The following is a 70504-nucleotide window of genomic DNA, read 5'->3' on the forward strand; positions in this document are numbered from 1 at the left end:
GGAAATGCTTTATGGCTCCTTTTTGATTAGAAGAGCGATTTATGCTCTTCTAAGACATGCAGATGATACATAAAGGTATAGAGAAACGCGTGAGCTTCCTGCCTAAGGAACTATGCGTGTGAATGTGTAGTGAGCCCTCCTGTGGGTCAGCCCTGGAGCGGGTAGTGTAGACAGGGGTGCCCAGCAGAGACTCATCCCTGCTCCCAGGAACTCCCTGCCAGCGCGTGGACCTGTGTCCAGCTCATTTTCCAGGCAAAATCACATGACACGTTTTTTCAAAAAGAATGGGGCCATCCTGTGGAACTGTCACAGTTTTTCTCTTACTATCATCTGATGATGTCCTTCCAGTCCCTAAAAGGAAAATAGACTCTACGGAGTGTGGCTTCACCAGGGCTGCCTGCAAGCAAATGGCTTCGGCTTCGGGTTCCCAGGTGAGAAATGCATTCCTCCGGTGAATACCCGCCCCGCCACAGCCTGTTCCCCTCTCTCTTCCACCGTCCCCACCTGTAAAACAAACAACACTGCCCTCCCATATTCTGTCAAGGAGCAAATGAGATAACACACCCGTAGCACAGTGCCTGACACACAGTAGGTGTTTCAAAAATGCTGGGCTCCTTCTGCTAGGACTTTGTTTTGCATATGAGCCTAGTAGGGTGATTTTGTCTTGAGTTTTATTGTTTCCAACCTGGGGTGCTGAGGCTGAGGTGCTCATGTTTCCTGGCTTAGGACACATTCACATTACTGTCTGCAAGCGTCTTCCGTGTGTCATTCATTCATTCATTTCCATTTATCCTCACGCCCCACTCTTGTCCACCCCTCCCGTACATGCCCCACAGGCAGCCAGTCTGATCCGTTTGATGTCCTTTTATTTATATTTGTCCCCGGAAAACATGTTTTGTGTGCATGTGTTTTTTTATTTACCGGAACGGTACGGTGCCGTGGGTTGCATCCTGCTTATTGTTTCCTTCGTGGTGCTGTGATATTAACATCCACCCGTGCTGTCGTGTCCGCATCTCGGACTGCCCGGACGGTGCTCCCAGGTGTGGGTCCACCATAGTTTGCCCCTCCGTTTGTGTTAGGGGCAGACCCTTACAGGGACTCAGCTTGTTGCCAGCGTAGATGGCGTGGTGGTGACCAGTCTCTCGTGTAGCCCCCCACCCCTGTCCTGCGGCCTCGGGTGAAATTTCTCTGCGGTGGATTGCCCTCGGCTGCCCTCCCAATCAGTACTTGCATACGATGCCAACATTAGCAAGTTTCTTCTGATTGACCCCACCGGGGGTCACTGCATCGGGACCCCTCCCATCCTCTGCTTGGGATCATTTTGGGAAAGCCAAACGTAAGTGTAACTTTGTAAAGGTCTCCGTAGCTATTTGGGATCCCCGCCAACTTCAGAGCTCCGGGGGCTGCTCAGAGCCTCATTGTCCTCACTTGTACGATGAGGAGAGGGGGTTAGATCATCCGGAAAATCAGCAGAGCAGAAAGGGTCAGAAGACCTTGGGTTTGAGTCCTAGCTCCGCCATTTACCAGCTATGTGCTCTTGAGCGAGTGGCTTCACCTGTCTCAGCCTCTGCTTCCCCATCTGTAACAGGGGTCCCTAAAAGTATCCATTTCCGAGGGTATTGTAAGAGATAATGAGATAATGCATGGAAAGCTCTTAGCCCCTTGCCTAGCTGTTCCCCACAGCCACTCTTATTGCTGTTGACGTGAAGACTGATGATGGTTGAAATAAGGAGAGAGCATAACTCCAGGTTCTGATCATCCTGAGCCTATGATAAACGCAGTAGTGCAACTAATGGCTTGACCGACTGCAGTTCATTTCTGCCCCTGCATTTCCCCATACCACCTGGAGGGGGCAGTAATAAGTCACCAGCCTGTGACCTAAGCAATGAACGTTCGGAAGATTCAGAAAAAGTCCTCTGCTGAACCTCTTTCTACGGGTTTCAAATCACGAATCCTGTCATTGGATTTCTTTCCTGCGCCCATCCCCAACCTGGCCCCTGCCAACGTTTTTTAAAGGCTGGTAAGTTGAACACATTCTCCTCAGCAAGTGCCGGTCTTCTATCTAGCCTGCTGGGGTTAGCTGGCCTCCCGTGTAAATTTTAATGCAGGTGTTCAGTTTTCATTGTTTGCTGTGCACGTGGACCCTACTCTAATGGGACAGTATATCTCACTTTTATGGAGTAGATGTATGCCAGGCTGCAGATTGGCTTTTCTCTAAATCATTCTCTCGCGCTGGATCCCACTTTCTAGTATATACCTGTATTTCTTTTTCAGGTTTTATTTTTAAGCAATCTCTACACCCGACGTGGGGCTCAACCTCACAACCCCGAGGTCAAGAGTCGCACGCTCTACCGACTAAACCAGCCAGGCACCCCTGTATATACCTGTATTGATACGGGCAACAAATGTTTATTGAGCACCTAGTATGGTCCTGCCGCTGTGTTCTCCACAAGGGAAGGCAGGTATTGAACTTTCAGTGCCTAGGAGAAGGCAGATATGGAACAACGAATTACACAGATAATAAGTTAAATTAAAATGTCACAAAGTTATTATACTGCATTACACTATGCTATGATCTAGTATGCAAACATACACAAACACAGGCACACAGAGAAGTATGGGAAGAGATAGAGCAAAATGTGACTGTTGATTTTCTTTGGATGATGGGTATATTGAACAGGATTCTTTCAGTTGCAAGACTCAAACGCAATTTAAACTCAGTTAAGTAGGGAAAGGGATTTGTTGTCTCGTGTATTAAGCTGAATGATATGAAATTGTCTTTGGAGGGAGGGGGTCAAAAGTTGCCAAATGTTGGAATTCATATGGCTCAATTTAATAACTGAAAACTCTATTAAAATACTGGCTTCAGGTGTAGTTGGATCCAGGTGCTCAGACAATGTCAGAAATCTCTCTCTCCCTATGTCTCAGCTCTCCTTTCTTCTGTGGAGTTGGCTTCATTCTCAGGCAAACTCTCCACACACTGAGGCAAGACTGGCCACTTCCTGCTCCCAACCTCTTTGCAACTTAGGACAAGTAAAAAGAAAAAAAAAAAGAAGAAGAAAAGCCTCTTTCTCTCCGATTCCAGGGAAAGTTCTGGGCAGAGCTCTAATTGGCCGGGATTAGTTGTGCTCCCTTCCGTGAACCAATCACTGTGGCCAGGGCTGGGATGCTCTAATTGGCCATTTCTGGGTCACGTGCTCCTCCCCTCACCCCACCCCCACCCCCACCCCCACCCCCAGCCTGGGGGTTGGCGTCAGCCGCTAATTAGCTGGGTGGAGAGTGGGACATGTATGGTTTTAAATTTGAGCACGGCTACTAGATGAAATGGAAAGACATGGCTGCCTCAGAAAGATTTCAAGCAATTTTTTTTCTTTATTCGTTTTTTTTTTTTTTTTGCCTCTCTACGTTTCCTAAATTTCTACAATGAACATGAATTACTTGCAGAAAAACATTCTCAAGTTATTAGAAAGAAACCCAAAGGTATTGAAAATGGAATTTGGACGCGAATGTGGCCTGGCGTTATTCCAGGCCAATAATGGCTTTCTGTGTTATCCTCCAGGTACGATTTGCATTTTAACCAGAGTCAAAACACCGTGACTCCAAGGAGAGTGTAATGAAGGAATTTAGGGCACAGAGCGAGCCCAGGAGGCCCTGGAGCCCATTGTCTGCCTTCTCTAGGGCCATATTGCCACGAGATCCGGTTGACCTTGAAAAGCTTTCACGCGGATTAAATCAACAACCTCAGAAGTGGTGTTTAGCTCTGAAACTCGGTTTCCTCACCTGCCAGGTGAGGGTAATAACAGTTCCTTCCTTACAGGATTGCTGTGAGATTAGCGAGCCAGCACAGGTAAGCACAGCCCTAAAACAATGGTCACCCCGTTCCTGCTCCTCCAGAAGGCCCTCTTCCCAGGCAGGCCGTGGGGGACTGAGCAAAGCTGAATTCAAAGCCAGCCCTGCCATGTACCAGCTGTGTGGCCTCCCACAGGACATGAACCCTCATGGCATCTGAGTTCCCTCACCTGAAAACTGGGCATGAAATTATTCTCGGTGCAGAACTGAGAGAATCTGACAGGGTAGCATTAAAAAAATTTTTTTTAAGTTTATTCTGAGAGAGATTGAGAGCAGGAGTGGGGGAGGGAGAGAGAGAGAGAGAGAGAGAGAGAGAGAATCCCAAGCAGACTCTGCACTGACAGTGTGTAGCCTGATGTGGGGCTCAAACTCATGAACCTGTGAGATCATGACCTGAGCCGAGATCAAAAGTCAGACAGTTAACCCCACCGACTGAGCCACCCAGGCACCCCGCCAGGGTAGCATTTTAATAAAACAACTTGATGCTTAGTGGACACTCTGTAGACGTTTGCTATTGTTCCCTTTCTGGTGACTTTTAACCTCTTTCCCAGAATCATCAACACAGATCACATCCGTGTAATTAGAGACCGTGTTTTAGAAATATATTTACATGCATAACTATGATCATTACATAACACAGCGAGAAGGCAAATTCATGCAGAATCAGCAAGTTCCTAGGCTATGATTTTAAAGATGTTGATTTCCTTCTTAAAATTTTTTTTAAAGCTTATTTATTTTGAGAGAAAGAATGTGCGCAGTGGGGTCGGGGAGGGGCAGAGTGAGAGGGAGAGAGAATCCCACGTAGGGTCCCACGTAGGCTCAAACCCCTGAATCGTGAGATCATGACCTGAGCTGAAATCAAGAGTCAGACGCTTAACTCACCGAGCCAGCCAGGCTCCCCCGATTTACTTTTTCTATTTAAAAAAGATAGGGGTGCCTGGGTGGCTCAGTCGGTTAAGCGTCCGACTTCAGCTCAGGTCACGATCTCACGGTCCATGAGTTTGAGCCCCGCGTCGGGCTCTGTGCTGACAGCTCAGAGCCTGGAGCCTGTTTCAGATTCTGTGTCTCCCTCTCTCTCTGCCCCTCCCCCGTTCATGCTCTGTCTCTCTCTGTTTCAAAAATAAATAAAAAACGTTAAAAAAATTTAAAAAAATAAAAAAGATATACGTCCAGCTGTTCCAAAATGCTAAATTACCAAAGGTGTTTACTTATAAAATTTTCTGAAGCATGACTTGGGGGCTGATATTTCACACCTTGAGTTGTCTGTCCATCCATCCATTCATCTTTCCTTTTCTTCCTTCCTTTCCTCCTTCCTTCTTTCTTTCCTGCCATCCTTCCACCCATCCATCCATTCATGAATCCATATGGCCATCCAGTCATTCATCCATATATCCATTAATCCATTCATCTGTTCATTCACCCATCCATCCACACACACACCCACCCCCATTCATCCCTTCAACATATAATGGATGCTGTGTGCCAAGTCCTTGTTCTGGATGCTGGGCACACAGTGACAAATAGGACAAACACGGTTCCTGACCTCACCGAACTTACTCCAGGTTCCTGGGAAGCAGAACGTGACTGAAAAGGCTGAGGCTGAGCACTGATCCGGGGACTCAGCTTGGTCCCCAGGGGGGTGAGGTGGTCCTCTGGGACACCAGGTGAGTCATTCTCTGCTGTGGAAGCCCCTCCCTGCAGGTGGATCCATGAACCACCCAGGAATGGTTAGCGTGGGTGGGATTTTTAACAGGAAGAGGTGGATGTCCTTGTGTGCAGGGGCCTTGAGCCATCAACTGGCATGTTCACGTGATGTCACTTTTTTACACCCGAAATTTAAGATTGGGCTTATACCCATTTAAAAAAATTTTTTTTAACGTTTATTCCCTTTTTGAGAGACTGAGACAGAGTGCGAGCAGGGCAGGGGCAGAGAGAGAGGGAGACACAGAATCGGAAGCAGGCTTCAGGCTCTGAGCTGTCAGCACAGAGCCCGACATGGGGCTTGAACCCACGAACTGTGAGATCGTGACCTGAGCCCAAGTCAGACACTTAACCGGCTGAGCCACCCAGGCACTCTGGGCTTATACCCATTTTGAGTAGACCCTCACCCTCCTGAGTTTAGCTTCAACTAATCTGAATGGGGTTTTGTTACAGCCAGCATGCCCTTACTGCAGCCCGTGAGGATTATTTTGCTTAATCTTTGTACCAGCACTGCGAAGCTGGATCCGTTACTGACACCAACTTAGAGAAGAGGAAAGACAATCTCAGACAGGTAAAGTGGCTTGGCCTGGGTCAGACACTCAGAGGCGGGGCTTGTGCCCAAGTCCTAAGCTGGATTTGAAGGCGAATGTAGGGGAGGGCACTCCAGGCGGCATCAATTGCGTGCAGGGGAGCTGGGAGAGGGCCCACGGGCATTGCCTTGCAGTTCTGCGCAGGGAGGAGATCGAGGACGTGAACTAGGCACACAGATCTGATTGCCGCTCTCCCCAAGCACATTGGGCCCCTGTGTGCTGGAGAATGCCGACCTAGAGGAGGGTTACTCCACACTGCCCCATTATGAGCACACACCACACTCCCCCCCCCCCACCCCCCCCCCCACCCCCCGCTACCCTGGCGGAGGCTCGTGCAGTGACAGCTCTTATGACAGCCTGGACCAGGGGCCTTTTTCTGCAAACAGATTACATCATTACCTTGAGAGACGCTGCGTTGTGAGCATGACAGTTTTATGGCCTGTAGATCCCTACAACTGGAACCATCTGGACTTTTAAAAGCTTGGTAATGCAACAGCATAAACAGGCCTCTGCGTGAGTCTCACTGCGTGCTGAGATTCAGAACGAGGAGTTTGCCGTCGGGGAGGCAGCCAGGTCTGATGAGGACTCAGGCTCTTAAGGGTTTAGGCAGGGTGATTTGCTGTGCAGCCCCAGGCAGATGTCTCCCCTTTTCTGGGCTTCACTTTTCCTCCTTACTGAGCCTGTTTTCTCAACGCGTAGGGAGGCTTGGAATGAGAAATGATACGCGTGTTCTTTGTTCAAACCACCCCTAAGCCCCTTCTCTCAAGATCCCAGGGCTTCCCACCATCCTGCCACCCCCAGTTATGGAAACATCGGTTCCAAGTGGCTAGGACGTGATGTGTGTGCCCAGGGTGACGGGGATGCTCACAGCAGAGCTCCGTCTGAGGCCCTAAGTGATCTGCACGAAGGGAACACACAGACGTAGCTGCAGAAATGCCGGCACGCACCGGGGGCGTGAATGAAATATTCTTCTTAAAGGCCAGGCCTTCCCTCCATCACAGCACAGGTCTCCTTGCCTCCAGCCCAGGTTTTCGGTACCTGACCTGAAGGAGACCATGAACAGACTGCTTTCAGGCCGAGCTGATGAGCCGTCTGTTTTCACGTTGTCACCCGGAAGGACAGAGTCCAGAGACATTTCCAGGTGTGGTATGTGGGGGATTGGGGAAGCTTTCGAGCCCCCAGAGCTCAGTCGGGGGAGGAAGGCAGAAGGTGAATGGTGACAGACAAGTCGATACCATGTGGCTCATGAGGTTCTGCGGCAGCGACCCACGTAGCAAGCAGATTAAGAAGAATGATAACAGGAAGTTATTGTCAACAACACAATTGTGGACACATGGCCACTCTCATGCCTCAGTGTATAAATTGGTCCCTGTAGGGAAATTTTGCCGTAGATACTGAGAATTTAGAATGTCCAGACTCTTTGATCCAACTATTCACTACTAGGGATTTATCCTAAGGCAAAAATTGGACAAGTGCAAATATTTGTATTATAGGGTCACTTGAAAGCTTGTGAGTGAAAGCTTGTAAGTCACACAAATGTCTGACCAATGAGACAGATTTTGTAAAATATACTTCTGCCCCGCAGTGGAATATATACAGCTATGTTGTTGTTTTTTTTATGAGCCTGACATCCTGACATCCTTTCCTAGGCATAGAAATGATAAGGCTATTTCTGTTTTGAAACGTGGAATTAAATGATGTCAGAAGGGGGCCTGGGTGGCTCAGTCGGTTAAGCTTCCGACTTCAGCTCAGGTCAAGAGCTCACGGTTCGTGAGTTTGAGCCCCGCCTTGGGCTCTCTGCTGTCCACACAGAGCCTGCTTCGGATCCTCTGTCCCCCTCTCTCTCTGCCCCTCCTCTGCCCATTCTGTCACTCTCTCAAAAATAAGTAAACTTAAAAAAACAAAGATCTTTAAAACATGATGTCAGAAAACTAGACTCCATTCACAAGACTCTTACTTTTCTCCATCCCCATGGTTTGCTCACAGAGAAGGTTCTTCTCGTTCAGCTTCCTGGACGTCATCTTGCCCAAAGTTCCCAGATCTTCCCAGGGGCTCCAAGCCCTGCTGGAAGTGAAGGCTTTGTTTTCTGAACTTCACTCTCCTGTTGTGTTTCATTGTCTGCCTGGTATTAAGGTGAGCTATGCCTATGCCTTCCATGCCTTCCTGAACTTGGCTAGATCCATGTCTGAAACACCTTTGATCCCCAGGGCATGGATAATTGTGGGGAAGGAGTAAATGATGCCTAGCACATTCTCTAACATGAGAGAGTTTATGTGAGGCCCTGCAGCTAATTTCTATACCAAATGCCTTAGTGTCGCTTGATATTCTGGCTGGTGTTGCCTTGAACTTGCCCCACGTCCTCATGAAGGTCAGCACCAGCTCCTGCTTGCTGTGATGCCTGTGATAAAGAATCCACAAATGTGTGAAACTGCCAAACTAAAGGGGGAAGGAAGAAAAGGTGCTGACCTAAGTAACTTTGGAAACGTGCAGAGTCTGAGAGACTAAAGGATACCGGAATTGAAGAATTACGTGAATGGATGGTGCATGGTGGGAACCAGGCTTCTCATTGTTGAAGTATAAAATGAACAAGGGTAGGAGGCTAGATGATTCATGTGGTAATAGATTAGAGCTGGGGACATCAGTATGAACTCATGTATAGCTTAATATATGTACATGCTGGGGTTTTTGTGTGTGTTTCTTTTTTATTTTAGAGAGAGCGAGGGGCGCCTGGGTGGCGCAGTCGGTTGAGCGTCCGACTTCAGCCAGGTCACGATCTCGCGGTCCGTGAGTTCGAGCCCCGCGTCAGGCTCTGGGCTGATGGCTCGGAGCCTGCAGCCTGTTTCCGATTCTGTGTCTCCCTCTCTCTCTGCCCCTCCCCCGTTCATGCTCTGTCTCTCTCTGTCCCAAAAATAAATTAAAAACGTTGAAAAAAAAAATTAAAAAAAAAAAAAAAGAGCGAGTGTGAACAGGGGAGAGGGACAGAGGGGGAGAGAGAGAGAGAGAGAGAGAGAGAGAGAGAGAGAGAGAGAATTTTAAGCAGGCTCCATGCTCAGGGCGGAGGCTGACTCAGGGCTTGATCCCATGGGAGCATGACCTGAGCCAAAATCGAAAGTTGGACACTCAACCGACTGAACCACCCATGTACCCCATACATATTGTTACACACAGAAATATTTATATACACTTGTGTATATGTAGGTCAGCGTGCTGACAGACAGTTCCTGCTCTTCACTGAGAGGGCCTAGAAGCAATGACACCCCAGTAGCAACACAAACATCTAACGCCTGGGTCTTGGTTTAAAACCCCATTCTCCCATAAAAGGAACCAGGGATTGTAGGAGAAATGGCTGATTCAATGACCAGGACGGTAAATATGCAAGGTGAGCCGGGAGCACCTTATCCTGCCATACTGTAAGAATGCGCTCCAAACTAAAAACGAAAAAGAAATTGGGGTATGTCAAAGGAACAAAGGAACCAACTGAGAAGCTCCCAGGGGCCCAAGCTGGGACAATGTGAACCAGATAAATAAAGAATTATTGGATTATAACTCAACGTGTAAAACAAATAGCCATGAGTCCATACTGATATAAATAAATGATTGAATAACTTAAATGGGAAAGAGACACAAGTATCCCATGCGGAAGAATTCCAAATAATTTATGTAGATACTCTGCCCTCAAGGAGGGGGAGCATAACTCTTCACTTCTCAAGTGTGGGCCAAGTGTGGGCTGTGCAGGTTAACTTCCCTCCAAAGTGTACGGGATGGAAAGGGGGCAAATGAGCACCTTGACAGTGGAGAAATCTGACAGACACTACCTCAGCCAGATGGGATCAAGGCCCACATCAGGGGTCACGTGTCATGTTAATGCTATGTATCCTTGATATGATGTGATGAAAATTTTACGTCTCCAGTCTTCCTCCCCAAAACCCATAACCCCAGTCAATTCGTTAAGGGAAAAAAATCAGACAAGGGTGCCTGGCTGGCCCAGTTGGAAGAACGTGCGACTCTTGATCTCATGAGTTCGAGCCCCACGTTGGGTGTAGACATTACTTAAATAAACGAATGAAAACTTTAAAAAAAAATTTTTTTTTTTTGGTACTAATAGAGACATTCTACAAAATACCTAACCAGTACTCCCGAAAAGTGTCACGGTCATCCAAAATGAGGAAAGTCTGTGAAACCTAAGGAGACATGGCAACTATATGAAAGGTGCCATCGTGGATGGGATTCTGGATGCCAGAAGGGAAGTTAAGTGAAAAGTAAGGAAAATGTGAATAAAATATGAAGTCTGGTTAATAATTAGGCATCAGTATCAGCTCATCAGCTGTAACAAATGTACCGTATTGAGGTAAGATGATACTAATAGGCAAAACTGAGCGGGGATATGTGGGAAGTCTCCGTACTCTCTTCTCAAATTTTCTGTCAGTGTAAAACTTTTCTAAAAAAGTTCAGTCTATCTTTTAAAAAATTACCAATTAGGTGCAGGTGAAGAATGATATCTTGGGTTTTCCTTAGTTAACTTTCTTTGTTTACTGTTGCTGTGAAGCGTTTTCATGTATGTGGTGGCTACTTCTATTTCTTCTGTGGATTGCCGATTGTCACGTTGTAGGGTTATTTGTTATGTGGCATTATTGCAGCCATAGCTAACTGATACAATCTTACTGAATTCCTGCAGCCCTATGAAGTATTATTTGTCCCCTTTCCATTATTCAAATATCCATTAAACAGACGAAGCAATGGAGACCCAGAGAGACTAAGTCATTTCCCCAAATTCGGACTCAGTGTCTCACCTAAGCTTTGAACCCACGGCTGTCTGACTCCAGAATTTTCTGACCACCACGCTATACTGTGAAGTACCATGAGTGATGATGGCAGGGGGAGGGGAGGGAATCCTGACAGCTAATTGGGCGTCCAGTGACGAGCTTTGAATTCTGCGCTTTCGTGTAGGGATGCCAGTATGCCAAAGAGGGGCACCATGCAGCTAAACTAGAAATGATAGAGGATATCCTCGGGGCGCCTGGCTGGCTCAGTCGGTGGAGCGTGCGACTCTTAATCTCAGGGTTGCGGGTTCGAGCCCCACGTTGGGTGTAGAGATTACTTAAAAATAAAATCTTAAAACAAGGAGATCCTCGAGTGGCTGCCATGAGAAATGGCTCGTGAGGGCACCAAACTTCCTGTCCCAAGCAGGGGGGCTGGGGTAGGACACTCCAGACTCTGCTGAGAACAGCAAAATGGGCTCTCTGGAGTTGTGCCTGGAAGAAATGTGATTGTCAGGTGCTAGCAGGCAGCACAATCCCATGTCATACATTATCATAATTTAACGTCAAGGCTCTGAATACTGGAGCCAGGAAGCACTATCTCCTCTCAAGAATGCTTAACCAACGCCCAAGATGTGGGGGCCCCCACTCACTGGCCCCTGCCTTCCCAGGGCTCGACCTCAAGGAGCTGGACTGAAATCTGAAGGTTCTGGGCTCAAGAACCAGGTTTGACTTCTGGCCCGGCTGACTGTGCTGTGCGGCCTGGGGCAAGTCAGCTCAGTGCTCTGGTCCTTGGTTTGTTCATTAGAAAATGAGAACCATAGCCCTTGCCCTACTGACCTCACGGAATTTTCCAGTGGATAAATCATAGTACTGATGGTTACCGCACACTCTCCACATACCAGAATTTTGCATGCATCGACTCTTTGAATACTCACAGCAATCTCAATGGGCGGGTGCTTATACTATCCTTGTTGTACAGATGGAAAAACAGGTCTGGAGGCAAAAACAGACTGGTCACTTGCCTGAGGTCACCCAGCCTGCAAAGATTAAGTCAGAATTTAGAGCCCATCTTGTTCACCAAAGAGGATGTCACTCACCATATTCCCATATGATGCTAGACGGAAAAAAAAGCTTGAGGGACTTGGGACCCTTGGGGAAGAAATTGGCGGGGGGGGGGGGGGGGGGGGGGCAGGCTGGAGAAGCAGGATAGGTTGGGCGTGGTTACCAGCCAGGGCTTGGTCCTTATCGCCGGTTGGGGGTTTGGAGAAGCAAGGTGCAGAGAGAAACCAGCCTGAGTGGACAAAGCTGGCAGAGGGGACAAAAGAGAGTTGTGGCAGCTGCCCAAAAATAATGCAAATCTGGTGAAGACAGAAACACCGGAAGGGAAGTTTTAGGAAGCTTTGCTCACAGATGGGCTCTGTAATCTCCATCCTCTGGCCTCCGCTACACCTGCAGTAAAATCCCCGGGTTTTGCCAATGCCTTAAGAGGTGAATCCAGGTGCGCTTTGGATTTTGACAGCCTGAGACTGGCCACAGAGTGGCCAGGGGGCCGACCCCATTCCTCCGCCCTGGGCTCCTTGGCATGAGCCTGCCTCAGGCCCAGGACAGCCCCAGGGAGTCCGCAGGCTGCGGTTTCCAGAAGCTCTGGCTCTGAGGCCATCAAGGACAACAGATTTGGTTTTTTTAAGTTTATTTATTTAGAGAGAGAGAGCGCCGCAGGGGAGGGGCAGAGAGAAAGGGAGAGAGAGAATCCCAAGCAGGCTCTGTGCCGTCTGCGCAGAGCCTGATGTAGGGATCCATCCCACAAACCGTGAGACCATGACCTGAGTGGAAATCGAGAATCAGACGCTCAACCAACAGAGCCACTCCTGCACCCCAAGGACAACAGCTTTTTAAATTTTTTTTTTTAACATTTATTTATTTTTGAGACAGAGAGAGACAGAGCATGAACGGGGGAGGGGCAGAGAGAGAGGGAGACACAGAATCCGAAACAGGCTCCAGGCTCTGAGCTGTCAGCACAGAGCCCGACGCGGGGCTCGAACTCACAAACCACGAGATCGTGACCTGAGCCGAAGTCGGACGCTCAACCGACCGAGCCACCCAGGCGCCCCAGGACAACAGCTTTTTAAAGGAGTTAACTGTTGGGGCGCCTGGGTGGCTCAGTCGGTTGGGCGGCCAACTTCGGCTCAGGTCACGATCTCTCGGTCCGTGAGTTCAAGCCCCGCGTCGGGCTCTGTGCTGACAGCTCAGAGCCTGGAGCCTGTTTCGGATTCTGTGTCTCCCTCTCTCTGACCCTCCCCCGTTCATGCTCTGTCTCTCTCTGTCTCAAAAATAAAAACGTTAAAAAAAATTTTTTTTTAAAGGAGTTAACTGTGCAGGCGTAGCATCCTAGCTGGGTCCTGGCCGAGGTGTCTTCTCGAACAGATGTGAGTTAGAGGCCCAGTCAGCCTTCTCTTTCCCTTCCTTTTACCTTTTTCTTGGCCATTCCTTCTTTCTCTTTCTCTCATTTTCTTCCTTCCTTCTCTCTCGCTTCCCATCTCCCCCTTTCCCTCCAGGTCCCGCTCTCTTGGACAGCAGGATCCTGGTGAGTTGTTTTGTTTTTGTTTTTTTTTTTTCATCATCTCATCTGGTAAAATATGGATCATTCACCTTCCATTCTCGGGGCTATTTTCTAAGCGTTTCTTCCACGTAGCTACACAACCTTCTTCCTTGTTAATGGCTACGTGATGTGCCACCAAGTACTCTCATTTGCATAACGGGCTCCCTGTTGTGGAACACTAGGTAGTTTCGAGGTTTTGTATCCTTACAGGTGAAAGTATTCATTTTTTCTGGTCTGCCGTGTGTGGGGCTCGTGGGTCCAAGTTAAGTGGGGGCCTGGGATGCACGAGGTAGATGATTGGCATGGGGTGGTAGTTCGTCCAGGAGCTGCTTCCTGCCTGCTCTCATCCCCAGGGCAGCTCTGAGTATACAGCAGGTGCCTCATGAATGCTGCCTGAGGATGCCTCTCGGCCTCTATTCCTGCACCTGGCATACTGCCTCAGTGTGCTCTCCATTGAAGCGTCCTCTTTCCCACCTGGCCGTGACCTTCCATAGCCTTTTTATCTCTATGTCCCCCGTGCCTGGCACCAGGAAGCCCCTCAGGAATGGAAGGGAAGGAAACAAGGTAAAGGAAGAGGAAGCCAGAGAATGCTCGCTTACTCTGGCCACCCCTCATTAATAGGGCCTGGGATTGCCGTGGGACATTAGTGACAGAACATGTTGACATTGTGTAATTTATTAGCCTGAACTATACAAATTATACCTTCCCCCAGGATGCCCGCGACGAGAAGCTGCTTTTCATGAGTTTATCCTGGGGACTCGAATAAATAAGCAGAGAAACAAAAAAACCTCATGAATTTTTTAAAGAGCTTATTGGAATCAGGAGAAAACCTGGTGTTCCGGGTGCAGAAGTAAGTATCCAATAGATCAGCATTCATTTCTCTTTACCCTCTGAAGTCTTTTTTAATCCTCTTGCTTGCCAGTGTTAATCCGTGTTTTTCTGTGAATTTCCCTCCAGATCGGCAAGCGAACAATACCCACCCAGGGGGCCTCTCCCCATGCATTTCCCACCACACTGGGGGAGGGGGGGGAGGCCAGTGCCTGGTGAAGGGTGGGCCTTGGAGCCCCAGAGGTGCTGTGACCCCATCCTCTGCCTGTACCTGTAGGGAGTGAGATTAGAGGTGTGGAATTGCCGCGCTGAGAGCCTTGGTGTCCTCTTAAAAAAAGCTTCTTGGCTATGAGAAACACCTGAGTTGATCATCCCCCAAATGTCAGCCTCGCCGAAAGTTAAGCGGTTTACAAGGTCTTGCTGAGAAATTCCATGTATTAGAAGCTAATAGAAGGTCAGCATTTTCCATTTCGATATTTTTTTTCTTCCTGCTGCCCAGGGTCTAGGTAATACTCCCTTTGGCATTTTGAAGACGCTTCTACGAATTGTGGCATGGTAGCTAAGCGCTTGATGGGATTTACCCTCCCAAAGCCTGTGAAACAGAAGTTGTTATTATGTCCATTTTATAAATGAGGAAATTGAGGCTTGAGTGGAGAGGGGTCCCTTGCCCAAAGTCACACACAGCAGGTGATGGAGCTGGGTTCTGTCTGATGTCTGTCGGAATCCAAAGCCCATGCTTCGATGCATTATGACTTCTTCCTCTACTCAGCACGTCGGGAATGTCTCCTCCCCTCCCTTCCCCTCTGCAGACGTCTTCCTCGGTGGTGACTCTGTAATCGATGCTAGCAGCCCGAGATCCAAGTTAGAGAACTGCAACCTTGAATAGGCACAGTGGACATTCCATCTCTGGTTTCCTGTAATTTCCTGCAGCCAAGGTCAGTGAACTATAGCCCTTGGTCCAAATCCGGCCCGCTGCCAGTTTATGTAAATAAAGTTTTATTGGCACTCAGCCACGCACATTCATTTACACATGGTCTGTGGCTGCTTTCAATGCTACAAAAGCACAGATGAGTAGTGGGACAGACACCATATGGTCCACAAAGCCTAAAATATTGACTTTCAGGCAGTTAGAGAAAAAGTTTTCTGACTCCTACAACGCAGAGTTGTCAACGTTTATTACCCCAGAATCTAACGTGATAAATGATAACATCACTCCTATGAGTAGATGGCATTTTTGGAGGGCCAACTATGAGCCAGGCATTCTGCTAGTTGCTTTCGGGGGATGATCTCCTGGAATCCTCGAACAATAGCATCGAGCAGGTGCTCCAAGAGGTGAGTAACTGCCCATAGTCACAGTCACGGGGTCTGAGACACGACCCTTGAGCTGTCTGGCAGTTCATACACTGCAAAGTGTTCTACAGCAATAAAGCACCGTTTCCAGATTGTCTACCCAGTGCCTGGCATCATGCTGCATGCTGGGATGCAGCGTGATACATGACAAGCAAGGGACGGTCTCCATCCTTGGGAAACCCGTGGACTTATGGGAAAGACAGGCCTCCATCTAGATCAGCTGGCGAGATGAGCAGTCAAGAGCTCACAGGAGGAAGAAGCATCTGAGAAGGTGAACTTCGAATTAGGTCTTTCATGACGACAGAAATGTGATCATTGAAATAGAAGAGAGAGAAGAACACCCCAGGGACAAGTTAAGCAAAGGCTTGGATTGAAATAATTGCCAGGCACCTGAGTCCAGGGTGAGTGAGGGGCAGAAGGGAGCAGAGGGTGGTCACAAACGACAATAGGACTTGTTCGAGACTGGAAGAGGAGAGGTTGGGATGTGATGCTGGGGACTTTGCAAATGTGTTTTCCTTCTCTTATCTAGAAAGAGCCTCAGGTTTTGCCATCCCTTTTCCATCTGGTAGGTAGTAGGTGCTCAAGAAATGCTTCCAAGAGTCAAAATGTCAGCCCTCGCAACAGGGAGCAAGCTTGCATTTGTCTGTCCTTGCGGGACACTCACATGGCAGCAGGCAGCAACAACCACCCAGGTGACAATGACTCATGCACCTGGGACCACCAGGCTTCCAAAGAGTTTCGAGTTTGAGGTTGACTCCATTGGGTCTCTGGAGAGGGGCTTCCCAGAAAAGTCTCCTACTTTCCTACCTGTGCTCAGATGGCAGGACAGGGGTCTTGTGCCCTGAAAGAACTACCCGTGCATCATTGATCATTTGCTTGGGTTGGGTGAAGAGATGGGGAGAGCCCGGCCTTTGGGGCCATCACCGTCCCCCATCCACCGTCCGTAAGTTTCTGGTGTGTGACCTTGGGCAAGTTCCCTACTTTCTCAGAGCCTCAGTTTTCTCTTATATAAAATGGAGGCCATTCCTGTGTCATGGGGTTGTTGTGACAAGTACAGCCTGCCATATAGTAAAGGCCCAATATTTATGATCAGTTATTATTTTTACTATGATTAGCGATCAGATTTCTGTATCAGTCGGCATTTGCTGCCATTATGCCAACAGTCTGTGTGATTTATAAAAGCATTTATTTTTTGTTTCCTCTCACAGTTTCCTGGATCCGTTGGGGACGGCTCTGCGGGTTGGGTTTAACCATCTCCCTTGTCTTTTATCCTGGGACCGGTGCTCACCTAAGACATGCTCTTCTGAAGGCAGGGAACAGAAATTTCAAGAGAGGCGAGTGAAAACTCAGGCCCCGCCTAAGGCTTGCGCTCAGAACTGGCCCACAGTTATCTCAAAATATCCCATCGGCCAAAGCAAGTCACACGGCCCAGCCCAATAGCACGGGTGGAGAAAGGCGGAAGAATTGTGTCACTCCCACAGCTGCCAGGATTCCTGGCGCGGCTGCTGGCCATATGATTCCACCACCTACCCAACATTGTCTTCCGTATTTCGCACAGAAGGCTGTCTCCAATCACAGAGCATCTTAGAGATTGGTGACTGTCCATAGGACACTGTATGTTTTGTATCAGTGGGGTTCTGACGAGGCAGTCTCTAGCTGAATTTCCGGACCAAGATTAATTTGCTGCTGGAATGTGAAGACAGCCACCCTCACACCCCCACCGCGGGTCCAGCGTGAGGGAAAATAACGAGACAGCCCCCGTGTTGGATAATGACCGCCCAAATTCCAATACTCAGGGCCCAACATTGCCCGTTCAGTTTCCTCTGGCTGAAATTCTTGGTTGTTCCGCTGCTAAAACCAGGGTGGCTACTTACTCTGGGCACCAATGGCTGTTCTTAGCCATATTGATAAACAAGGCTTCCAAAATCATCTCAATACCAGGAACAGTTCATTTAAAACAGAAGCAGCAACACCACCAATGACAAAATCGACAGGTCAGTCATGTGGCGTCCACTCTCGCCCAGGGGAGCCTGGTGATGAGGAGTATTTTTGGACACGGACAACAGCAGGCCTGGCCCAGATCCACTCATTCCTTCAGTAGAGCTTCCCAGGGAGTTCCAGTTATTTCCCAGTTTGTTCCAGCCACACCACCTTTTGTGGCTTCGTTTGGGCATTGAGGTCATCGAGAGATGATTGACTTGGGCAAAGCAGAGAGTAGGGGGAGGAAAGATTCTTCACTTACTCACCCACTCCCTAATTGCTGAGTGTCTTCAGGGTCCTGAGCTGGGGGTTCAAAGCTGAAGGAAGCAGAAGGTCCACTGCGCTGGCCGTTTAGCGCGGCAGATCCTCCTTCCACGTATCTTTTTTAGGGTAGGTGGTTGGCTTCCCATCAGCCCCCGCGCGGCAGATGATTGGTTCAAGCTAATCCCGGCCGTACGATTCTCTTGCGGATAATTGGTTGAGGAGTTAGCATGTGACCCAGTTCTGCCCAATGAGAAGTGAGGGAAAAATCTGTCCGTGGCCTTTGAGAAACTTTCCCTCACGACTAAGGAGGAGCTGGAGGAAGGGGTGGGTGCTGCTCCCCCGCGTTTGCAGTACGTGCAGGCGTGACAGCCGCACTTTTGACAGCCATCTTGCCGCAAGGTAAGAGATGAAACTCGCTCCGGCAATGGCAGAATGGAGAGATGGGGACTATATCCTCACTGATATCATTGAGCTGCTAAGTCTTTTTTTTTTTTTTAATGTTTTTATTTATTTTTGAAGGACACAGAGAGACCGAGCATGAGCAGGGGAGGAGCAGAGAGAGAGGGCGACACAGAATCCGAAGCAGGCTCCAGGCTCTGAGCTGTCAGCACAGAGCCCGACGCGGGGCTCAAACTCACGAACCGTGGGACCATGACCTGAGCCGAAGTCGGCCGCCCAACCGACTGAGCCACCCAGGCGCCCCGAGCTGCCAAGTCTTTAAGTGCAAAGGCCACTCTATCCTTGGACTTCCCACTCTGCGGGGTAAGAGGTTTCCTCCAGGATAGGTGGGGGTTTCTGTTATCCACGTCCCAAGGCTTCCTACTTAATGCTGCAGTATTATTGTAGAAACTTGATTTATCTATAAAGGAGCAGGCGTGGAGAAGTGGGTTAACTTGTCAGCTGGGAAACACGGGAAATAGGTTGTGAACCCAGGACTCTCTGCCTCCAGCCGTCTGTCCGCATAGGTGACCTTATAGCTGGCCTCTGAGAATGCGCATAACAGATGTGAAGCATCCAGTATGGGCCGTGCTGGATGCTGAGGGGGTAGGGAGCTCATGCCCAGAGAGAATGGTGAAGAGCCTATCAGAAGAGCAGAACACGGGGGTGCCTGGGTGGTTCAGTCAAGTTGAGCATCGGACTTCGGTCCAGGTCGTGATCTCGCAATTCTTGAGTTGGAGCCCCACATGGGGCTTGCTGCGCTGAGTGCATAGCCTGCTTCTGATCTTCTGTCCCCCTCTCTCCGTGCCTCCCCCGCTCATGTTCTCTCTCTCAAAAATAAACAACACATTTAAAAAATTTAAAAAAGAAAGGAAGAGCAGAACATGACAGGTGACATGCTTTGCTAGTGCTGGGCTCCAACCCCTCTCCCATCCCCCGTACCGTGCACAGCAAACGGCCGCATTACCTAGGATCATTTGGTCCAGTGGAAAGCACTCCCGTTTCACATTCAGATTAGACCTGGGTTCGAATCCTGCCTCTGCTACTCCTTAGCGCTGTGACACTGGGTATGTCCCACCACCTCCGAGTCCGTTACCTTGTGGTTCTGAGGACTGGACGTGATGAATGCACATTGCCGGACACTTGCAAGATGCTCAGACGAATGATAACTATGAGGACGCTTATGGCAGGATTATTACGAACTTTGAGAATCACACCGCAAAAGGAGTGCGGTTCTAATGGCAGGAAGACCCAGGTCCCAGTCCCAGCTCCGCCATGATGAGCTGTGTGACGTCAAGCCATCCCTGCCCTCTCTGGCCCATTTACTTGCTCCCAGCTGTAGAATGATGGGGTTTGGCTTGGCCAATTGTTTTCAAACTCTGCTCCATGGAGCTCTAGAGATTCACTGGCTCCGTAACGAGGAAGAGGCCCAGTAGCTGGAATGGGGCGCCCCCCCCCCCCCCGCCCTGCTTCAACCCCATGGTTCTTTTGTTATTTCTTTCATGGGACTGGGTTTTCTGGAAGATGCTCTTTGAAGAGAGGCTTCTGTTGCTTTAATTTCAAAAAAGAAGAAGAAAAAGGCAGCCTGAAATACTCCAGATTAGATTACTAAATTCCTTCCATTTATTCAGTGGTTGACACTGTGAACTTTGGAGTTCAACCCACCCGATTTGAAGGATGACTCTGACATTATCTACCTTCGTTAACTTGGGGAAGCAAATAATTTCCTGAGCCAGTTTCTAATCATCTGCCAGCCATTCCTGGGAGTCTCTTTCCCCTCATCTCTGCCAGCAGGAGGTGTTCTAGCTCTTTAAAATGTTTGCCAGTTCAATGGGTACAAAATGGTGTTTCATCGTCACTTTACCTTGCATTTCCCTAACTTGTAGAGAATTTAAGCACGTTTGCCTGTATTTATTTGTTGGCCACTCAGATTTCTTCTGTGAATTCTCATCCTTTGTTCATTTTTCTATTGGATCATTTGTCACTTGTTAATTTGTGAGAGCTCTTTACTATAGTGTGGACATTACCCTAATACGGTATGGATTTTATCTTTTACCTGCGTTACGGCTCTTTTCTAGAACGATCACTTGTCCTTTTTTTTTTTTTTTCAATCCTATAATAATGATTCCCCCACTGCACTGTCTTGTGAGGATTAAAACACGAGTAGAATTCCTGGCATGTGGTTCGGTAACTTATTTTTATTACTTACAAGCTTTGGTGCGGGTACAGGATTCTGGAGCTATCCCAATGTGTGTGTGCTAAAATGCCATTGGCCGAAGCAAGTCACACGGTTGAGCCGAGAAAGAGAGAGGAAGCACCGTGGTCACGTGGGCATGGGGAGGGATAAGAATTGCGGCCACCGTTGCATTCTGCCACAATGGTCCGGCACAGAGATCAAGACTGCAGGTTGTGGAAACGGAAAGACCTGGATTCTGGCACCTCTGGCTGCTGAGATTGCCACACCTCCCCCATGGCCCCCTTAGCTTGCCTATACCAGAGCCGTTTTCCCACAAGCCTTTGTTGTCAGCCAGCTGCGGCCGCCAGAAATCTCTTTTCAACGTTGCCTTCCAGCTGCTAATACCCTCTTTCTCTTTCAAGGATATTTGCATTAAAAGATCCTTGCTGCCTTTTCTGATGACCAGGGAACACATGCTCAGTGCACGGTGATCCAGCAATATAGATAGAGATCCAGCTCCGTGACTCTGCTCTGAGTGGAGACTTTCCTCTGTTCACATGTTCTTCCAGACGGTCCTTCTGTGCCCATCTGAGATCTCTTCTCTTTGTCAAATACAGGCTCATGCTTTACACGCGTACCCTTCGCACTTAACAATAGCGTGAGTGCTCTCCTGTGAAGAGTGTGGTCAGTGGCTAGGGCTTCAGAATGGTCTAGAAAGGAGAATACCAAAATGCAGATTCCCACACCTCATTCCTAAAGAGTCCATTTTGAAAGGTCTGAAGGGAGTCCAGGAACCCGTGTTTTTAACTAACTGTAGATCCACAGGGCAGGTGACACTTGAATAATGCAGGGGTCGGGGCACCGTGCACAGTCTAAATTCCACATACAACTTTTGACTCCCCCCAAATTTATTTTTTATCTATAATTTTTTTTCTGTTTATTCATTTTTGAGAGACAGAGACAGAGCATGAGCAGGGGAGGGGCAGAGAGAGAGAGAGGAGACACAGAATCCGAAGCAGGTTCCAGGTTCCGAGCTGTCAGCACAGAGCCCGATGTGGGGCTTGAACTCCCGAACTATGAGATCATGACCTGAGATCATGGACACTTAACTGACTGGGCCACCCAGGCGCTCCGACTCCCCCCAAATTTAAATACTAATAGCTTACTCTTGTCCAAAACTCTTACTGACCACACAGCACACATGTTGTATATTATATGGATTATATACTGTATTCTTACAATAACGTAAGTTAGAGAAAAGAAAATGGTATTAAGATCATAAGGCAGAGAAAATACATTTACAGAACCATACTGTATTTATTGAAACACAATCCATGTAGGGGCACCGGGGTGGTTTAGTCGGTTAAACGTCCGACTCTTGGTTTCAGCTCAGGTCATGGTCGTGTGGTTTCATGAGTTCGAGCCTGCATCGGGCTCTGTGCAGGCAGTGCAGGGCCCGCTTGGGATTCTCTCTCTCTCCCTCCCTCTCTCTCTCTCTCTGCCCCTTCCCCCTCAACCTGTCTCTCTCAAAATAAATAAATAAAACTCAAAAAAAAAATCCATGTATACGTGGGCCCACACAGTTCAAACCCCTGTTGTTGAAGGTCAACTACATTTGTATTTTAATAGGACCTCCTTGCCTGGTGCTAATTTTGGGTAACAGTGCGGGGGGTGGGGGGGTATATCCAATGAAAGGAAAGACATGCCCGAGGACACCTGCCTTTCCCAGAGGAAGGAGCCTACACTGCCTTCAAGCCACAATTTCTTTGCCATCCACCCAGGTATGGCTCCCTAAGCAACCAGGGAACCATTAACCTGAGGTCTGATACTTCCCAGCTTCATGTCCTTACCAAGCGACCACCTCTCTGAGCCTCAGTCGGCTCATCTGTAACATGGGAATCCTACTGAGTGTCAGGGCCATCGAGAGAGAGGCAGTGACTTCACACGTGTAGCAACACCCGCTTGGGGGTTGGGCTCTGGGTAGATCTCCCAGAAACAGAATCTCCCTTCCCCCTCATGAGATGAGCAGAGCAGGGACTCACTGGCCAGCTTGGGGGAAAGCCAGAGAGTCCCCGAGGGGAGCAGCAGCCACACCAGGTGTCTTGACGAATTAATTATGGGAAATTAGGGCAAGTCAGGTTTTCGCCTCCAGGAATCTCACGTTAAGGTCGGGAGGATAGTGCGGGATTTTAATCATTCTCCAGGGGCTGGAGACGAGAAAGGCTCTTCCTGCCGGGACAGATGATAAGTAGGGGAACCAATCAAAATATGCAAATACAGCTGAGGAAGAGGCTGGGGACACCTCCAGAGAGTGCCAAGGCCTTTTCTGGATGTTTGCTGGCTGGGGACTCTTAACCCAGCGTACAAACCTGAGAGAGGCATTCATAACTCCTGACCTCAATTCTCTACCCTCCCCTGTATCCTCTCCTTTTCTGATGTGACTTTGCAGCGGCTGCCATTAAGAAGTAGAATCTGTTTCCTTAAAAGCCCTTGAACCTGGGCTAGCCCTGGCACTTGTTTTGACCTCCAGCATATGGCAGAAGTGGATATGGTGGCTCCCAGCACGGGGTCACGAGGACTGGGATACTTCCCACCCTCTGTTTTGGAATCTTGACCGACCACCGTGAGGACCAGCCTGAGCTAGACTTCTAGAGGATGGGACACCCCCGGTTGACCCCCAAGTATGTAAGAAAGCTCAACCCAGCCCAGCCAGCAGAGCCACCGACACGACTCCAGCTGTCCTCGGACCCATCAGTGAGCCCGGCTGGGGCCAGAAGAACCTCCAGCTGACCTGCAGACAGTGAGCAAAATAATCGTTTATGGTTTTAAGCCAGGAGCTTTGGAGTAGTTCGTTAGGCGGCAATAGCTAACCGATACAGTGTATGTGTGATATAATGATGTAAGAATAATAAAATTGTAGGAAGAACGATCACATACCACATCGCCAAGGACTGTGCAGGTGATGCTCCCTGTCTCTATTTGTATCGGTATTTAATGATCACAACGACCCACCTCATCCGACGGGGGAGGGAACTCAGGCTTGGTACAGGTTTGTCTTAATTGTCTGTCGTCAGAGGCCAGGATTGGAACTTAGCTCTCTCTGACTCCAGAGTTTGCCTTGTACTGTCTCCTAAGGGCACCGACTAATCCACAGAGAAGCTGTTCCCAGGGCAAGGCCAGGTTCCCCAGGCGGCCCGGAAGGCCCCCCACCCCATGACCTAGCCCCCCGCTTCCCCCTTTTGATGCTTCTCCAAAAACATCCATACCTTTGCCCCAGCCATTCTCTCTCCCTGGGGTTGACTTTCCTTTCTTTTCTACCCAAAAAACTCTTATGCGACCTTCAAGACCCAGCTCTGTCTCACTCTTATTGACTCTTAGATACAAGTCATAAAAAGTCCCTTTTTCAAATAGGCACAGCCCCGAAGCACAGTTGATGTCCCACGTGAATGGAACTCCAGAGGTGAGGGAAGAAGGAGAGTCCCAGTGTGGTTGAGACAGCTGTTCTGTGGTGTTCTCGAGGGTCCCCCATCCCTGCCATGTCTTTGCTCTGTCAGCTGCCCTCACAGCGGGTTGCAGGAGAGCGGCTGTAGACCTGGCTTGGCATCCAGACCCAGCCACGTCCAGAGAAATCAGAGGGTTATTTCTTTTTAACCTTGTGTCTCATTTTGAGAGTCAAGGAGGCCCCTCCGTGCAGCCTCCAGGCAGATTTCCCTCAAGTCTCCTTGGCCAGGACTGGGTCATGTGTCCTTCTCCGAGCCAATCGCTGGCAGGAATAGGATTGTATCGCTATCATTGACTTTGACACATCCAGTCATCCCTGATGGGTCAACCACCATGGCCATGAGCCATGTCCTCAGGAAGTTGCCTTTGACTCTTGAGGCTGGAGCAGGTGCCTCCATTGGGGTTCTCAGAGCTCGCCAACCTTGCCCATTATAACACAGCAGGGCCCCTAGAACGTGGCCCCCTCCAGCACAGCTGGGGTCGCCGTGTGTTACAGGGGCTGCTTCTTTGGTTAGAGGGGCTGCATCCCCTCTAACTTAGCTCTATCATCCTCATCCGTTGTCTCCTGCACAACAGCCCCCCCCAATGCTCCCACGCTTAGAGTTACTTACCCGACATCCTGCGCCAAATATGAACTTCATGACAGCAGGTGTTGTTACCGCCTCCTTTGCTGTATCGTCAGCCCCCAGCAGAGTCCCTGTCCCACTGAAGTGCCCAATAAATATTTGTTTTGCCCGTGGCTTATTTGCTAAGACTGGAACTCTGGATCAATGCAGGAGAAGGAGCTGCAAGAGAAGTATTGGGGCGTCACCTTCAAGGGCACCTTTATGCAGATTTCCACCAGGAATGGCTTGAGCCTCAGCTGGATGCCCACTGAGGCTTCACCAGCCACGCGGCACCATCACTTTCATGGCCCCGAATAATAGTCAACAACTGCGGGTGTACATGGCTCACAAAGGGTCTGCCCACGTGTTAGCCCTCTGATCCTTACAGCAACTCCCAGAGCCATGTGGGAACCTCATTTTGTAGATGACTCCTGGAGGGGTAAAGGGACACACAGAGGCTGGGCTGTTAATTGCGGGGGCTGAGATTTGCGTCCTGAGTCTGCGTTGATTTCAAACTGGTGCTCTCTCTGATTCATAAAAAAAACACCAATGGGTTTCCAGCTTCCAACTCTGGCACCGTCTAGGTGGCTGTCCTTGGGATAACACGTAACTGTTGACCACTGCCTGTATGATTTTGTGGAAGAAGCATTTTTTTTTCTCCCTTACAATAGCAAAGAAATTTTATTAAACAGGGTGTTTTGTACTGTTATCCAGCAAATATTCACTCTCCCCTCCCTGGTCAATGAGGAGAGTGCATTTCCTCGGCCCATGGATGTGGGGCTTGGCGATGTGGATTGATTTGGCCAAAGGAATGTGGGCAGAAATGATGGTGTGCTAGTTCTAGGCAGTGGCCTTAGGAATGGCAAGTTGCTGCCAGTACTTGCTCTCCCTAAGAGAACAGCATTTCCAGATAGGAGTTTCTCCTTCACCCTGGGGCCCAACAGAGAAGACACATGGGGCAGACCCAATTCTGACCCGTACCCTTCAGATATATATAAGTGAAAAGTAACTCTGTTGGAGCCCACTGAGATTTGGGGGGATGTTTGTCACACAGCTTTATCATAGAAAAAGCTGACTAATACACTCTGTTCCTGGATTATGCAAAGCCTTTTCTGTGCATTAGCTTATTCGGTCCTCACAACAATCTCCGAGGGGAGTACTATCACATTTCTGCTGATCTATGACTCCTTTTGTCCATCCCTGCATCAGCAGAGCCTAGGGCACTGCGTGGCACATGGTGTAGAGACAATATTTTAGAGAACATTTTTAGATGAATTAATAAAGTCAAGGTAGGAACTGTGTGGCACTTTCCTGCTTTGTGGCCAATACCTGATTGATAATAATGAACTGCTATGCAGCAGGCACTGCTGACGTTGGTTTAAATAAGAAATTATCCCACCAAATAGTTATCAAGCATCTACTTCAATCCAGCATTGTTCTAGATGCTGGGAATAGAGCAGTGAACAAAAGAGACCAAACCCCTGCCTTCCTGGGGCTGAAAATCTACCCGGGGCGAGATAGAAAACAAATAAAATATATATAAACCCACGATACAATATAGTCAGTAATCACTGTCATGAAAAAACAAATCGGAGCCAGGAAAGGAGATGAAGAGGGACGAGGGTAGTATTGTAGTTTCTAACCAGGCAGGGAGGGACGGTCTCTCGGAAGGGGTGGCTTCTGAACGAAGACTTGGAAAAGGTGACTGAGAGGCATGAATGTCCGGGGGGAAGACTGACCGGTGGAAATAACAATTATTAATCCATTTGATGGATGACTAAATGGGCTTGGAAGGATAAAATTGCTTGCCCATCGTCAGATGGCAAGTGGCAGAGCTGGGACTTGGGCCAGTTTTCTGGACCCAGGTAACCCGACTCCAGTGCCTATGCCCTTAACTACTTAATAGAGGGTCTTAATGGTAGTGGTGAGGGGGGCTCTGACCTAGCGGTGGGTCTGGGAATCCTTGCGCTGATCCCAGGGCCTCCACCCTGTGCCCTGAGTCGTATCTTCATCTGCCTTTCAGCCGATGACAGTGGGAAACCACTTGGGTTCCTGATGGATTCAGTGCTCTCCAAATGCTCTGCCGTATTAGCCGTGGAAATGGGCTTTGTCTTGTCCAGGAGTCATCGCTTGATGAAATGAACAGGCACTCAACCTCCCGAAGCCAAAGGTGATTTAAAAACATTGCAAGAGCCAGCCTTAGATGAGGCTTATGCAAACAATCTCTTTCATTTGTTGGGAGGAGGTGGGGGGGGGGGTCTTTTGGCTCCCGGGGCCCTGGGTTCCCACCGTAGGCATCTGGTAGATCAGCGTCCACCACCTGCCCCAGGATCCTCTGCTGCTGGTGCCTAGGACCGAGGTTAACCTGGAGAGGAGAGATGGGGTCCAGATGCTGTCTCCCGGCTGCCAGTGGGCAGAGGCGGAGAACACAGCTCCTCTGGGTTGCCAGACCCCAGCATGGTGCCCAGCACATGGTCAACACTCAGTATAGATTTCGGGTCAAAAAACTTCTGCTTGGCACAGTTTCTCAGAAGACAAAGCAGATGCAGCCAAAAGAAACCCAAGCAATGGATTCCAAGGCCAGGGACTGAAGATGTGTCCCGGTGGGGGGGGGGGGGTGGGGCAGGGGTTGGGGGCCGCCACAGGTGTGCTTGCCTACTCTATCCTGCCGCCTTCAATGAGCCTGGACAACTAAGAGCCTGGCTCCTTAAAAAAGAGACCCCTTAGGCTTCCCCTTTAGGAGTCTCAGGGGGCCTCCTAGGTTGAATGTCCCCATAAGAGACACTGAGAGAAGAAGCAGATCCTTGGGAACAGGAGTAGGAGAGGGTTGGGAGCCGGGAAGGGAAGGAAACCAGCACAGTCTGTGTTAATAAGCTGGTAAGGGCCGTGGGCAGCCCCACTGGGGGACTCTGGGGCAGACAGGGTATAATGTGCCCAGAGTTGTCCTACCCCAGGACGAGCACCTGGTGCATTTACCCACTTAGTCTCATTTGCCAATTCCCCAGCTCTTACGGCTGAGACCCAGGCTCGCACAAGAAACTACTGCCCTTTAAGAGACTGATGAGTGCACGGGAGTATGGGCCAGACAGCGACAGCAGCAGCCACAGAGGGTCTGAGGGTCTCCTCCCCGCACCATGAATGCAGTCCCAGTGGAGAACATCTCTGATCTCCGGAAAAGCCCTGCCCATAGGTGGGGAGAGAATGAACTTTGGAACCACGCGTCCTGGGCTCAAATCCCAGCTCTTGGAGGCTCACCGTCTACTTTCTCTGCTGCCGAAGACGGTTTACACCCAGCAAAGGGAGATCTCAGAAAAGGCTGAGCCTGAGTGGAGGGTGTGGAGGTGGCCTGGTTATTCTTAGCAAGGAACGAAGAGAGGCAAAAGATGCTTTGGGCTGCCAGGGCCACATAGCACCTTTCAGAGGGAGCAGCCAGACCACAGTCCTTCCTGGCTTGCCAAATTTGGTTGGAAATTCTTTCCACCCCAGGCAGCGGGGAATTCAGGGAATTCGGGGTGGGCCTGCCAGGGCCTTCAGAGACCCTTAAATAAAATTTCTCAGCTCTGGTGTCAGAACAGTGGTCAGACGTGATGAGGGCTGTTCGAACAGCCGGGCCTGGCAAGCAGAACCCCGGAGGCTGGGCTCCTGGCCCATCTGTAGTTTTCCTTCCCGTCTGAAAGCTTTGATTCATGCAAGGGCCGGCCCAAGGAGGGTGAGGGGAACTGAAAAGGTACGTGTCCTCAGAACCAAGGAAGAGGGAAGGACATTGCCACCACCTTGCTGACGCCCCGGATTTCAAAGGTTCAGGAAGAGCTGAATGGCATTGAGACCATTGGCTTTTTGGTCCAAACTGTTGTTGCCCTCCAGGAGAGAACAAAAGTCCTTTTCTAGGGCACAGACTCTGTGGGTAAGACAGAGGGTAAGGGGTAAGAGCACAGCCTCTGGACTCAAAAGAGTCCCATTTCTGTCACTAAGAAGCTGTGTAGCACTGGACAGGTCATTTAACATGTAAAGATTAATTAAAAGGGAACCTCACTAAAAGGGAGTCAGGAGGCCAGAAGGGAGTCTGAGGGGAGGGGGAGAGTATCACTCAGATACCAATTTTAAGAAGAATTGTCAATTACAGACTCCCAACAGAATTCAGGAAATTATCATCAATTACAGGCCCCAACAGGGAGAGATGTACATTACATCCCCTGTAAGAAATCAACTATCCCAGCAACTCAGCTAGTGAGAAACTGTCCCGAACTCTTGCTTTGTTTAAGGGCCTTTCATGCAAAACAACCCCACTAACTTCCTCTTTCTCCATAAAGCGTTTCTTTCCTTTGTGTGTTGCACTTGCCCCTGGTTTTACTGTTTTGCAACTCTCTGCTATTCCCGAATAAACCCATTTTGCTGATAAGATAACCTCTGTTCTTCAGATGAACAGATGTTGCCGTGCCTCCGTTTCCTCAACCAGTCATCCCTACATTATGGGGTCGCTGTGAGGATTAAATGAACATTCAGTTCTTGGAGCAGAGCCTGGTTTACCCAAAGTCGTTGGTAGATAGTAGCCCACGAGTCTGGCACAGGAAAGTATTCCATTAATAGCAACTATCCTGCGTACTGGCTGCTTTTCCATCTGTCCAGTCTGTCGTAGAGTGTTTAAGGCTTGCAGACGTGAGGTGGCTCAGTCAGTTGAGTGTCCGACTTCAGCTCAGGTCATGATCTCCCAGTTCGTGAGTTTGAGCCCCACGTCAGGCTCTGTGCCGACAGCTCAGAGCCTGGAGCCTGCTTCGGATTCTGTGTCTCTCTCTCTCTCTCTCTCTCTCTCTGCCTCTCCCCCACTCATGCTCTGTCTCTGTCAAAAATAAATAAACGTTAAAAAATTTAAAAAAAGAAAAAGACTTGCAGACGTGAAGGACAGGTCTTGCAAACGACTCAGGTTCGTCATCTGTAAAATAGGAATAATCGTAGGAGCCACTTTATAGAGCTGCCATGAAGATTAAGTAAGTGAATTGAAGCTCCTTCACCACAGTGCCTGGCACACAGGAAGCACATGGTACTTACTCATTTTTGTTACCACTTGTTACTTAGTTTGGCTAGAATTATTCATCAATCCCCTGCTCAGTCATCAAACACTTCTGTCGCAGGCTTCAGCTCTCGGAGAAAAGTCAGATGTGCTATTAGCCTCCACAGGCGAATTCTAAGGATCTATGTGTTTCCCCTCAGGAAAGGGGTTTGTTTCCAGAAGGGAGAGGAGAAACGGGAAGGCAGATGTCACAATGTCCACTCTGGCTCCTAGGTTCCTAGATCTTCGGGTACAGTTGTGGGGATGAGCTGGTACCCAAAATGGACAAGAACGATGCCAGGAAGCAGGGCTCATACCCATCCTTTCTGACTCTTGAGTCTTCTACTGTGCTGTCTGGGAAGCCAGGAGCAGTGTAGCCCATAGAAGGGGGCGTACGTTCTAGGGAGAGGAAGAGGCTGTTTCCCATCCAGGCTGGATCTGGGCTGGGTCATTAGGAACCTTGCAGCAATGCTAACCACAACACCCAGCGTCTCCCCGGATTGGACCGCTTTTGATGAGCCTTCTCCAGGCAAACAGGTGCACTCTGATAAAGTAAACTTGGGAAACCTGCCTGCTCGTCTGACACCAAAAGAGCTGTGTTTGAGGGTCTTGAGAAACCCCCCATGAAGGAAACCTTTCATTTGAATTTAACCCGTGGTTACCTTGTAAAACCTACTAACATCCGCCCCTGTAATCTACTAACACTTCAGGGAAGGCCAGCACAGGCCAGTGCATTCAAGATCTTTGCCGGGCAGAGGAGTTTCACAGCTTGGAGAAAAAGCCCTTGTTTGCCCTCGCCGCCCCCACCCCCCACCTCCGGGGCCTTTTTGGAAACCCCCCTGCCTCTGTCTCTGCGTGGGCAGGGCCAAGCCTTGCAAAGCAGCTCCGTGCAGCTGGTTCGGCTGAGCAGAATAAAGTGGCAATATTCAAGAAAAGTCCTCAATTACCTAGATTCTCAGGAGAAACAAACTGGGGGGTGAGGCCCAGAAATTGGGGAAATGCAGTGCATAATAATAGCCACTGGGAAAAAAAATCCAACCAAGGAAAATAATTTGGAGAATTATTGAGTGCCAGAACCCCAAAGCTATAAACAGGATGTTTGAAAAGATTTCAAGCATAAAGGTTACAATCTGCAATTTAAATGGATAGTTTGTTGCCTTTTTTCTTGGTTATGGTTGGGTGCCACCAATTAGTAGAAGTGTGTGTGTGTGTGTGTGTGTGTGTGTGTAAAGGTTTTTCAAAGAGCGCTTCTCAATCAGGCTGGGTTGGTTGACAGCCTCTGAGCCCACACAGGGGTGGGCACATCCTTTATAGCATGAGAACAAGCGGAACTCATGCCCCACAGTAAGGGCCTTCTTCCTCTTTCTGGAAAAATAATAAAAGTAATAATAATAACAGCATAAATCTCTGATCACTGCCAGCTCTCCTGCAGTGAGTTTACCCGGAAGAACTGTATCATGGAAAAATCATCCCTGGGGTGGGAATGCCCCAAGGTTCAACCTAGTCCAATGCTTGTTATTTAAAAACAAATTTTTTAATATTTATTTTTATTTTGGGGAGAGCACAGGTGGGGGAGGGGCGTCGAGAGGGGGATAGAGGACCTGAGGCAGGCCCTGAGCTGACAGGCTGACAGCAGTGAGCACAATGTGGGGCTCGAGCTCAAGAGCCGCGAAATCATGACCTGAGCCGAAGTCTGATGCTGAAACAACTGGGCCACCGAGGTGCCCCTACATATTCTTTTCTTTCTTTATTTTTTTGAGAGATAGAAAGTGAGTGGGGAAGGGGCAGAGAGAGAGAGGGAGACAGAGAATCCCAAGCAGGCTCTGCGCTGACAGGCGCGGGGCTCGAACCCACGAACCGTTGACATCATGACCTGAGCTGAAACCAAGAGTCAGAAACTTAACCATGGAGCCGCCCAGGCGCCCCCAGAGGACATCGTTAACCCGAGTCGTACTTATCAACTTGGTGAGCAAGTTGGTGAGCGCAAGGAGAAGGAGTCTGTTCAGCTGAATCTTGGTGTTATTCCCTCAAGCCTTTGTTCCGTGGACAAATGCCAAAGGCGGTTATTTTGTGGCTTGGGGAGAGGTCAGGGAGCTGACAACCAGGCGAGCCTGAGTGTCCTTCTCAAGGTTGGGACCCTCTCTGTTGCTCATGGGAGGGTATTTGTGACAGTGTTAGGCAGACAGAGTAAACTTGGAATGGCTGTCAGGACAGGATTCTTCTGATGTGCACGTGAAATAACGGGGCATCTTTGTGGAGAATTAGCTAAACTACTACATAGTTATTTTCGCATTGGCATCCACTCTGCGTGGCCCAATGGCCTGCAGGGGCCTTCAGGCGACACTAGCCCCTTCAACGGCCACGTGTCCTAGATTAACGGCCTGTGGTCATCAGGTAAGTGTAGGTTCCTGATAGGACTCCCCCAAAGGCCCTTGTGATGAGCTTTCTCTCCTGCCTCCCAGGGCCACGAAGCCTACCAAACCCGCTCTTTTTGTTTTGAATTTCCCAAGCTAGCTTTAGACCGGAAACCCCAAAGCCCTCTACCCACGGACCCTAATAAAGGCGTGTGCCCCTTGCACTCCGCCTTGACCTCCCCTCTGGGCTCCTCAAGGTGGCTCAGGATCTCCTCCCTGACTGGGGAGTAATGCACGAACTCTCTTTCAAACCTCCCGGTCTCCTAGAACTGTGGCGCAACATCCAGCACCCTGGGGCTGTGCTTAACAAATGTTAATTTAACAAAGACACGGCGATCTCTCTGAAATGCAGATTCCGACTCTCGAAATCTGCCAGGAAAGAAGGGATTCTGTAATTCCAGCAAGCCCCTGGGTGAACCTGGTTTCGAGAACACTTTTGACTAGGGAGGCTCTAGACCAGCAGTGTCCCATGGAATGTTCTGTGCTGAGGATGGTGTTCTGTATCATGCTGCCCAGCACAGTAGCCACCAGGTACGTGTGCCTACTGAGTCCTTGAAAGGTGGCAAGTGAGACTGCATAACTGAACTTTAAATGTTATTTTGTTACAGAACCAGGCTGGAACGCTGGCGGAAAAACCAAGCGGCACTCGGAGATCTTGGTGGATCAGAGATTTATTTAACACCGGTGGGCTCAGAGGAGACCGTTTCTCCAGCGATCTGAACGCCGAATGCAAGTGGGAAGGATAATTTATAGTTGTCAGCTTCCATATCCGTGGGGGTTTTCATGCGCGCGGCAAACAGGGCAAAAGAAGAACCTGGAAGAGGGGCGTCCAAGCCAGAGACCAGAGCTTGTTTCAGTCCCCTTGGCCACCTTTGGCCTACTTTATTCATTTCTCCATCAATTTAAGTTTAGTTATTTTAATGTTTATTTATTTTTGACAGACAGAGCATGAGCACGGGAGGGGCAGAGAGAGAGACAGACAGACAGAATCCGAAGCAGGCTCCAGGCTCCAAGCTGTCAGCACACAGCCCGACGCGGGGTTCGAACTCACAGACCACGAGATCAGGACCTGAGCCGAAGTCGGACGCTCAACAGACTGAGCCACCCAGGTGCCCCAATTTTAATTATTTTAAATTTCAATAGCTAAGTCAGGCTAGTGGCTGCTTCATCGCACAGCAACAACTGCAGACTGAGTTCTGTATGGGCAGGGACCTTCTTCTTATCTTACTCTTGCGTCCCCATTAGCAGAGTGTCTGTTCTACACCAGGTCCTTAATAAATATTTGTTGACCGGGGCACCTGGGTGGCTTAGCCAGTTAAGCGTCCGACTTCAGCTCAGGTCGTGATCTTATGGTTCGTGAGTTCGAGCCCCACACAGGGCTCTCTGCTCTCAGCACAGAGCCTGCTTCAGATTCTCTGTCCCCCTCCTCCATCGCTTGCGCTCGTGCTCTCTCTCTTAAAAATAAACAAACATTGGGGCGCCTGGGTGGCTCAGTCGGTTAAGCTTCGACTTCAGCTCAGGTCACGATCTCACGGTCCGTGAGTTCGGGCCCTGCATCGGGCTCTGGGCTGATGATGGCCCAGAGCCTGGAGCCTGCTTCCGATTCTGTGTCTCCCTCTCTCTCTGACCCTCCCCCGTTCATGCTCTGCCTCTCTCTGTCTCAAAAATAAATAAACGTTAAAAAAAAAAATTAAAATAAATAAATAAATAAACATTAAAATAAATAAATATTTGTTGACTACATTATTGCATAATGTAATTGAAAAGAGTTTTAAACCTTGTTTGTTAGGACCCTAGGGTTGTTAAGTGACCAAAACACACTTTATGGTTGTGAGACCAAAACCCACCTTGAACTTGAACCTGCCAAAGACTTCATGGGCTCTTATGACCCAATTGTAGAAAGATCAGGGGTGTAGCTGATCTTGGGGAGGGTTGGAGCCAGGAACTAATTCAACAACATACTTTCTCTTTAGCCTTTCGTCTGCGTGAAGGTTCATTCCCTCAAGGTAAGTCATCCTCCCTGGACTCAAACCAACATCACAGGTAGCTCTGGACATCTAAACATAGAAACTCCTTGATGAGGCTTTGGGATGATGGTGGGGTTCGTGGGGTCTGGAGCCGACGACCAAGAAAGAATTCTTGAAGATGTCTTTGGTGCGAAAAGGTGATTTTATTAAAGCACAGGGACAGGACCTGTGGGAAGAGCGGCCCAGGGATCCTGAGGACAGAATTGTTATATGCTTGGGAGCTTGGGGGAGGTCAAGTCCGGGGTAAGTTTCCAGTGCGATTTTCCTATGCTAAAGAAGATTCCCAGGATAGTGGAGGCCCAGCTATTGTCAAGCTAAGGTTGTTTTTCCCTCTAGCAAAGCGTTAACATTAAGACAGCGGGGGACTTCCTGGGGAAACATTTTACTCTGCTGGCCTCAAGCAGTTGCCAATGGGCTGCGGGTTATAAGGAAATTGAATTTTACCTGCCATTTCCTTTTTGCCTTTGTTCCCCACATCACTATGGGGGGTGATGTGGGGGCTCCAGGAAACAGAGTCTATAGGTTTCCGGAGATGAGGCTATTGATAAGACTACCTTTTTCTTGTAATTTACTAGGATATTTGTAAACTGATGGAGACGAATGTCCTGCAGGACGGTGATCTCTCTCAGTTAACCATTGGTTTTCCCCTTTCCTTTGTTCTTGGGCAGCCAGGAGTGCCTGAGGACTGTCACGCACATCCCACCTTGGGGGTGGGGGTGTTTGTGGCCTGTCACCTTGACTTATGCTCCCCCATCAGCGCTGACCACACGAAATAGGGTTGTTTCCCACCAACTAGTCAGAAAACTCCCAGGGAATTTCCCTGATTGGCTGAGTTTGGGTCGTGTGCCGTTTCCTGAACCAATCGCTGTGGGCGGGGCCTTGGGATTCTAAGACTGGCCAAGCGAGACCCAAAGGTGTCCCTTCCTCCTTCCGGATGGCTTCCCCCAGATACACAAGGTTAGAGTGGAAAGAAGCAGTTCTCACAAAGATGGGGTATGCTTTTCTGGGCAACTAGAAGAATCAGCGTGGACGGAAGGGCGGAGGGAGGGCTCCCAGCTTCTGTAAATGGTTGTTGAGAGACATGTTGTCTACACTAAGGACGCGGAATTGCCTTCTCGGATTATATCCAAAGGCATAAAGAAGATAACAAGATTCCATTTTCCGGACTGGTTTCGCTGTACTCTCCTGTCCCTGCGGTGTTAGTGAAGCCATGGGGTTCTAGAAACCAAGGCCCCTCAAGGGAAGTCACTATTTGAACTGGAAAAACGAGCAGGAGTTTGTTGGATGGAGAAGCGGAATGAGGGAAAGAACATTCCAGGGAGGGGAATGGCATATGCAAAGAAAGGCAAGGTGGTGAAGGAGCGTGGGGAGGTATGAAGAGTCTGCTAGACAGGGCACATGGGAATGGTGGGAAAGGAAGCAGGAAGTAGATTTGAGGCCCGGTTGCAGGCCGGGCTCCGTGAAGGAGCCTGGGCTTTCAGCTGTGAGAAACAGGAAGCCATTTGGAGGACTTAAGCAGGGGGGTGGTGTAGTCAGAGCCGTGTATGTTCTAAGAGATTGCTGTGGCTGGATTTGGAGGATGGCCAAGCTGGTGACAGGAGGCAGGGTGGCAAGGATGAGGCTGTCCCAATATGTCTCGAAGGACCGGCCGCCTCCAAGGTGGGCGGCGAAACACCAAGCTGGGCTCAGGCTGCTGGTGCCCTCTCTCCCCATCTTCTGCTCGGCCCTGCCCTGGCCGGATCCAGTTCTCATCTGAGCCACTTGCCAGCGCTGGGCAGGTTGCCCTGAGCCCTGAGCCTCACTTTCCTCATCTGGAAAATGGGAGTAAGGAATTCCCGAAATGCAGGGCGGTTGTGAGTTTGTGAAGCTGAAGTGGATGTGATTGACGCCAGGCCAGCAGACGCCAGACCTGCCCACAGTAGGCGAGGAACAAATGTTTTTCCTTTTTAAATTTTTTTTAACGTTTATTCATTTTTTGAGAGAGAGAGAGAGAGAGTAGGGGAGGGGCAGAGGGAGAGGGAGACACAGAATCCAAAGCAGGCTTCAGGCTCTGAGCTCTCAGCACAGAGCCCGACGCAGGGCTCGAACTCATGGACCGTGAGATCATGACCTGAGCCAAAGTCGGAGGCCCAATGACTGAGCCACCCAGGCGCCCCTGTTGCTGTTGCTTGTTATGTGTTGTGGCTCCTGAGTTCATTTGCATGGAGAAAGGTTGAACACTGAAGACATGAGAAAGAAATAACTTTCAAAACACTGAAGCTTCTGGGGCGCTTGGGTGGCTCGGTCTGTTAAGCGTCTGACTTCGGCTCTGTTTGTGATCTCTAGGTTTGTGAGTCAAGCCCTGAGTCAGGCTCACTGCCGACAGAGTGGAGCCTGCTTCGGATCCTCTGTCCACCCCCCCCCCCCCGCCCTGTGTGTGTGTGCACGCTCTCTCTCTCTCACAAAAATAAACATTTAAAAGCAAAAACAGCTCTGTAACTAGGTCAGGCTGACTACTCCTGAATTCCAAGGTAACAAAAACCCCTTCAGCCCACAAGCCCATGGCTCACTCTCCTCCTAGGACACTCATGTGTCTGAGTTGGAACGTGCCAGAAGAGGCTAGTTTCCAAAAGCATTTCTCTGGAGTCCGGGCTGGAGTCTCCGGGGAGAACGAGGGCATTGGGCTACATTTTAGCCTGGGTCTTGGAATGACCTGTTTGCTGGGCCTGACAGCCACATGTCCCTGTGGAAAAACCCCAGCGTGGAGCCAGGACAACCCAGGCCTGAGACCTCCAAGTTCTGCGAGTTCAAGAAAGTTGCCTCACCTCGGTGGGCCTCAGTTTCTCCATTTGGAGGATGGGAACAGTACTGACGACACGGGGCCGTTGTAGGGATTAAATCAGCGAATGCATGTGGCACAGGGGTCGCACGGCTGTGCCTCCAGTTTGGGATCAGAAATGTGCATTTATTTAAAAACATTTTTTTAATGCTTATTTACTTTTGAGAGAGAGAGAGACCGAACATGAGTGGGGGAGGGGCAGAGAGAGGGAGACACATTCTGAAGCAGGCTCCAGGCCCTGAGCTGTCAGCAGCACAGAGCCCGATGCGGGGCTCGAGCTCACAGACCATGAGATCTTGACCTGAGCCGAAGTCGGATGCTTAACCCACTGAGCCATCCAGGCAGCCCCAGAAATGTGCACTTATTGAGTCCCTATGATGTGTAAGCTCCTCGCTAAGTGCTGACAATACACAGACAGATAAGATACGGATCCTTGGCTTCCCAGGCTGGGGGCACAGATACCCGAATGAATACACAATAAATGATGTTGTAAGATAGTCACTGCTCAGTACTGCCCCCCTCTGTAAAAGATGTGTCAGGGTCTGTTGCATATGATTTTTCCACATAAGTAAAGGTATATTTCACGGTGATATTCTTGCCGCCGAGCTGAGCCATGGCCTGAGGATCTTCCTGCCCAGATCTTCCTTCCCCGGGCTGTTCTCAGGTATCAGACCCGCACCACAGTCTGAAGCCTCTTCCTGTCCAGTCTTGCTTCGTCTGTCTTTCTCCTCTCCGGAGCCTTTCTCCGTCAATCCCATGCCCTTCTGATTTCATCCATTCTGATTCTTCCTGCATCGCGGAGGATCTGAAGTCGGTGAGCAGAACATCCTGGCTCACAGTGATGCCTGATGTGTGAGTGACTAGGGTGAGAAATGGGGAATAGCGCCCCTGGCGGAAGAATTGAGGGGACAGGGCATGGCTGGTGAGGGAAGGGGTTCAAAAGTGACTGGTTGGTTCCAGTCCCTTCTGGTGTTCAGTCTTGGGTGACTCGCTTAACCCCTCTGTGCCTGTTTCCACGGCTGAAAATGGGAGTCATGAAGTTATGACTTCCTTCCTAGGGCTGCTGGATTAAATGAGATAATCTACGCCCAATGGCTTAGAGTGGGTCCTTGAGAGAGCCGAAGTGCAGGACCAGCAGCGCACCTGCCTGGAGTCCCGTGGGGGCCAGATTGGCTTCACGTTTCTGGGGCCGCTGCAGACTCTCAGAGAATTCCAAAGCTTCTCTTGCAGAAATGAGACCTTGGCGGAGGGGGCGGGGGGGGGGTGGCAAAGGTCGCTGTCTGCTCTGCCCACAAGTATGGCTCTGGGAGAAGGGTCCACCTCATGGGTATTTTGGCTGGGATGTGTGGTGTCTTCATGGCAGTTTGACCGTTATCTGGGTCATCCGATCCCGGGGACCTGCCAAATCAGATAATTTGGGTGGTTTGCCTGTCTCTCTGGATCAGATGTCCTGAGTAATGGCCCTTGTCTCCACCTGGCTGGGTCCTCCGCAGACAATCCCCCTTTCAGTGAGCCTGAAATGAAAGCTGGTTTCAGCTGCTATGTTCAAGGTCAAGGCTTAGGAGAGGATGTCAATTTAGAAGCCCACAGTTACCCTCTTTATTACATGGCTCCCTCCATGACCGTGCATAAGCATCGGTAACTAATAAAGGGTGAAATACTACGATTGGCAAATGGTTTACATTAAACATTTTAATTGTGTAATATATGACCATAAGCGTACAAACAATGCATACAGCTCATGCATTTTCACAAGAACACACCCTTGAAGCCAGTAGTCAGACCAACAAAAGGAACACTTTCAGTTCCCGGAAGAGCCCCCCCCCCCCGCCACCCCCCACGCCACACCAGACGTATTTCCAACCTCTCCCTGAAGCATAAACACTGTTCTGACTTCTGGCATCCTGGTTACTTTTGCAGTGAACTTTATAGGAATATCAGCAGACAGCAACTTTGGGGCTGGTTGGTTTTGTTTGCACCGTTTGTGACATTCATCTGTGTGGTCGTGGTGACAGACGTGTGTTCATTCTCATTGCTGGAGAGTATTCTGTTGAAGGAATCCAACACTATTTGTCCATTCTTCCACCAATGGACGTTTGGGTTGTCTCCAGTTTCAGGGCTGTTACAAATAGTGCATTCTCGTTGGTGTATTTTTGAAGATGCACGCATATATGTGTTAGGCATCAGAGTTTTTACTATTTAAAAAAGTATAAAATAGAAAGTGATGCCCTTAAGCCATTATTGTTCTCGATCTCTTTCATGGTGATATAAATATGCCTTGGGATTAGGAAAGGAAGGGGTGAAGCCACATCAGGATGCGTCCCGCTGCCTCTGGGATCTGTGTCTCTGTTTTAGCAGGTGTCCCGTGTGACCATTGTGGGTTCCCCGGAAGGAAGTGAGGGTTTCTGCAGGTTTTTGTGGGAAGCCCCATACATCGCCTTACCCAGCGGGGGCCCTCCACACCCCTCCCGTCCTCAATACTGCCTCCCATGCTCCCCACGACCTCAGACAGCTTACCCTACCTCTCTAACTTCAGGGGTTTCATCTGTAAAGACCAGTTAAAAATGGCTGATCTTTGGGGTGCCTGGCTGGCTCAGGCGTTAACACATGCAACTCTTGATTTTGGGGTTGTAAGTTCGAGCCCCACGTTGGGTGTAGAGATTAATTAAAAATGAAATCTTTATTTTTTTATTTTTATTTTTTAATGTTTATTTATTTTTGAGACAGAGAGAGACAGAGCATGAACGGGGGAGGGGCAGAGAGAGAGGGAGACACAGAATCAGAAGCAGGCTCCAGGCTCTGAGCCATCAGCCCAGAGCCCGACGCGGGGCTCGAACCCATGGACCACGAGATCGTGACCTGAGCCGAAGTCGGATGCCTAACCGACTGAGCCACCCAGGCGCCCCTAAAAATGAAATCTTTAAAAAAAAAAAGAGATGGCTGATCTTCTTGGATGTCTCCGATTCTCAAACAATTTCAAATTAACTGCCATTGACAATTATGATATAAAATACAAATAGCTATCATTTGTTGAGTGCTTCCATTTCTGTAAACAATTTACACCCATAATCTCATTAAAATTTTTTTTAAATGTTTTTATTTATTTTTGAGACAGAGAGAGACAGAGCATGAGCAGGGGAGGGACAGAGAGAGGGGGAGACACAGAATCTGAAACAGGCTCCAGGCTCTGAGCTGTCAGCACAGAGCCTGATGCGGGGCTCAAACCCACAAGGCATGAGATCATGACCTGAGGCTAAGTCGGATGCTTAACCGACTGAGCCACCCAGGTGCCCCAACACCCATAACCTCATTTAATTCTTCCAAGATTTATTATCCCTATTCTAATGTTCAGGAAATTGAAGCTCAGAGAGGTTTAATCCCTTATTTGAGACACACAGCAAATATCAGAACGGGGGTTGGAGTTAGGTCTTTACTTTCAACTGCTACCAGTTTCTTTTTCTTTGATAAAGTATTTCAGGCACACAGAAAAGTCCAGAAAACAATAAAACTTCTATGTGTCCACCAAACTGCAGTAGAAATAGCACACTAAAAACCGTTAAAGCTCTCTGCCATCTCCCCACCCTTCCCCAACCCAGATAGCAATAACACCTCTCCTGAACTTGGTGTTCACGGTATCTATGCTTGTACTCCACATGTGTGTGCTCGTAAAAATATACTGAATTGTTTTTCATAGTTTTGAACTTTATTAAATGGTATTATCACGTGTGGATCCTTTTGCAACTAGCTTTTTTTATTCACTCAATGCTGTAATCTTTGAGATTTATCCATGATGATACATGGAGTTCGAGTTCATTAATTTTCACTGCTGTATGGTGCCTTCCCTTTAAGAAAATACCAGAATGGATCCCTCTCTTCTGCTGTTGGGCGTTCAGATTCTTTCCAGCGTTCTGCCATTAAAAGGTGCTGCAGTATACATTCTTCCACTTTTACGTGCCGTTGCCTCTTGTACTGAATTTTTAATGGGTCAATTCTCCTGATCATACCAGATTTTCGTTTAATCTGCGTCTCCCTGCAATCAGACTGGACAGGTTGATTAATTCATCCTTTTTTTTTCCAGAGCACCTGTGCTCTAGACTGAATGTGTGTGTTCCTCCAAAATTCATACATTGAAACCTGATTCCTAATGTGATAGATAGTCCAGGGAGGTGAAGCCTTTGGAAGGTGAGTAGGTTACGTGGGTGGAGCCCTCATGGATGGGATTCTTGCCCTTACAAAAGAGACCACAGAGAAATCCCTCGGCCGCTTCCACCGTAAGAGGACACAGCAAGAAAATGGCTGTTTGTGAACCAGGAAGTGGGCTTTCACCAGACCCTGAATCTGCTGGCGCCTTGATCTTGGACTTCCCAGCCCCCGGAACTGGGAGGAATAAATGTCTATTTGTCCGTCAGCCACCCAGTCTTCGGTATTTTTGTTGCTGAAGCCCGAACGGACTAAGAGAGCCTACTACGTGCCCAGCACCGTAGTGCCAGGGACGCAAAAGTGGCTGAAAGGCACAGCTCTTGAACTCCGGGAGTCTGTGTGCAGACCAACCACTATGGGATGGGAGAGGGGGATGCAGGGGACTCACAGGAGGGCTCTGAATGGAGGGGCCAGGGAGCAGAGGGAGATTCCATGCAGAAAGCAGAGATGCAGGATTGCAGAGGAGGTGATCAGCCCATCCTGGGCATCATGCCCAAACCCCTTACAATTACGGGACCTCCTCCACTGTGTATCTGCACCTAGTGCAAAGTCACAGTGACCTCTGCAAGCCCCTTTTCTCGATCTCGTTCTCTCTTCCACACATTAACAGCAACGCGTGAGTCAGTTGTTTAGTGCCTGGAAGAAAAAAAATTGGATTCTGGGAAAGCCACACAGGCTTGAATTCCAGAATTCTGTCCAGAGCCCTGAATGAATGGCATCCGTACTTTGCCTCGGATTTGTCGTCTCCATGATAATAGATCGTGCCTCACGTGCGCAATGCAAGTAGCTCTGTGATACGGTCTATACATGCCTATCGTTTAATCCGCACAAAACCCTCACAAGGTTGGAGCCACTATCCTCTGGCTTTTGGAAGATGAGGCCCAGAGAGGTTAATTAATTTACCCAAGGCCACCGAGCTCTGGCTGACTCTAGCCTCCTTCGTGTTAACCCTCTGAGCTCTGCTAGGATTGGCCTGACATTTCCGGAGGCCAGTCCCCTCCTCTCGACTTGAGAAAAATACAATCAAAGGGGACTTACTTACCACCGGACACAGCCCGCTCATTACTCTAACATTCTCCCCACTTACACCAGCTACTCAGGAAATTAGAGCAAATCCTATTTTTAGACGCTGTGGCTCAAAGGACGGTGATGCATTGGTTAGCGACTTGTTTTACAAACGTAGCTTAGAGGTGTTACCTGATCTTACGCACGGAAACTCTCTTACATCACCGTTTTGATCTTTATAATTTATTTCAAGGATTGCTTTCTTGCTTCTCTTTCCTCCGTGAATGCTGCAACAGACTTGGGCCAGAAACAGTAAGATTCTGAGCTGAAGTAGAAGGTGTGGGGAGAGGAGGAGGTTCCCCTCAGCCACCTGGAACACAAATGATGGCCTGGATAAGGAGTGAGCAGAGCCAGTCCTCAGCAACAATTAGAGTTTGTCCAGTGGTTGGGTCTAGACGAAGCAGACCTTGCTGCTTCCTGCCCAAACGGGCTGTGTGTGTTTTAGACAAAAAAACCCTCCAGCTTTACCACTCATTTTTTTATAGCTAATCACAATCTCCTGGTTTCAAAGGCCAGCGGTGGGGCTAAACGATGTTTGTCGGGGGCCCTGGGAACCCCAAGAATTAGGCCAGGGGGTGAAGCAGAACCAGCAGCCCTCTCCCCCCACCCCCCAACATGGCGGCATGGGCTTTCTGACCGAGTTGACCCCAGAGGGCAGGTGGGGGAAAGGCACTTCTTCCAAAAGATGGTTTCGGGTCAACTGGACGTCTGTATGGAGGAAAACATACTTGTCTCCAGAGCCTCCCACTTTTCACTGCTACAAAATGCCACGATGCTCTGTCCTTATGTGCTTGTGTGACGATCCCTGTACAGACTCTAACATCACTGTTAACGCGTCTACAGATTGTGCCGCTCTCAGAGTGGTTTCCAATGCATAATTTTCCCAGACGCCTAGGAAGAGTCGGGGAAGACATTGTCCATCCTCTCGTGGACAACGAAGCCGACTCTAAAGGGTGAGTGCCCAACCCGAAGACACTTGCCTAGCACTTGAACTTCACTTGTTTGATTCCAAGTCTCTTTCCGCTTCTCCACGGGCCCGATGCCCATTCCTGAGGGGGGTTCGGGAGGGGTAGGGGGAAGTGGGCTTTGGTAGCACCGGACTGGGGGCGGCTGGAGAGCAGTAGGGCTTTCCCCAGATCTCCACCACCTTGCAGAGGGCAAGGTGTCAGTTGCCTCACCTTGGCGAGGTGTCAGTCCCTAGACCTCGGCTAGGAGGAGGTTTGTCCCCTAGACAGAGCAAGGGGGATCTGAGTTGGGGAGGAACCGGGAGGACGTGAGAAAGGTGCTGCCTCTGCCTTTTGGAATCGTGCTGGCCACCGGGTGGGCAGGGGCCAGAAGAGCTGGGGTCTGATCGAAACTCTGCCATGAGCTTGCCGTGCAGCCTTGGACAGAGGATTTCATCGCCCCGGGCCTCAGCTTCCTCCTCTCTAAATGGACTAATTCCAATACCTATCACCTGAGGTGCTTGGGAAGCATTAGTGGGAATTGTGCCTGTCACTTAGGAAGGACTCAACAGTTGTTGGCAACAGTTGCTGTGAATTGGGCGTCTGCTGGTCTTTATCTCACGTAATCCTCGCAACGACTCCAGGGGGTTGGTGTTCCGTCCCAGGTTGTGGACATGAACCAGAGGCTCTGAGAGTTGACAGCTGCTCGGGACAGAGGCCAGATGTGAATGTAGGTCGCCTGCACTTTTAAGACCCTGTCCTGCCTCTGTCCCTCTGGGGCTGGCCGGGTGGGAATGCTTTGCTCCAGATGGGGTTGGGCAGGCTAGGAGGTGTGTGTGACCTCCGAAGTGTCAGCACCCCAGGCAAATGAGTGAATTGGATTTCTAAGAGCACAGGAGCGGTGGGAGAATGGAAGGTGTCAGAGCAGGGTTTGTCCAGTGGTAACTGGGTCCGATGCCCCAATCTCCAGCCTGGTAGGCTTTCTTTTCTTTGTTAAAAAATTATTTATTATTTATTTATTGAGAGAGAGAGAGAGAGAGAGAGAGAGAGAGAGAGAATGAGTGGGGAGGGGCAGAGAGAGAGAGAGAGAGGGAGGGAGAGAGAGAGAGACAGAGAGAGAATCCCAAGCAGGCTCCAATGCCATCAGCTCGGAGCCCAATTCCGGGTCCAAACTCACGAACCTGGAGGTCATGACCCGAGCTGAAACCAAGAGTCAGGAGCTCAACCGACTGAGCCACCCAGGTGCCCCCCTGGTAGGCTTTTTACTGGAGCAGCAGGGTAATTGCATCTGGAGTTGTTGGGGTTGGGGGAAACGGGGGGGGGGGGCACAGCCTTAGCAGAGGATTCATGAGTTGCACTCCCCATCCCCTGATGCAGAATGGTGCCCACGGGATGATGCCCTTTGCGCCAACCGCCTTTGCGTGCAGGTATGGAAACGAGATCCGAGGAGCTCCATCAAGATCTTACTAATCATTACCTCTGGATGGTGGGAATAGAGTTGACTTCCTTTCCTTCACGTGATTTGCTATTTTCTGAAATACTTACATCAGACAAGAATTAATTTTCTAATTGGGAAAAAATGTGCTCTGATTAAAGTGATGCAGCTGCTAATTCCTGCTGCCACTCCCAACAAACAGTAGGCCATGGTAGGGCTTCCCCTTCAGTCCCAGGCTTAACAGATACTGGTTTTGGAGTCAGAAGGTCCGGGGACCAGCTCTGACACCTTCTCACCGGGCTAACTCGGGTGAACTTCTTAACCCCCCTGGGGGGAGGGGGGCGGGAATCAAATCTCTCATCTGAAAAACTGGATTTGGAACTAGCTTCCTCCTAGGGCGGTTTCCATGACTTAAGGCGATGATGTATTTGAAACTACATTGGCCAGGTGCTTGGCATTTAGGAGGCTCTCTCTCCATGGTGGTTCCCAGGACAGCAGCTCCCTTCCGGGAGATTTGCTGGAGTTCCTTTGAAGGTGGGCAGTATCTCTATCACTCCCACTTTACAGAGGACGATCCAGAGGCTCAGAGGGGTGCTGAGACCCAGGGTCACAGAGCTCAGAAGGAATCTTCTGCCACAGGCTCAGAGAGGGTAAGTGATCAGCTCGAGGTCACACAGCGTAAGCCTACTTCCTGTAACAACAAGAGACGAAGTACCAACGGACCCAACTGCCCTTTGTGGCAGTTGCTATTTGCAAGGTAACCTGCGAAGCCTCCTGAACGCAGCAGCAGCAGCAGCAGCAGCAGGAGCAAACCCTCTGCCAGCTATTTGGCGCTTCCTCAATGCCAGCAGCTTGGCCCTTCGCCTCATCGGCTCCGTTAATTCTCCAAACCACCCCGGAAGCGGGTCTGCGAGCCCATTTTACAGGCGGGCAGACCGAGGCCGGGAGGCCTGGCGGCTGCGGGAAGACCGGGTGGCACGCAAGGAGTTAAGCGGCGGCGGTGCTGTGGCTCCGCGCGAGGAGCGCGCCCGGTCGAGGCGCGCTGCTGGCGGCGGCGGCGGCGGCGGCGGCGGCGCGGGGAGCTCGGGCCGGAGACGGGAAGTCCGGGCGGCGAGCGAGGCGGCGCGCGAGGCGGCGAGCGGGAGGCGAGGCGGCCGGAGCCCCGCGCCCAGCCGCCGCCCGCGCCCGGCGCGCCCCGGGCTCGCCCTCCCCGGGCCGGGTGCCCGCGCGGGGCCTCGTCGCGGCGCGGGGCGCCCGCAGTGCCGCCCGCCCGCCCGCCCGGGCGCCAGGCTCGCGGGAGCCCGGCTTCCACTTCGCGCCGCCGCCCGCCCGCCTCCCCGGCTCGCCGGCTGGCGTCGCCACCGCCTCCTCGTCCCCCGGCCGCCGCTGTCGCCGCTGCTGCAATCCAGGACGCACACTCTTCCACTTTCCCGCTGGCGGCGCGCAGGACGCCCCTCGCGCCGGCCCCGGAGAGCTAGCCGCCCCCCCCCGCCCCCGGGGCCCCGGCCGGAGCGGGCTCGGCGGCCAGCGAGGAAATCCGGACTCGGCTTTCCCTGATGCCACTGCAGCAGCTGGCAGCCGGGAAGGCGCCCACGGAGCGGGCGCGCCGAGCGGGACGCGCGAGCCGCGGAGGGAGACCCCGGCGCCTGCTGGGATCCGCTGGCAGAGTTTGCAAGTGGCCGCGACCCCAGGTAAGGGCTGAGGCGCCCCGACCGGGCGGGAGGGCTCCAGAGGGGAGCGGGGCGCCGAGCTGCTGCGAAAGATTCCTGCCGCCCCCAGACCGGGCTTCCAGGTCCAGCCGCTTCCCCGCAGGCTGGGGGCTCGGCGCCCGGAGTCAGGTGTGTAGCGAAAAGCCGAGCGAGTGGTGACAACCCAGCGTTGGTAAATGACAAACTTTCTCTCCTCTGGCAGAGGGTGGGACATTCCGGCTCCTCCGGGCGGCCTTCCTGCGGGCATCCCAATGGGTCCCCAAAGGCAGGCAGGCAGGCACTCGAGGCTTCTCAGGCTCAGCTGGGCCACGGGGAAGGCGGTGGGCCCCTTTAATTTAATTCACGAATTACCCCCTTTCTCGGCCAGTTCAGAGTACCGAGGGAGAAGGAGCTGGTCATGTTTCCAGTTTGGCTTTACGAGGTGCTTGTTGCGGTGATGCTGGGGTGCATGCGGTTTCCTGGCCGGCATCCAGCGCTGCCCAGGGGACGGGCTTTGTGTGAGTGCTTTGCAGGCTTGCTTCTGTGCATTCCTGCCCTGTGTGTGTCAGGAGGCGAGGAGAGGACTGGGGACAGGGGGACCCACGCAGTCAGAATCCCACGGCCCCAAGTGTCATCCCAGGAAGAAACTCCTCTCCTTGGCGGATACACTAGGAGAGGTGGGGATCACCTCCCATTAACTGCAGCTCCTTAGATGAGCAAAAGACGGCGGAAGTTACCTGGGCCGCTCAATGAGACCATTCAGAGCCTGGGGAGGGACCAACTTTGTGTGGAAAAGGGGCTGGAATGGACAGCTGGGTAGAGGCTCCTGGCATCGTCATCTGTGGCTCTGGGGAAGTGGGTAGTCCCCCCACAATCTAGATCCCTCGAGGCTCTGCCGAGCCCGGCACATAGCTCATTGAGTTCGGCCAGATTATTCTTCCTCCTAATGAGAAGCATGGTCTACAGAGGCCACCTGGTCTCTGAGGATCATTTTGGAGCCACCCCAGTGGTCACAGCCTTCTAGATGCATCGTGCTTCTTAGCCGGGCTCCAGCCTAGGGCTCGGGTCATCTCGATGGACGGAAGTGCTTCTGACTGTGACCTGAAGGGTGGAAATAGTTCGCTGGTCCTGCTTGGGCTGGGCCTCTGCCTCCGGGGAATGGCATCGCTGTGCGATGCTGGGACTGTTCTTGAGGTAGGGGTCTCAGGACCTTCTGTTCTTGCTTAGGATTCTGACCTGGGACCCTGCTAGGAGCTGCCTCCCTGGGCTGCGGAGACCTGAGGTCAGAGGCTGGTGCTCGCTGGCCCAGGGCAGCCTCGTCTGTGGGTCAGAAGACAGAGCTGCCAGACTGCAGTCCATTTGCTGTGTGACTTTGGGCAAATCGCTAGACTTCCCTGGGCTCCGGTTGCCGCCTCTGCAAGATGGAGAGATTTCACGCGTGCGTCCTCGGAGGTCCTAGTGCAGACGCTCTTCGGCCCTGAGCGCTCGTCAGGGATGAGGTTTTCAAAACCCCGTAATGTAGTTCGGTGTGTAAGAGGCGTCTGAGTGCGTGCGTCCAGTCGCTTCGCCCTCCGAACCTCGGCCGTCTCTGTAAGGCGGGGAGTTCCCTGTTCCTGTTAGGAAGGGTGTGGGTGGGGGACCGACATGGTGCGTGGAAAGTGCTTACTGTAGAGTCTGGTGAGGACTGGGGCTCCACGGACACGGGCAGGCAGCAGCAGGGCTGTCTGTTTTCGGGTCTCGTGTGTGAGCGCGCGGGTGCCGTTTTCCCCGGGGAGGCTGTCCCCGTCCCACCTGAGCGCCAGGTGATGGCGACTGGGGGGGGGGGCAGGGCCCTTGTTCTCTCCAATCAGCTGACACCTGCAATCCCCACCCCCTTACTGCTTCCTCTTAAGAGCTCCGCTGGGCCAGCAGCTCCTAGAGGGGAGCTCGGGGAGGTCTGGGAGGGATGCCTGCACCCAGCTGCTGCGTCGCCATGACAACAGAAGGTGGAGGTAAGCTGTCTCCATGGCTTCAACTTTGCGGCTGTGTAGGGACCCGGGGCCAGGAAGTTCAGTGCGTCTGGATGTCAGGCACCCGGTCTGCTGAGGCTGTTGGAACAGGCGAAGCTGCTGTTCCCTACAGGAACAGCTGTGCCAGGGAAAGTGCTGTGTTGGGGGGGTGGGGGGTGGGGGGGGGTAAGGGAGAAGGGTTTCTGAGATTGCGGAGAAAGGCAGTAGATGGGTCAGTCTTCTTTCTCTCTGAGTTGGTTCCGAGGCTTGGGACATCTGTGTCCTTCCCCACGCTAGGGCTCCCCTGGGTCCATGCTGAGCCCGCTGGTGGGGAAGGCAGACCTCACCTCGGCCGCCCCAGAGTGAGTTCATGGGCGTGCGGTAGGGACTCGGGCAGAGGCAGTTCTGCGGGGAGCTTGCTCAGTCCGTGGCCTTGACTTTTAGGACTCTAATGAGCAGTTTGTTTTCTTGGCGGAGTAGGACGTGGGTGTGTGTGTGTCGATGCCGTGTGTGAGCGCGTGTGTAAACGAGTGCGTTCTCACGCAGGTTTGTGCACATGGGCTCACGGGAGTCTGACTTACATAGAAACCTTACGTGTGTGTGCGCATGTGAATAGTGTCAGGCTGGGTGTGTACTTGTGAGAGTGCATGTCCGTGGATTTACGAGTGTGTGTGTGTGTGTGTGTGTGCATGTGCCTGCGAGGGAACGGGTGCCTGCGTGAGTCAGAGCAGGTGTGGGTGTGTGTGCACACTTGGGAGCGTGCAGCCGTTGGGTGTATGCGAGTTGGACGTGTGTCTGTGACCGGGCAGGTGCCCGGCCGCTCGGCTGCACACGCGGGTCTGGCGGGTCTGTGTGGCGATGCGTGTGTCGGAGAGGCCAGGCGGGTCTGCCTGGGTGCGACGTGCTTTAGCAGCTGTGCGAGCTGCCTGCACCTGTGTGTGTGGGTGTTTGTGAGCGCCTGCACGCGTGTGCAAGGATGTGGTGTGGACTTGTGGTACGCGCTGAGAGCCTGCACGTCTTCCAGGGTGCCTTTGTGTCTGTGCACGTGTGTATACAGCGTTGCACACTTGCCCGACTCTGTGTATGTGTGTGGACCTGGTTGTTGGGGTGCAACCTCTGTGAGCTCGTCTGTGTCTGTGTGTGTTTCTGTGGGTGTCTACCTGTGTGTGTGGCAGGGTAAACTTTTTGTGCATCCCCGTGTGTATATGCGTGTATCTCTGAGGGCGTGTGTGCCTGTGTGTGGCATTGCACGCTTGATTGTATCTCTGCGTGTACGTGTGTGTTTCTGAGGGTCGGTACTGGTGTGTTCGTTGCAGCGTCCATTTGAGCGTGTGTCCGTGTGCAGGTGTCTCTGAACGTGTGTTTGGGGGGTTGCGGTGTACCTTTTGCACACATCTGCTGTGTATGAGTGAGTTTCTGAGTGTGTGTGTGCCCGGGGTGTATTTTCCTGTCTGTGGGGCTGGTAGGATTTCTGTGTGTATAGTGTGTGTGTGTGTGTGTGTGTGTGTGTGTGTGTGTGTGTGTGTGTTCTGAGCATGTGTGTCTCTGTAGATATGTCTGAGTGTGGGGGGGGGTGTAAGCACTACCAAGAGCTTCTCAACAGAAAACATCTCTGAACCTTTGAAACTGCCCTTTGTGGGCGCCTGGGGGGGCTCAGTCAGTTAAGCGTCTGACTTCGGCTCAGGTCGTGATCTCACGGTCCGCAAGTTCGAGCCCTGCGTCAGGCTCTGGGCCGACAGCTCGGAGCCTGGAGCCCGCTTCGGATTCTGCGTCTCCCTCTCTCTCTGCCCCTCCCCCGCTCACACTCTGTCTCTCAAAAAGAAATAAAACAGTAAAAAAACAATAAAACCACTCTTCGCCCTGCCCCCCCCCCCCTCAAGTTGGGACCGTGTTGTGCTGTGCACCCACCAGGTGTTGCTTCAGTGATCTGTGCCAGCTCCGAGCAGGTTGTCGTGACGTTGTGTGTGCAGTTTTTCAAGTGCCTCTGCTCTGAAGTCCCTGTACCGCCCCCCCCCCCCCCCCAGGCACCTCGGGTCTCTCTCACCCAAAGCCCACGCTCAGGACGGTTGCTGAAAAACTCACAGATGTTAAGAGCGCAGGTATAATTTTAGGCAGAAGGTCTGAAAATAGGCAGCCTAGGATGCACTGAACGTCTCGACAGCAGTGTTTCTAATTAGGAGCAACTTGTTTTCCTTAAATAAACAAATCAAGTGAGGAAAGAAATTGCCTGAGATTAATGGCTCCCCGGAGCAGGTCCAGATGTTGGGAAGATGGGGATGGGGTCCCCAAGGACTGTAAGTGTTGAGCGCTTGGGGTCTCTTCCAGATTTTGACCGCATGCTGATAGGCAGGGGCAGGACAGGAAGCCGGTGAGGAGGGCAGGGCCGGCGTCGGGCCCCCTTTCCGAGCTTTGGCTGGTGTTTGGTGATTGGGGTATAGAAGCATCAGTGGCCTGTACCCCTGCCCTTAGCTGTGAGGCTCTGCCATTTTTCTCCCTCAGGGTGCTCCTTCACTTTGGATTTGGCCACGTGACTGACTTTGGTCATTAGCGGGAGGTGGACGTGACTGCGGGTCCGTTCCAAGCTTAGGTCTCGAGGGGCCTTGTGCGTTTCTGCCGTGGCGAAGGGAAGAGCTCCCCCAAGGCCGCTGGTGCCCCTCAGCCTGGCCCCAGAATGAACACAAGTCCGACCACCCTGAGCCCAAACCTCAATAAAGAGCCTCGCTCAGCCAAGCTCCTTCCTGCTGGCCACAAGCGGGTTAGCGAGGTCAGTGCTCCTTATTGCGCGTTCCTGGGGTTTTATGGTTGTTTGTTACGCACCGTTACTGTGGTTGTAGCTAACCGATGCAGTTACCAGCAGTCTGTATTTCCTCCTCTTTCGCTGCGTCATCAGTACCTGTACTTCCGACCGTGGATATCCCCCTTCCTACCTTGCTTTCTGCTCATCTCAACCTCAGCGGTGATAAGGATGATGACACATGATGTTTTGGGAAGTGCTGACCAGACATCATGCCCCAATGCCCTGGGAGGTACTTTTCTGTTATTGTCTTCTACTGTAATCTACCACAGATTGCCCCATCTCACAGCCCAGAAGAGGCATCCGGGGAATTTGCACCCAGATCCCCGACGTCATAGACCATTTTTTCAAAAATCTTTTTCATGCGTATTTATTTATTTTGAGACGGAGCGAGAGCGCAAGCAGGGGAGGGGCAGAGACACAGGGAAAGAGAGAGTCCTAAGCAGGCTCTGTGCTGTCAGTGCAGGGCCCGATGCCGGGCTTGATCTTGTGAACCATGAGGTCATGACCGGAGCTGACATTCAGAGCAGATCGCTTAAGTGACCAAGCCAAGCAGGCTCCCCCAGAGACACGTGTTTAAAGACGATGATGTCATAGTGCCTCCCCAGTGCCCACAGGCATTTTTGACAGGACTGACAGCATAGCATACATTTGGCCTTTTCCATGTAATGCACCTGGAGGTTGGATAGGCAGGAATGAATCATGTCATCGAAGTGGGAAGGGTCTGTCTAGATCGAGGAATGATTTGTTCATTCATTCATTCATTCCCACATTCATTCATTCAGCATCAGTGATTGCTGATAATCCGTATTGGCTCAGAATCTTACAACTGTCCTGTTCTGTGCTGGGCACAGAAGATACAGAGGTAAGAGACCCCAGTTCTGTCTTCAGGCGCCTACAGTTTGGAGAGGAGGAAAGAGGCAGAAGAGACTGGGATCCAGCCTAGTCTTGACCTCTTCCTGGGAGCAGCCTCAGCCCTCCCACCTGGCTGTTGAAAAATCAAAGGTTGTCATGTTGACTAAGTCTTTTCACACTGTGCTTGGCACGTGGGAAACCCCAATAAACGGTATCTTTTCTTCCTCGTGTTCTTCCTCTTCTTTCTTATGGAGGAGACAGTTGAATGTCATAGCCAAAGCAATGCCGAGGTAGCCGAAACCAGGGGTCACGGGTAATAACCGTCTTTGTCTGAAACTGTGAGGTATTTCAGGAGGCGGGATTTAGTGCCAAAACCAGAAGAATCCCATGCAAACCAGGAAAAGCTACTTACCTTAGTCCTAGAGGAGGTGTTGGACCCCACTTGGAACGATTTAGAACAGAGCTTGGTAAACACAGGCCAACTCCAATCCACCGACTGCTTTTATAAATAAAGTTTTATTGGGGCACAGGTGAGCCATTCGTTAATACATTGTCTATAACTGCTTTCCGGCGATAACTGCCGAGCTGAGTAGTTGTGGCAGAGTCCATATGGCTTGCGCAGCCTGAGATATTTAGTATCAGATCCTTACAGGAAAAAAAATTGCCGACCTCCGAGCTGAAAAGCCCAGCCAGGGTCCTGGGCGTCAGCCAGGAGTGGGGAGGCAAGAAGTCAGTGCACTTGGCTGAATCACTGTGGATCAGGTGGTACATAGGGCTTGCCTCCAGGGGCTCAGGAAGAGGGTAGCACCTCCAGAGGTTTATGAGCTTGGAGAATTCTTAGATGGGGAGATGTAGACCCAGAGAAGGGAAGACACTCCAGGGCCATCCAGCCAGTGGGAAGCAGGTGACTAGGGTCTTAATACCTGGCGACTGGAGTATAGCTGGGTGCTCTTCTCACCTCCAACTCCAACAAATGCATCCTGGAGTCCTAGGCGGCAGGAGGGCCCGGCCCCGTGTGCTTCTCACGTCCAGGTGTTCAAGTTTCTAGCACAGCTCCCAGGTATATTGTTAAGGTTGCTGATTCCTTTAAATTCTCTGTGTAGCCCCACGAGTGCAGGTGACGAGAAGGGCTTCCGGATGGGAAGTGAAGGATCCGGGTCCCCACTCTGCCACCCTTTGACTTTGTGGCCTTGAGCAAGTCTCTTCCCCTTTCTGGGCCTCGGTTTTTCCATCTGGAGAATGGGAGAGGAATGATACGTAATTGCTAAGGACTTTACCAGTAAGGCCTTTGATGGTCCCATTTTCTTTCTCGTAGGCGTAGGGGCTATGCCTCTGCTCCAGGGTTGTCCTGCAGGATCCTGTTCTGCGGACCCTCCTGAGGATGAGAATAATGATGGTGATGCTAATGGGAATCATCCTCCTGGCCTCCGTTTGTAGGGTGAATCAGAGCTTCACTGCTGTTCTCTGACTGAGTCCTTGTGACAGTCAGTCCTGTGAGTTAAAGGACCCCTGTCTCTTCAGGTGAGAACACGGAGGCTCAGAGAGGTTCGTTCGCTTAGCAGGGTCACACAGCCAGTAAGGGGCAGAGCTGGGGTTTGAGCCCAGGTCTGTCTGACCCCAAAACCTGTGTGCCCGGCCTCTCCTGTGTCCCCCCTCTGCTGTGTGGCCACTGGCTTTCCCAGGTGGAGGCGATGAGCTATTTCAGGAACCCCTCAGAGGCAGGCTGCTTTCTCTTCCCTGTGATTTATTAACGTGGGCGTGTCACCAGCCAGACCGGGCTCCGTTCTCACAGGCCTGATGATGGCCAGTGCAGGTCTGTGGGCAAGGCTGCGGTCTGGGTGGGAGTGAGTGACCGTGCATGGCCAGAGGGTCACCCCCCCCCCCCAGGACACTGAAGGGCAGTTGACTCACATGGGCCTGAGGTGCTAGGACTGTGTGCATTGGCAGATTCACAGCCCCTGGACCTCCAGGAAGCTGGGGCCACACGACGTTTGCCATGATGAACCATGTAGTTTCTGGAGATGGCAGAACATTCGTGTTTCTCCTTCTCTTAGATTGTCCCCAAGGTGAGCCCTACTGTGCTGGGATGGCCCTGATGTCTCCCTGCGCAAGGTGTCCATTGATGAGCGAATGGCCTGGGTTCTTTGTCGTTTGAATGCCCATCCTGTGGGACAAAGAGAAAATCCAGAATCTCTGGAACCATCGGACTTGCTTTCATTCTCATAAAGCTTTTAAGCGTAACACCGTAATAACTGCGGCCGTATTTCCTGGAAACTCTGCTATATAAAAAAATAGAACAAGAAAGGCATCCCATTCAATTGCCACAGTGTCTCTATCAGGAAAGAGCCAGCATTTCTCGCTCAGAGACTATTTACTCATACTTTGCACACCATTCTGACGAGCTCGGTGACCTGATTTCCCAGACTTGTAGCCTCTAGAGGGAGCAGATTGGACGTGTGTGGGTGGGTAGAGAAAACATGGTGACCGCAGCCAGGAGTGACAGCTGGCAGCCTGAGAACAAGGTACAGATGAAGAGATTATAAAAATGAGCATGAAGGGGCGCCAGGGTGGCTTGGTCCGTTAAGCATCCGACTTGGGCTCGGGTCATGATCTCGCGGTTTGTGAGATCGAGCCTTGCGTGAGGCTCGCTGCTGTCAGCACAGAGCCTGGAACCTGCTTGGAATCCTCTGTCCCCTTCTGTCCTCTTCTCTCCCACTCAGTGTCACACCGTGTGGCCTATCGGAGAACAGCAAAGGTGCTGGCTTCTGTGATGGCGTTAAGGACCAGTGAGCCCCATTCGGTTGGCAGAGCGAAGGGTGAAGAATCATTCATTGTATAAAATACTTCAGTCCCCGTGGTTAACTGGTAAATGTTTCTGTGTACGATGCTTCAGGTGTCTGAAAATTCTCTGAGACGGAACTCTTCATTTCTTACGGTGTTGAGTGAGTGACATCTTCCCGTACCTAGAAGACTATCTGGCACATGGTGGGAGCTCAGGAAATAAACACTCTTTGAAACACCCAGGCAAATCTGGGTGTTCCAGTGCCGGTCTCTTGACAACAGCCAGTGAGCGGTTCCATCTCTGGCCTCAGTGTTCTCATCTGTTTAAGGGGGGCGTGGTGCGCAGCTGCAAACGGGCTAACGCTGCTGCTGAAAAACCAGAGCACCTCTGTCTGTGCTCGGCGTCCGACTTGGGACGTTTGCTTCCGTCGCGTGTATCTCATTCGGGAGCCAGCCGTCTGCAGAAAGCAGGCTGGCGGGGGCATTACGAGGCGGGGTTCTGGCTGTCGGGTGGTTCGCCTGCAGAAAGACCCTCCAGCACAAGACACTGGGATGGAGTTGGGTGATGAGCCAGCCTAGTAGATGCCACGGCCCCAGAGAACGACAGCAGCACCTTCTACACCCGTGTCCTGTAGCCTGCCTCACTCCGGTCTGATTTTGGAGTAGGGACCAAGACCTTGGTCTGCACGGTTGAACAGGCTTGCGTTCGGTTCTCAGCTCTGCCACTTACCCGCTGGGCGACCTTTGGCAAGTTGCTTGAGCGCACCGTGCCTCCGTCTCCCCATCTTCGAAATGGGAACGACCCTGCCGGCTGGGATGAGTTGTTACGGGGATTCAGCGAGATCACGCCCGGTGGCTAGTAAGTACACGGTGTGATCATCTAAGCCAGAAGACAAGTCGTTTGCTCACGTGGGCATAGCTTAGGTGTCTCCTGGGCCTCTGTTCAGGACCCGTGGGGGAAAGGAGGCTGCCATTTGCTGCATTTTCCTCAGACCAGCTGGGGCATCGCCAGCAAGTTTTTCTCTTTGAACTTGAGCATCCTCATTTATGCGGCGTTCCTTTATTGGGTGCCTACCTCACACGAGAGCTTCCCGGTTCTGTGCTAGGCCCTGGAAGGTGACTCCAACTGGCAAACCATCCAACAACAACGAATCTAGCAAGGCACAGGCTGGAGGGGCAGAACCGGGACTCGAACGCGGACCCAACCCTAGAGCCCATAGTCTTTCTCAGCTTGGTCTCCTGCCTCGGGCGCCATGCACACCCAAAGGCGGACGTGCGAGCAGATTTTGAGACAAGCTGGGAGGACATGGGTCGGGGCTGTGGACGCGGGAAAGGGAAGTCCTGGTGTTGAGAGAATCCGTGGCATGCCGACCCCCGGCGGGGTTCACCCGTTTGTTTGCTCTACAAGTTTTTATTTGAGCACTTGCTGTATGCAAGCCCTGCGAAGGCAGTGGAGAAAAAACCAAGACGCTGTCCTGCATATGCTTACAATTCAAAGTAACTGTCAGGAGGCAAGGTGCCCGACACCGGGAAGGCACAGATGAGGGCCTTTGAAAGGAAGGCTGCCTTGAGAAAGAGAAAAATGAGCTGGGATCCGAAGGCTGAGCAGGATTAACCAGGCGAAGGATGGGAAGACAGAGGAAGCAGCATGTGCAAAGGTCCTGGGGTAGGAAGGAGAGTGGCGTGAACCCGGGGCATGGACGCTGGGCCTTTTAGGGTGGGGAGGAGCTGGTACACGATGTAAGTGGACAATTCTCAGGGTCTTGTGGACTGCGTATGTGTTTTGTTCTTTATCCTTCTAGCAGTGGAGAGCCTTGTAAAGATTTTAAGCGCAGAGTGTGAAATGATTCCGTTAAATCCTGGTCAGAGCCGCAAGAAAAACCCCGCACCCCCATGTGAGGTGGGAGCCCATTGAAATCCCAACAAAGAGGGAGCTGAGCGGACACCAGTGATTTCAGGATTTCAGCCTCATTATGCAAAACACACAGCCTTCCAAGGGAGAGGTGAGCTTTGGAAAAAAGAGTCAACAAATTAGTTTTTTAATCTGCTTTAAGTTGCAGAAATGCCCCGTCTTCCTTCCATTGTCACCTGATGGCCTATAGGCTATTTTAACTTTTATTAGAGAATTTGTTTTTTTTTTTTTTTTAAATTAAAGGAGTTTTTTCTTTTTGAAAAACAGATCCCAGCCGTGTCTTGATAAGATAGAATTAAAAATGGCACTGGGGAAATGCCACGGAAAGCTTTGATTTTCCTCCTTATGGCATCTGAACTGATTTAAATAATAATTATATATTTCATCATGCTGCCACCGCCCCTCCCTTCCTGGCCTTCCCAACACACCACAGTTTCCCAGCAGCTCTGCGCATACACTGTCCCTAAAATCCTTAACTCGGTGCTCCGAGCGGCGCGGGGACGGCCGTAAGAGACCCGTGAGATTTCTGACCTAAGTGCTTTAGGTTTAGGGCAAAATCTTGCTCAAATTCATTGTTAGCACACATTCACAGCTGTGTGGCCTTGGGTAATTTACGTCAATCCCCTTAGCCTGCAATTGGTCCCTCATGTAAAATGGAAATAACGTTAGTGTTTATACTTACCAGGATTCTTTTGGTCGTAAGAGACAGAAGAACGTCACTACATTCTTACCCTGAGGCACGAAAGGGAACATCTGGGCTCGTGTAACTAGCAGGTTAGCTTCAGGTGTGGCTGGGTCCAGGGGCTCAACTGTGTTACAGCTCTCTCCCTTGCTCTCTCTCTCTCTCTCTCTCTCTCTCTCTCTCTCTCTCTCTCTTCCTCCTCCCTCCCTCCCTCACGGTTTTTTGGCTCTCCTTTTCTCTGTGTGCGCTTCCTACTGAGGCAGGCTCTGGCTGTCTTCTGGGCACAAATGCCCATCAGTGTCTCCATGTTTACATGGTGCCAGCTGCAAGCCCATTTCCAGCAAGTGCTGGAACTGAGCCCTGGGGCCTCCTGGGGCCAGTCACCATGGCCAAAGAAACAGAGACATGTAAGTTGGCCCCAATCTAAGTCACGTGACCCCTGGAGCCTTGTGGGGGTGGGGCGGATACTCTTGGCTGCTTCCTAAGCCACAAAGACCGACAGGGGGAGAGGGATGGGTCCCCAAAGGGAAATCAGGACCCGGGGAACCGAAGAAGGGGAAGTGAATGCTGGGCAGGCTAAAATGACTTCTTGGTAGACGGCTTGTCACCAGTTGCTGGGACGCTGAAGTGAGTTCAAGCACGCGAGGTCCTCGGTATGTGCTGACTCGCGTTAGTATTGCCATGGCGATGATTGCCACCGGCACGGGATTCTAGAAGCTGTGGGGTGGGGGCGGTGGGGGCGCTCTGCAAGTAGTTAGGGTGATGGGGACACCCCTGCCCAGGAGACTCGGCCTGGACGTCCCCTTGACCGCTGCGAGCCTTGGACCTGTCCCTTCCCTTCCAGCTCTGGTCTCTGAAAGCCACTGTCCCTAACAGGTTCCCCTCTTGTGTCACTTGACCAGCCAAAAGCTGTGATGGCTCAGGGGAGGTGGGGAGGGGTCGCATATGCAGACCCCTACAGGGGCGGGCGGGTCCCATGGGAAGGAGACAGAGCAGAGGGACAGTAGTGAAGCAGAGACCAGCTGCCTCGTCTTCGGAGGCTCTTGCTTCTAGTCCCAGCCCACTGTCGCAGGGGAGTGTGGAGCCCTGGGTGGCCACCTGTCTCCACTGTTTTTTCCAAGAGAATTCCAAGGTTTGTGTTTGTTTAAGTTTGTTTACTTTTTGAGAGAGAAAGAGAGAGAGAGCCGAGGAGGGGCAGAGAGAAGGAGAGGGAGAGAGAGAATCCCAAGCAGGCTCCACACTGTCAGCGCAGAGCCCGATGTGGGGCTTGAACCCATGAACCGTGAGGTCATGACCCGAGCCAAAATCAAGAGTCGGATGCTTTACCGACTGAGCCACCCAGGCGCCCAGAGGATTCCGAGGCTTTACGCAAAATTCACCCAGTTGTAAATGTTGGCCACCAAATTCAGATGTTTCTATTTTATTTTATTTTTTGTTTTTTTTTTTTTAAACACAATTTTCATGTTTATTAGTATGTGCAAACAAAGAAGCTTCCTGCCCCCCCCCCCCGCTTGGATTCTGTGTCTCCCCGTCTCTGTGCCCCTCCCCCGCTTGTGCTCTGTCTCTCAAAAATATATAAACATTTAAAAAAATTAAAAAAAAAAAAAAGCACAGTTACTGTCCTAGATTTTAAAATGCTATTTGTAAAGTTATTAGAAACATACAGGTTTTTAGTCAAATTCATGGTCCCTTCATATAGTAGGAAATACTGATTGTAACACACAGGACAGACCAAACAGGCATGTCCGTGGGTGTATTTGGATCAGTGCTGTAAAGTCAGGTGTCCCCAGCGAAGGGGACACGGAGCCTGTCCTGCCTGAACCGTAGAGAGCTTGTGTTGTGGATGACCTCAGAAGACACACCCGGCTCGGTGTTCTGGAAACCGGGGTCATGCACGTTCAGCATCCTCTTGGATGGTCACAGGGGGACCTTTACACTGTGAGCTGCACCGTTTGTAACAGGCTCTGTGGATGGAATTCTGTGAGAACAGCCGCTTAGACGCGGTTCATTTTGCTGCCCGAGATTATTAATGTTCTCTCTGATTTCCTGCTTCACACTGTTGATATCCTGGTATAAACCTTTCTCTGCAGAGGCTGAGAAGGTAACTCAACCGCCGTCCCTTCAGGTGAGGCAGGATTCAATCCTGGCTCCCACTCTCTGCTGTGTGACTGAGGGCAGGTCACTTTGCCTCTCTGAGTCTCTGTGTTCTCTTCGGTAACGGGGATCCTCGGAGCTCCTGCCTCCTAAGGAGGGGTCAGGCGCAGAGTAGGTACTCAGCAAAGCTCAGCTTCTCCTGGGAGCTGGTTCTGCTCCTTCTACATACTACATACCAGGCCCTTTCCCAGCACAGACGCCCTTTTCTGCTCACAGCAGCCTGAGGCTAGCGGCTTTACCATCACGATCACCTTTTGTACGGGTGTGGAAACTGAGGCTCTGAGCAGTGAGAGGATTTGCCAAGGTCACAGAGTGAGGGCACGCAGAGCTGAATTTGAACTCCAGCCTGTGTGCATCCAGAGGTCGTGGCTCTTCGGAGAGGGGCCTACCTCCTTAGGGAATCAGTTGGGCATATACACCAAACCGATGGGTGTAAGGACCCCTTAGCTGCGGAGTCTAGACCCAGCTTGCTGCTAACATGCTGTGTCACCTGAGGAAAATTTCTTCACCTCCCTGGCCCTCTTTTCCCTCGCTCCTGAAAAGACCTCGTTCCCTTCCGCCACCTCGGGGCCTTTGCACACGCTGTGTCATCTGGCCGGCATGCTTCCCTCCCCATCGCTACCCTTCTTCACCTGGTTAATTGCAGCTCCTGCTTTGTGTCTTGGCTGAAGCATTGCTTCTGAGAATTCCTCTGGGGCTCCCTTAGACCGGGTCAGATCTCCCCTGCCATGAGCTCTCCAGACTCTGGATCAGCCCTTCAGGGTCTGTGATTCTAGCGCTGAATGACGATGTAAACTGCCCTGTGTTGCCTCTACCGGACTGTCTGCTCTGGGTGAGGGTCACAACACCCCCGAGCCCCCCGTGCTGGGCTCACACTCCAGACCTGCCACACGGTGCAGCAAAAGGGTGTGGTTATTCCCTGAAATTTAAAAGGAGGGCTGAGGGCGCCTGGGCGGCTCAGCCAGTTAAGCATCCGACGCTTGGTTTCGGCTCAGGTCACGATCTCACCGTCTGGGAGTTCGAGCCCCGCATCGGGCTCTGTGCGGACAGCGTGGAGCCTGCTTGGGATTCTCTCTTTGTCCCTCTGCCCCTCCTCTCCTCGCGCGCTCTCTCTCAAAGTAAGTAAAACTTAAAAAAAAAAATAAACAAAAGGGGGGCCGAGGACCCTCATACACTGCCGGCAGGAGCGTGAATTAGCTCGGCCGCTTTGGAAGGCCACTTGGCAGTGTTTGCCGAAGTGGCATGAGACCGCCTCTAATCTTCTTTTCCACTTTGGGACGATAGACTCCACAAAAATCAGGGTGTATGTATATATTCTCTACTTCCTGGTGAATCTGTCACGATAGGTATGTGAGGATATGCGTATGCTCATATAATAACACCATTAGAGTGAAAAAGCCGAAATGTAGCCAGATGTGCTTTACGGTAAAAGAGCCACGGGACGGGAAGTTCCGTCGCACCATGGAATAACACACGGCAGTAAAAAGGAACACGGTCCGGCTACCTGCCACGAAAGGGTGGATCACAGAAGAGCAATGCCAGGCAAACAAGACGCTCCCGGATGATCCCATAGCATACAATTCTCATTACAACAGGCTTGAAATAGAAGCCTGACTTTAGTGTTTGAGGGGTGCCTGCACACCGAGTTTAAACCATTCCACCTGGCCAGAGGACACGATTAGCCCCTTTTTTCAGAACGTGATAAGGTTGGAGGGTTGATTGGCCCAGAAAAAGTAGACAAAGAAAATATGAAAGAAGGAGAAAAATAAAACCCGAGAAGCATTTTCGAGTTTCTGGTTCTGTAGGCTACCAAAAGAGGGAGATACGCTGTCCTGGATGGAGGGGTCAGATAACAGGGCTGGGACGGGATAAGAATCAGGACGTGGGGCCCCGAGGTGGGGCAGCTGAGTGCTGCCCAGGGTGGGCTGGCCTAGAGGTCCAGAAGAATTAGGTCTTTGGACTTGCTGTCCTGGCTGTTTGCCCACGGCCTTGACCTCCCTTTCTGTGCAGACAGGAGGGTGGGCCTGGATCCTGATCTTGAATCTGGGCCCTGGCCGGAGAGCAGGAACGCTATGATTGTTACCGGACCTTGGAGCTTGGGCCAGAATGGAATGGGGTCAAGGGCTTCCAGAGGCTTCTGCAAGTCTGGCTCATGGTTTGGATTATTAACTCCTTGATGACGAACTTCATCCATCCATTTAGGAAACATACGTAAATCTCCTGCTCGCCATTCTGTCAACAAACGTGAATTGATCTTACCTCGGGCTAGACTCTGCAAAGCATCAGGGATACATTTGGGGCGATCCACTGGGTTTGGTTTGTCTGAGATTTTCTGTTTAGTTTGGTTTTGCTTTGAGAGAGAGAGAGAGGGTGCAAGAGAGAGACAGAATCCCATGAGGGGCAGAGAGAGAGAAAGGAGCGGGGCTCACGTGAAGCAGGTCTCGAGCTCACCCGACGCGGGACTTGAACTCACAAACCGCGAGATCACGCCCTGAGCCAAAGTCGGATGTTTAATCGACTGTGTCACCCAGGTGTCCCTGGGATTTTCTGTTTTCCCACTAAGTCTAAGCATCCCGGGGACCTCTGGGTCCCAGGCAAACCTGGATGGCTGGCCCACGGTGAGCTAGATGCTTCTGATGCCCACTCTCACAGAACTCACAGCCTGGCAGAGGAGGCAGGGAGATCCAAACCAGGAGATTAGCACTTCAGGGGAGAAAGCACCGGGTGGTGTGAAAGCCTGCCCGGAAGAGACCTCTCACCCAGCAGAGGGGGTCCAGGAAGACTTCCTGGAGGAGGTGGCATCTAAACTGAGGCTTTCGGGAGGAATAGGGTCAGGCAGGAGTGAAGGGTAAGGGTGGGCGGGGGGGGGGGGAGGGAGGTGGGGTTCCTGACAGGTGAGAGAGGCCAGACAGAGCCTGGTGTGGTGAGGAGGTGAGTCAGGTGCTCTGTGGCTGGAGGGTGGAGGTGAGTAGGGCTGGAGGGGAAGCAAGAACCAAAAGGGGCACGTGACGGTAGACCTTTTGGGTCAGGGTGGGCACCCACCAGGCGTCTGGGAACCTTGCGAGGGAACAGAGCAGGGGACCAGAGGCACCAAGTTTCTAATTAAAGACAGTCCTGGCTGCCATGTGGACAAAGGAGGAGACTGACGGGGGGAGGGGGCAGGTAAGAGCGGATGTAAAGGGACCACTTCCTCATCCTTCCAGATGCTCAGGCTCGAAGCTTCACCTCTGACTTCTTGCTTCCTCTCCTGCCCCCCGAAGGACCTTCAGTAAATCTGGCCGCTTCTCACCTCCTCCATTGGCATCCTGGCATCCTGGCCCAGCTTGGCTCTTCCTCCACAGCCCTTCCCATCTTCCAGTCTCCCCTTTGGTTGACTGACTGACTTTGTTTACTCTCTGCTGCTTTCCCAGAGAATGGCGTTTCTCAGCCTCGAGGCTGTTGATGTTTGGGACCTGGTAATTCTCTGTTGGACGGGGCTCACTGTGCATCGTTGGATGTTGAGCGGTATCCCTGGCCTCTACCTGCCGGATGCCAGTAGCGTCCCCTCCCCCAGGCACTGACAGCTGAAGACATATCTCCGGACGTGGGCAGGTGTCCCTAGGAGGGGAAGGGGACGGAATCACCCCCAGTTAAGAACTGTTGCACTGAGGGGCGCCTGGAGTGGCTTGGTCGGTTAAGCCCCCGACTTCGGCTCAGGTCACGATCTCACAGTTCATGCGTTCGAGCCCCGTGTCCGGCTCTGTGCTGACAGTTCAGAGCCCGGAGCCTGCTTCGGATTCTGTGTCTCCCTCTCTCCCTGCCCCTCCCCCGCTCACGCACTGTCTCTCTCTCTCTCTCTCTCAAAAATAAATAAAACATTAAAAAATATATTAAAAAAAAAACCCATCGTGCTGGAACGTTGGTTTCCCGTTGGGGTCCTTTGCCGTCGTCTCCCCCCAGCGCCTGGAATGTGAAGCCTGACTCAGTGGTGCCTCCTGAACAGTTGTTGGTTGAATGAATGAGTGGGAGTAGCGGCCTGAGCCTGCACGGAAGGGAAGGATTTGGGAAGTAGTTAAGCGGTAGGCTTGATCGATAACTATAGCTGCCATTGTGTTTGTCACAGTGATAATCCCGGTCCTCGTCGTAATCCTCTCCACGGCTTGTACTTCTTTCATGGTATGGCAGAGAAGGGTCGGAGGGGTTAAGTGATGTGAGGAAAAACCTCACAGGAGTGGGTGGTGGAACCAGGCTAGACCCTGGGTCTTTAGAAACCAAATTCAGAGTGTTTTTTCAAGCATCAGACACCCTCACATCGTAATGACTGTCATTTACAGAGCACTTGCTACCTGCCAGCCACCGTGGTTGGGACGGATCGCCTGATTTTTAAAAACATTTTTTTAAGCTTATTTATTGATTTCGAGGGAGACAGAGACGGCGCGAGTGGGGGAGGGGCAGAGAGAGAGGAAGAGAGAATCGCAAGCAGGCCTTGTACTGCAGCACAGACTTCGCCGCGGGGCTCGAACTCGCGAAGCCGGGAGATCGTGACCCGGGCCGAAACCGAGAGTCAGACGCTTGAGACTGAACCACCCAGGCGCCCCCAGGATGGACCGTGTTATGGAAGGCCCCGACGACGTCATGAGATTACTGGCATCGTCCCATCTTTATCAGTGGGGACTCTGAGGTTCAGAGAGGTGGAGTGAGCTGCCCCGAGCGTACAGCCGGGGATGGGCCTGTGTGACTCTGGAGTCTGAGGCCGACTTGTAAGCAAGTACAAGCCCCCCCGCCCCGCCCCATCCCCCGCAGCCCACTCCAGATAGTGGCATCACCCCGAAGAGTCTTACCTTTCCCTTTTGTCTGCTGAGGACAAGTGATCAAAAATTCCCACCGACACGTTAATTATCGAGGCCGCAATTCCCAGCGTCCTGCCTGTGAAATTCACAAGGCCCCCTGGCCAGAGAAACCTCTGCCGCCTCAACCTTGATCTCAACCAGAGCCAGGGGCAGGGGACTGGGCCGAATGGGGCCGGGGCGTCACAGCCGACCTGCCTGGGAGGTGAGGTCAGCGCACCCCTGAGCAAATGGAGGGGATTTTATTTCTTTTCAGCCAAAGACAGTAGGACTCCACTCTAGCTCCCTTCAGCGCTGGGATGGAAGCGGACTGCAGCAGTCGCTTTGCACTTTTGGTTTGGTTTGGATTGTTTTAATTCCCCCACATTTTCTCTTCTCCTCCCGCCCTCCGTGCGGAAGCTTTCCCAGGGAGCCTGGAGCGGAAGCATTTAATAGACGCCAGCACCACCTAAGATTTCCCAGCCAGCCCCCAAGCCGTGTGCACAGCCTGCTGGACGGATGAGGGAGCTGAGACCAGCCTTCCCGAGAGACGGAGGGGAGCTCTCTCACTTCTTTTTTTTTTTTTAATGTTTACTTATTTATTTTGAGAGAGAGAGCGCTCGTGCACAAGCAAGGGGCAGACAGAGAGAGGGAGGGAGAGAGAGAATCCTAAGCAGGCTCCCCACCCAGAACAGAGGCCGACGCAGGGCTTGATCCCACGAACCATGAGCTCATGACCTGAGCCGCAGTCAAGAGTCACTTAACTGGCTGGGCCACCCAGGAGCCCCTGGAATCCCAAGCATCCTAAGTACCTCTTTGTGGAGCCCCAGCCAGACCATGTGAACATTATGGAGCCTCCCTGTTAGGCTGTATACTCCTCACATGGAAATTTAGTGAGCAAGTACTTACTAGTCACCTAAATGTGCCGGCACTGTCCTCAGCACTTTACGTGGGTGGCGACCGTGGCCTAGCATGGCCAGTCTGGGCACGTACTCTGGGTGGACCTCCGTGAGCTCTGGAAGAAAAGCCCCTTTGTTTGGAGCCACGAACCAGCCTCCCAGCGTAGCCGCTGGAAGGGACGACGTGGCCCTCGGTCCCTCCTTTGACCTGAGTTTAAGGGTCAGCTGCACACGTAACATAAAATTTGCCATCTGAACCATTTTTAAGCATACAGTTCAGTGGTATTAAAACAGTTGACCTTGAATGGCTCTGGGGTTAAGGAGTGCCGACACCCCCCCCTTGCAATTGAAAATCTGCGTATAACTTGACTCCCCCAAAACTTAACTGCTCATAGCCTACTGTTGACTGGAAGTCTTATCGATAACAGAAATAGTCGATTAATACCGGAATTTACGTGTTATGTAAAATATATGTGTATTATATATGTGTATTATATACTATATGTGTATCATACTATATATATACTATATATAATATGTGTATTATATGCTATAATCTTCAAGTAAGCCAGAGCAAAGAAATCATCACTAAGGAAATCATCGGGAAGAGAAAATACGCTCACATACCGTATTGTGTATGTTGAAAACAGTCTGTGTGCAAATGGACCCACGTAGCCCGAATCGTGTTGTTCGCAGGGGTCAGCTGTACCTAATGTTGGGCTCCCATCACCACCATCTACCTCCAGAACTCTTTTCTTGTTTGCACGTGGATGAGCTATGATCATCTGACCTATCCTCTCCATTGGGAGGGGCTTGCCCAGGTACGTAACCAGTTAGAATCATATTCAAGGGTTGGCATCCAGGCCTCACTCTGCCTGGTGCCCCCTTCCGTGTGGCGCTCTCTCCAGGCACCTCCCAGAACGCCTTGCACGAGAGGGCACCGCACAAATACTGAGTGACCACACGCCTGCCGGGGACTCCACCGAGGTGCTCCCTGGGACTAATCTAGTTCCATTTCTAATCTCTGGGAGTTTGGAAGATGAAAACCTACTCCACAGCCTAATAGCCCAATTCATCGCTCTCTTCGGCCAGATAACACTTCTGATCGTTTTGGTTTTTTTCTTTCTAGAAATTGCGCTCACCTCCCCTGAGGTCCGACCAGCTCGTTCTGGTAGTTCCCTTCTCTCTGTCCCCGCCCTCCCCCTGCCCACACCGGGGCCAGACTGGGGGAGCTGCTCAGTGATAAGAGGGCCGCTGATCCCCTTTCGCGGGCGGCCCTGCCCTCCTGGACCCGTCTCAAGGCGTCTGGGTGCTTCGGTCTCTCTCACAATGAGGGCATTTAGCCGAACTGGAGGAATAGCCAGGAGGAGAAGGAGAGGAAACAAAACCCAGCAAAACTGCCCATTCCGAAGGCCGTGCGCTAAGAGAAGGAGGCCCTGCCAGCTCAGATTTCAGGGATTTTGTTTTTTGTTTTTTTTTAGGAAGTGCCTCTGCCCATGGGCGGCCGGGCTGATAGGGGATGGTGCCCAAGGAAGGACAGAGTCAGAGGCCTCATTCAGACACGCCGAGGCAAGGGTCCAGCCCGAGCGGGGCAGCGTGGGGGCCAGGAGAACAAGGGCTCTGTGTTTCTGGGCACAGGGCTGGGCAGCACATGCTCCCCGGCTCCAGCCCGGTGCTGGACGCAACCAGAAATCCATGATGTGGCTGGAGAAGTCGGGGTTGGGCGGCAGCAGTGTGATCTAGCCGTGAGCAGGGTTTGCACAGCGAGCCGGCTGTGGCGTGAGGCGATTCCGCCTGTCTGTGGCCGGGCCTGCCCTGGGATAAAGGCGACTCCAGGAACGAGCCCGGTCCATCCCAGGGCCCTGAGGGGAGGGCTTGGGTGTTCTTCCCTCACCGCCTCCAGGAGAGGGAGACGGGGAAGAGCCCAGGGAAGGGGTTGCAGACTCACGCCCTCAGGGGCCAGGCAGGTTTGTCACAGATGTGGCGAGGTAGGGAGCCCGTGCCACCTCCGACCACGCCAGTCACCACCGCTGATCGCTGATCGGGGAGCTAGCTTCAGATGCGAGCTCTTCCCCCCGCTAGCTGAGTGACCTCACCCAAGCGGTGTAACCTTGTGCCTCAGTTTCCCCCCTCTGGACACCTGGGTTAGTGCCAGCACTTCCCTGATAGGGCTGTTGTGAGGGTTAAACCGTTAACCCACAAAAGCTCTTAGCGCGGTGCTGGGTGATTTTCTCTTTTAAGAGAAGCAGGAGCTCTGGGTCTGCATTCAAGAGCTGCAGGTCCGTTGAGGTGGGCAATGAATTCAAATAGAAAAATAGGTAAATACGGGTCGTCTCCTGGCTGTCTGTAGCCTACAGCCTGTGGGCCACCCCGGGCCGACTTCTGGCGGAGAGTTTTGGGCAGACCCAGGCTCCAGCGCCGGCTCTCCCATGGCCTGGTTCTGGAGCTCGGACGAGCGACTCAACTCGCCTGCGTCACGTTTGCGTTGTCTGGGGTATCAGTCGGGAGGCTGGCGGGAAGGGATCCCTCACGTTGGGCAGAGGATGAGAGTTTCATGTGGGGCGATGTGGGGAAATCACAAGGGATGGGACAGCACCCCAGGGTGAGTAACAGAGGAAGCTGTTCCCCGTGCCGGTTCGGAACGGAGGTAGGAAATAGCTGTGTAGAAAGGACCACCTCCAGGAGCTGGGGTTCAGCCAGCCTCATCCAGTAGAGGGGCCCAGCCAACCCTGGGGGTCCCGCAGAGAGAGCGGCGCTGGGGAAAGGCGTGCCCTGACCGCTCACTACCCACCTTCTCACCTCCTGCTGTGCTACTGGTGGAAGCCAGAGACCCAGAGAGCCTGTTGATGCGGTCCGTGTGGACCACTGCCCAGGCAGAGAGCGTGGCGGAGAAGAGGGGAGACAGGCGATGTCCCCACCAGCCTCAGTTCTGGAAGGCTTTCCTTAGTCTCGGTGAAGCGTGAGGCCGCACACCTACCCAGTGGGAGCCAGAGGGTGAAGGTATTGTCGTCATTAATGAGGGAGGGAAGGCAGATGCGCTGCAAGGGAGGGCTCAGCCCCCCACCCCGGGTGTTGGAAGCTGTTGGAAACTTCCTGTTGCGGCTGTAACAGATCAACACCAACTTGATGGGTGGCAACAGCATACATTTATTCTCTTACAGTTCTGAAGGGCGGAAGCCAAAATGGGTCTCACGGGGTTAAAATCAAGGTGTTGGGAGGGCAAGTTCCTTTGGGCGACTCCAGGGGGAGGTCCAGAGGTCCTGGCCTTTTCCGGCTTCTAGAAGCTGCCCGCATTCCTTAGCTCATACCCCCTTCCATCTTGATCAGTCGTGCCACTCTGGGCTCCACTTCTGTTGTCGTTATCTCCTTCTCTGACTCTGCCTTATTTGCTTCTTCTTTACAAGGACCTTTCTGATGACATTGGGCCCATTGGATAATTTAGGATAATCTCCCTGACCTCAGGACCTTAGTTCAATCCATGTGCAAAGTCCCTTTAACATGTGAGGTGACAGAGTCACAGGTCCTGGGGATTAGGACCTGGACATCTTTGGAACCACTATTCTGCCAGTTCTGTCCACTACTAAAGCATTCTAGAATCTTCTCAGAGGGAAAAACGTATTCCTACCACCATGCCCCGAAATCTAAAATCCCCTCTATTAATGTCTCTTTTTTGGATTAATCATGTTCCCAGACTCCAGCACTAATTGATTTGGCCTCAAGAATTTTCCCAGATCTGGGGCACCTGGGTGGCTTAGTCGGTTAAGCGTCCGACTTCGGCTCAGGTCACGATCTCACAGTTCGTGAGTTTGAGCCCCGTGTCAGGCTCTGTGCTGACAGAGCCTAGAGCCTGCTTCAGATTCTGTGTCTCCCTCTCTCTGCCCCTCCCCGGCTTCCACACTCTCTCCCTCCCTATCTCTCGAAAATTAATAAATAAACATTAAAAAAAAAATTTCCCCAGATCTGCATATGTGCCATTAAATGGCTCTCACATCATCTCACTGTTTGACTCAGCGTCATTGTAAGCGACAATACATGTAAAACCAAGGCTTGATGTTCATTTGTGATTTTTCTCGCGTAATTTTTCTCACTGTTCCCATCAAAACAATTACATAACTAGTGACATTTTAAGAAAAGCTGATACATGCACCACCTAAAAGTGCTTTGCAGAATACTACGAGTACGTGTGCGTATATGTATAAGACAGAGTCTGGGAGAGACAGATTTGTTACAAGAAATTGGCTCACACAGTTATGAGGTGGAGAAGTCCCCTAATCTGTGGTCGGCAAGCTGGAGACCTAGGGGAGCTGATGGTGTGGGTTCCGGTGTAAGTCTGAGTCTGAAGACAGAAGGAAATGGGGTGGGGGTGGGGGGACTGGTGGGGAGGGGAGAGCAAATGCGCCTGTATTCTGCCTTTTTATTCTACTGATGCGTCCAAAGGATCGGCTGAGGCCCACCCACCCTGGGGAGGGCAGTCTGCTTTCCTCCCTCTACTGATTCAAATGTTTATCTTATCCAGAAACACCCCCCACAGACACCCCCAGAGTAATGTTTGACCAAATGTCTGGGCATCCTACGGCCTGGTCAAGTTGGCACATAACATTAGCCATGATGGTGGCGTTGTGGGATGAACTCCGAGGAAGGAGCGAAGGGACTGGGGTTCTGGGTCTGCTCTGTAACGTTGGGCAGGTCTCCTGTCCGGGGGCATCAGTTTCCTAGTCTGTGTGATGGGGACTGTTCCTTGGGTTCTCAGACACGTGGAGGTTTTGCTTTTAGCCCCTTGGTGCATCAGTAACGAGACTGGAAAGCTTTGACGTGGATGGTTAGCCTATGCAATGCTGTCAGGGGCACCGTAGGGGGGTCCACCCCACCCCAGGACCAGCTTTACATGTTCTCCCTGGGCCTCACCTCGCACCACGTGCACGTATCCATCGTGGCTCTTAGTAGGGGAGACCAAGCTTTATCCAGCCTTGTAGCCATCACGCCCGACCCGGAATAAGGATTCAACACATTATCTAGTTGTTGAAGGACCAGCTGACTGAGAGAAGAAAAGGCGTGACAGTCCCCAGAGGTCAGAGCTTGCTGAGAAGCCCCTCCTGGGACTAGAACCTCCCCTTCGCTGAAAACTCAGTGGTGAGCATGGGGGTTCTGTGAATCAGATAGACCTGGGTTCAAATCCCAGAGCCACCACCTAGGAGCTGCCTGACCTTGGGTGGATTACGCCACCTGTCTGAGCCTCAGTGTTCGGGTGGACAAAGGGGATACTAACAAAAGTGAGTTCCTGGGGCGCCTGGATGGCTCAGTGGGTTAAGCGTGCAGCTCTTGCTTTTTGGCTCAGGGCGTGATCTCGCGGTTCGT

At 51.4% G+C, this 70504-nt stretch overlaps 4 long non-coding RNA genes across 4 annotated transcripts; 3 read left to right on the forward strand and 1 right to left on the reverse strand.

Moving 5' to 3' along the window:
- Positions 1-2385: 2385 nt before the first annotated feature.
- LOC122232740 lies at positions 2386-18011 on the reverse strand. Its single transcript, XR_006210129.1, has 3 exons — positions 17924-18011; positions 11836-11937; positions 2386-2480 (listed from the first exon to the last, which is right to left on the reverse strand). It is a non-coding gene; the product is annotated as an uncharacterized LOC122232740 (long non-coding RNA).
- LOC122232742 lies at positions 6482-10384 on the forward strand. Its single transcript, XR_006210131.1, has 3 exons — positions 6482-6624; positions 7163-7281; positions 10246-10384. It is a non-coding gene; the product is annotated as an uncharacterized LOC122232742 (long non-coding RNA).
- Positions 14214-18481, forward strand: LOC122232741. The gene is made up of 3 exons (XR_006210130.1): positions 14214-14349; positions 16886-18320; positions 18441-18481. It is a non-coding gene; the product is annotated as an uncharacterized LOC122232741 (long non-coding RNA).
- Positions 18482-18562: 81 nt separating this feature from the next.
- On the forward strand, positions 18563-28129 carry LOC122232770. The gene is made up of 3 exons (XR_006210164.1): positions 18563-18683; positions 26665-26811; positions 27647-28129. It is a non-coding gene; the product is annotated as an uncharacterized LOC122232770 (long non-coding RNA).
- Positions 28130-70504: the final 42375 nt, after the last annotated feature.

This window comes from Panthera tigris, chromosome D3, assembly GCF_018350195.1.
Source record: "Panthera tigris isolate Pti1 chromosome D3, P.tigris_Pti1_mat1.1, whole genome shotgun sequence".
In the NCBI taxonomy this organism is placed as follows: domain Eukaryota; kingdom Metazoa; phylum Chordata; class Mammalia; order Carnivora; family Felidae; genus Panthera; species Panthera tigris.